The 61,295-nt window shown below is 35.8% G+C and overlaps 2 protein-coding genes across 2 annotated transcripts in view; one reads left to right on the forward strand and one right to left on the reverse strand.

Annotated features, from left to right (window-relative positions):
- The window catches only part of LOC113069630 (E3 ubiquitin-protein ligase NEURL1-like), a 50,032-nt gene extending 40,390 nt beyond the window's left edge, over positions 1-9,642 (reverse strand). Inside the window, exon 1 of the mRNA XM_026242823.1 lies at positions 9,338-9,642. Coding sequence (XP_026098608.1) covers positions 9,338-9,419 — 82 coding nt within the window. The 5' untranslated portion in view covers positions 9,420-9,642. The remainder of the gene's footprint in view (positions 1-9,337) is intronic.
- Positions 9,643-12,389: 2,747 nt separating this feature from the next.
- On the forward strand, positions 12,390-59,582 carry LOC113109067 (cilia- and flagella-associated protein 58-like). Its single transcript, XM_026272605.1, has 15 exons — positions 12,390-12,527; positions 13,715-13,975; positions 14,156-14,304; positions 14,421-14,577; positions 15,232-15,426; positions 15,749-15,886; positions 17,609-17,768; positions 21,635-21,717; positions 22,815-23,006; positions 27,501-27,662; positions 29,645-29,791; positions 45,799-45,939; positions 47,972-48,195; positions 59,255-59,366; positions 59,457-59,582. The coding sequence occupies exons 1-15, from the start codon at positions 12,522-12,524 to the stop codon at positions 59,580-59,582; spliced, it is 2,253 nt and encodes a 750-aa protein (XP_026128390.1). The 5' UTR covers positions 12,390-12,521.
- The last annotated feature ends 1,713 nt before the right edge of the window (positions 59,583-61,295 follow it).

Below are 61,295 nucleotides of genomic sequence, written 5' to 3' on the forward strand. Positions count from 1 at the left end.
AAACATATAAATATTTGGTTATATAGAAGAGAACTCAATCATTTAGATGGCATTGGGTCTGACTGTGGACACAGTGTAATATATCGCACCGAAACTGTGATTTATCGTGTCGTTAGTTTCAACGAACAGTGTTTGTTGTGCGGCCTTTTTTCAACATTATTTGTGTAAATGTGCATGAAAAGAAACAGTTCCAAATCTGACATAGTGATTTTCTTTGCAGGAAAGTCAGTGTGCTCTAAGAGTAAAAAAGTTTCTGCATCTGGTTGTTGGTTGGTTTGGACTCCACCTGTGACGTGGAGGGGGAAACCCCAACAGGGAGTCTCAGCAGGGGGCCGAACGCCTGACTGATCATGCATGGCTGATAAAGCTCTGAAATGCATTAAAACATGGACAAATCCCCCAACTAAACTTACAGAGAATCCCTTTCAACTCTAAAGAGAAACTTGGCAAGAACCCCTCAATAATAAGCAAGCTCCAAGTCTGGCATTACTTAACTATGAAAATACACATCCAGTGCGATTTAAAGGTATAGTTCATCCAAAAAATGAAAATTCAGCCATCATTTACTCACTTTCATGCCGTTCCACAACATTTTCCCAATAAATTATGATTGTTTGTTATTTCTGAATGTTCTCTGAATGTTCAAAATGTCCATGTTTTTCATGGTTGTGCGAAGGATAAGGGAACATTCAGTTTTATCATTTTCTTAACACAATTGGAATGTTTTTTTTATGTTCTCTGAACATTCTGAAACAAGTGGTAACATTAAAAAAGGTCTAACTAAAATGTTTTCAGGAACAAAGCTTTCCATGAACAATGTATACATTTAGATAATATTTTTTAACTATCCTTTTGAGAATGTTATTAAAGACCAGACAACTGAATGAACATTATATTAAGGCTTGAGGAAGAATGTTTATTCATAAATTATAGATAACCTTGCCAGAACATTCAGACAAAGTTAGCGTCCACACCAATGCATGATAGAGTTGTGTTTATTATAAATGCGCCACAGTTCTGTCATCTGCCACTTTAAATGCCAGAGCTCTTTAAAGTTCCGAATGGCTATCTTAGGCTTTTTTTTTTCATCATTTATCAGCTGGAGAAATATTCTGCAAGTTATTCCAATGATATTATTCATCTTTGGGTTTAGCTGTGGTGTGGACTCATACTGTATACTTATCTTTATAGTTCTCGTGCTTGATGCAAAGATCTCTTTATTGTAAAAGAATAGAGATAGGCTGATTTCTGTAAATGCTGTGCAATGTGCTAGCAAGACTAGTGACATTTGTTAAAAGAGAAAAACTCATACTCAAACTACATTTTTCGATAAATCTTCCTTTGCTTATGATAAATGAGTCAATTGTGTTGTGTTGACATACAGAGCGCTTCTTTACGAGCAGACAAAGCTACTTTTTGGCTCCTGAAAGAGTTTGTTTGCCAGGTTCCTCAGTCGAGTCAGTTCCCACCGTTACTCATAACCATGGCTTCACAAAAATAAACTCATGTATCATCGGTCTGGACCCAGGCTCAAAGGAAAGAACAATTAATGTTCTGTCTCTGTATATCTAATTATAGATTTCAAAGCCCAAATTTAGTAAAAGGTCCTGCAAATACTGGACTGGGGACCGGGGAAGATGTTTCACCTTTGGAGCTACCATTTGTTGTTCCAACTGATCTGATATACAGTATATGTGTGTGTGTGTGTGTGTGTGTGTGTGTGTGTGTGTGTGCCATTTTCTTTTTTTAACAACTTAATTAGAAAACTCACCATCTATATTCTCACTAAAATAATTTTGCAGAACAATATTCATTTTAAGTGTTCTTCTTGTGGAAGGGGAACTGGCGCTCCACAAGGGTCAGTATGCAAAATATGAGTCCAATGTATTCTTATTATATAAAGTCAACAGGTTTTTCTAATTGTGTTTCCAGAGGAAAATGACTTGCTACAATTATATCCCAAAACCCACATAAAAAAGCATTACTTTTTGAATCACCTCACCTGTGACTTTTAGGAACACGGTACACATTGATGCTAGATATTTTGTAAAATGAGGACAACAAATGCTCATATTTTTTTTTTTATCTTATTCTAAAATACCCGGAACTGAAACTAAATATTTATCCTTCCCAATAAAGTCATTAGGCTTCATAAATTCAATTTCAGACCGTAAAGACTATTTAGCTTAGTCACTGGGCACAACTTGGTTTAAAACAATATGCACTTTGAAAACTGCTATACAAATAAACTGACCATATTTGACTGTTGGTAAAATAAATACAGGACTATTGTACTGTTTCCAAAAGCAGCAGATGGTAGTTCCGTTTTTTTTTATTTTTTATGGGAACATCAGATATCTTTAACTGACACGGTCACATGACAAGATTATGTTTTTGGAGGGTGTTTTTCTTTTACACAACTAAGATCTGTTTAACTGACAAGCTGATAAAGCCATGATAGCACCACACCCATAATAATCACAAAGTATACTCAAAGAGACACGTCTAACATGTTGTGTGTGTGTGTTTGTGTGTGTGTATGTGTGTGTGTGCGCGCCGCATGTGTGTATATTTATGTTTCAGTTATGTGGTATGCAATGCAGTACTTTTCATCTTAAGACATCACAAAGAATCAATCAATAATCTGTCAAAGAAAAAAATCGCACATATTCACACTTCTATGCACAGATATAAGCTGGACAAATATAGTGCAGTCCTGTGCAGCCACACCTTCTGCTTATAATACACAAATGTAAGGTCTGGTCCACAAACTTGTTTTTTTGGCTGACATATAAAGTGACTAAACACAATTTGTTTTATGTGCAAGCTTATCTGATGATAGATTTTATCACAATATAAGAGGCCAGTGTGGACAAATGAATGAAAACAATTGTACAGTGTTTTTATTGTTACCGGTGTATTTTAAATAATCCAAACAAAGAAATGTTGATGATATAAATACTAGATGAACTGATAATAGATGGAATAAAATAAAAAAAATTACAAGAAAAACTTAAGGTACACCTTTAAGTAAACTTAAAAACAAATGAAAAAAAAAAATAATAAAATAGCAGCTATAACTGAAACGAAATAAGTTTTAGTACTAAAATAAAATAAAACAAACAAACAAACAAAAATTTAAAATCTAAAATAAAAGGTAATTCAAAATATGTATGAATAGTATAATAGTATATAAATAATACTAAATTATGACTATAGTGGTGTGACTTTATAACTGTAAAATGTGTATTGACTTGCATTTAAACAATGCTGTCCATCCAAAATGCTTTTACACTGATTGCAAATTTCCATATGATTTCCACAGAACTTTGCTATGCTGTTGTTTCATGAGTATGGCCTGTACAACACAGGCACCTTGTAAACACAAACATGGACTGTTGGTGTGTCATCTGAGACTCTCATGAAGCACTTCAGGACTAACTGCAGTAATTGTCACAAGACATATGTCCTGACTCACCAGTGCAACTCTGTTTACGTAATATCAGACGAAAAGGCTTAATCAGATGACTGATTCTGTTTGGAGGCTCTTTTTTAACACTTGTTTGTGTCTTTCAGAGTACCACGGTGACCTCAGAGCTTTTATATCACTAGCTATGAGAAACAGAGGTCTATTTGAGGTCTCATTCTGTGAGGTAATGGCAAGAGCATAATTGAATAATTGCATAAAACACCTTTAAGGACAGAAATATACAATAAAACCTTAGTGGGCAACTACTGCACAATGTGTACATAGTGAATATTTAACCTCCACAACAATTTCTGAGACTTGCTTTTATTGATGTGGAATTATCAAGTTTTTTATTTATTTATTTATTTTTATTTTGCACACAATTCTGTATTTTTCAATTCTAATTTTCCACACGTATCTACTTTAAAATTTCAAAAGTTTCTTTGTAACCGTTTGGGAAATTTACTAGACATTTCTGAAAGACAATTATTTTTTGTAGTGTATGTTTAAAATGAATTCACCAACAATTTTAACCAATTTTAATAACTGATGTAATAACATATTTGAGATGTAGTACCTAAACAAACCTCTTTTGGGAGCACTTGAGGGGTGTTGCGAACGCTATGACTTCTTGTATTAAATGCAAAATTATGAGTCTATATTTTTCTTTAGCACATATTTCTCAGTTAGCAGATACCGTAGATTTATTGTAGTCTGTGAATTGTGAAAAAAATTAAGATAAACTGGTTACAATTTACTTAGGATTTTTTACTTCAGCTAAACTGTACCGTTGCCAATAATTACCAAAACTACAAGTGCCATATATCAAATATGAGAAATCACAGTGAGTCAGGGATACATCACAGCATTCGAGTCTCCGTTTCAACACTCGTATGTGGTGTCTACAACATTACAGAATCACTAAAGAAACATTATTTCTGTAATAAGAAGAGGGTCAAGCTGTGATTAGTTGAAATTTCCCTGCTTATAATTTAAGGCAACCTGAATGAGGGCAGGCTGGTGGAGTCAAAGTCAGGTTAGCCATGTGTGTTGCAAGATTTCAACTCATGAACTTAGTGGAAATGTTAAATGTTCCCATCAACGGCCTTGGGCTCCACAATCAGGTCTGCTGATTAATAGTCCTGAGCTGCCAATAGATCTGTGGGCTGTTTTCTTTTGGAAGAAAAACACCTTGGTCTTAGATGATCATTTTTTATTTGAGAATACCTGCTAAGTTATACTGTAACTAAACAACTTGGGCCATATACACAAAGACAGAGCCATTGAACATGCACAAAAAATAGGTTCATCCTTCATTAATGGTGCTTGCTCAGGCATGCATCACAATTAGCATACAGCCAAGGCTGGTGAATTAGGATAGAATAGAACATTAGAAAAGAGTACATATAATGTTCAGAGAACATTCAAAAGGAACACTGACAAATTATAGAATGGAAGGTTCCCTAGAAGAAACAAGAAATGTAATAATAAATAAATAACTAACTACATGTTTCAGCATTCAGAAATAAGATTTTTATTACGTTAGCAAAACATTCTTCATTCAGTGCTATTGCTCATACTTCATGGATTTGAATGACATTTAAATCTACATTTATGAATTAGAGCTCAAATTGTTTGGCTTCTGCAGAGATTATTTATTACTTTAGTCATAAGATTGAGGCTGTGCAAGGCAGATTATGATACAGTTGAAAAAAATAAAAAATAAACAAAATTCCTCAAAAACTCTCCCTAGCAGAGCAGAATCAAGTTTAGTATGGGAATCTTTTTCACTCACATTTTGTTATTTTTCTTTCTTTCTTTCTTTCTTTCTTTCTTTCTTTCTTTCTTTCTTTCTTTCTTTCTTTCTTTCTTTCTTTCTACTTGATTTTTTATAATCCATTAAATGAGAGTCAATCAGGTCCAATGTAGTTTGGAGCCCAACATTTTTCAAAATAATTTATTTTGTGTTCCACAAAAGGAAGAAACTCATGGATGTTTGGAATGATGTGAGTGTGAGAAATGACGACAGAAATATTCCTTTGACATCATCAGTATTAAACCACGCTTTCAGATTTCAGATCAGTTAAATTGCCTTGCACAGGAGTTCATTTCACATATCAGGCAATTCTGCACACCTTTTCAATGCTTAATAAACCTCAAAAAGCCTTTGAGCTATTAACAACTCTCTGTGAGTCTGAACTTTTTAACTTGTCTGAGGCATATCAGGCAGCTGTCAGAAATGAGCCGTGAGCCATTATTTTTCATTCAGTTCACAGCAGATTACTGTTTTCTTTTTTTTTGGTCTCGCCGTGTTAAAAAGTGACTTCAAATGTACTGGAACTAAACTGTTGTTCCTAAAGGAAAACTTCATCTATCTGTGAATATCATTGCAATTTATATATAAAATGTTGGTTTGTGTCTTTATGTGAGTGTGTGTGTCCTCTATTCAAATGTGTGTGGGCTTGTACAGCATGTAAAAAAAAAAAAACACCAATCTGTAACTGTATCTGTATCTCCCTGATGGCCTCCTTCTGCCTTGCAAGCTTTGATTTGAATCATATGATTATGGATGCAACGTGCAACTGAGGGAGTTTTGCCAGCTTGAGTGGAGCAGATACAGAAACCAAGTGAGCAGCAAAATGTATGAAATATATATAAATAAATTATATATATATGTTTTACCCCCACACTTGAAAACTACAGAGCTATGATCATAAAACCAAGCATTTAAATAAAACTTAACCAAGATATATTACTGGAAGATCTAGAGAGATATTTTTTAATTGTAGACAAATTAATTCAACCCATTTCAACTGCATTGTTTTAAGTAATATGAGACCAATTTTTGTTTTTAAGCCAGTTCATTATAATTTAAGCTGACATTATTGTGTAGAGCCAATTTGATTCTAATTATAAATTTAAGGCGGCTGAACTTAAGTTTTTAAGTTGAAGTAGGTGCATCCAGGCAATCAATGAACACAGAGGGCCCTATCTTGCACCCAGCGCAATTGACTTTGTACACCGACGCATGTGTCATTCCTATTTTGCACCGGCGCAAAGCGCGCTTTTCCCTCCACAGAAGCACGTCGCTAAACTAGTGAATGAACTTGCGCTCCCTGGGCGGTTCAGCGCAAAAAAGGAGGCGTGTTCCGGCGCAAACAATCCCTGGTGCTATTTTGCTGTTCCATTAAACAATTGCGCCACTGACCAGAAAAAACCTAGTCTAAAGTCAGTGGCGCGTTGCGCGTTGTTCATTCTGCTATTTTAAGGGCGCATGCTTGACCATAATGTATAGCGTGCACAACGCGCATACACTTTTCTCATGTAATCTACACAGATGCAACAGTTATTTTTGCAAATCATAAATTGTTACACTAAAAAAAATATTAACACGTGAGATGACGGAAATCATTGTGGTGTATTTTGGGTGGGTTTCTCCCATCCCCATACAACACAACTTCTCTGTCCTTCACTGCTCTTACAAGAACATCAGTCTCCTCGGCTGTGAACCGCTCCTGGCGTGCGCCTGGTAAATACGCCATAATAATAGCAATCCATAATGGAACTTGCGCACCTGCTTTTAAAGGGAATGTTGGATGACGCTCTGATTGGTTTATTTCACGTTACGCCCAAACCACACCTATGAATAATGAAGCTACTTCAGACCAACCCATTTTAGATTTGCGCCGGGCGCAAGAGCCATTTATCCCGCCGGGAAAATAGCAACAGCGCCGAGACCCGCCCACAAACTTACTTGCGCTTCGCGCTTTGACACTTGCGTTTCAGATCGTTAAAATAGGGCCCAGAGACATCAACACATCTGCATACACATCACAAAATCACAAATCTTCCCTCGTCCTACAAAGCTCACATTTTCTGGACTGGTTACTGTGCTCCTGTTCTCACTTCCCCTCTCTTCGTAAAAGCCATGAATCATCTCATATCTCACTGTTGTGAGCTTCTGCAGAGATGCTTCATATGCAGACACACATTTACATCAAATTCATATTAAGCGCAACATGTTGCGGTGAGTCATTTGGCCAGAAATAGAGTCTTAATGTTGCTGGTGTCAGTGGGGCTAAACGCTATGGAAATGAAACATTTTATCCAGATCATTTATGGTGAGAAACAAACAGGCTTGAAATGTGTCATCTCTTCTTTAGAGAGAAGGAAATGTGTTCCTGAAGTTAAATTTGACTTCAGTGGAGTGGAAGGAGAAGGATGCGGGGACAGTTCAGTGTCATACCGTACAAAATTAAGGATCGCACATCATCGCAGGTTTCTTTTCAAAGTAACTATAGGGTTCTAATGCATGCATTTCTGATGCAAAACAAAGGGCACGAAGATATCATGGACGTGTATACAAACCTAACCTTCAATCGCCATGGTAACGGTTTACATGCTATCCTCTGTTGTCAAGGAGATCTCGTCTGACAGGATAATGGGTTCCACTGTCCCTTCTGCCTCTTGTTTTAGTTCACCACAAGAGCAGACGCATGCAAACATGCAATCAGGAAATTTGTCAGCAAATGGCCTCACTATTAGCTACTTTATCAGTTTAATAATGTGTGTGTTTCCTGATAAATACCTAAAAAGTGTAGCGTATTCTAGCGTATTCTGTGTGCAAATAACCTCTGAATAAAACAAACAAACATTTTCTTTGGAAAGTAATTAGAAGAGAAAGCCTGGCTATGTGCTCTCTGTTTTCTATCAATTATAAATCATTTGTTTCACCCTGTGATTAGTGTTGCTGGCCCTTCGGTGCCCATGATAAATGCAGTGAAGTGCCTTGTCAAAGCCACACATAATTAAAGCCCCCTTTAGCACATCTTTATTTGAATATAATGGCTTTTTTTGTTAATGAGAAGCGCAATCATATCTCCACTGGAGTAATCTTCATAATCAGACGCTCTGTTATGCATGAATCAGAAGAGCTCTGAAACAGAACAGAATCTCAAAAATTACCTCCATCGCTGCAAACCTCCCACGCAGCAGCACTAGGAGTTGGAGAGGAGTTCAGGCGAGGCTTACATAAAATAATGTTTCTGAAGTATGCTCCGTCAGATAAAGTGAGACCATTAAACTTTTAACCAGGTGAACCGGCCTAGATGAACTTCCAGCATGGACAGCAAAACTGGGTCACCGTAATAGTTTTGACTTTTGAATTGGTCTCAGAATTTATAACTTACGTCACACTGTACAGTGCAACGATCATACACATAGCACAGTGTGTATTTACATCAGTAAATGCTGAGTAATATCAATGAACATGATGTCCTGAGTGTTTAATTGTTTGCAGAGCTGCTCATAATTGTGTATTGTTATTATTATGTAATAATATGTAATAATTAATCACAGTATTGGGTATTTGATGAGTAACATGGTAAACAAAGTAAAGTTTCACTATTTGCTTCCAACGCTTAAGAAGCTGATGAATGTGGCACAAGTGTAATTACCTTTGGCCTGTCAAGTACAAATATTGATCTCCGGTTCAGAGCGTTTAACTTTAGAATAGATAGAAAAAAGAAAATGTCTTCTCTCATAAAAAATCTTCAGCTGATTACTCTGATTTGGAACATGTTATTTTGCCTCAACTAGTAGACCATAAAGATGATAAAGACAGTTAGCCAATACAGCTAACCTGGACCAGCTAAAAACCATATTGCAAAATATAGCTACAAGTTTAAGTTGGAGTAGGGAACGATACATATGCAATATACTACATTTATGCATTCGAAAGACTTTTTTCAGTGATTTTTTTTCTTGCATTCCCGAGGATTAAACCCATGACCTTGGAGTTGCGAGCGCCATGCTCTACTGTTTACAACAGAAAGACTCGAATCAAATAAAATCAAATAAACTACTAACCTTTATGTGAGTTTGGAAGTCTTTGAAATCTGTTCTGCTGTCCCCTGTGCAGTGCTCTGATTCCGGACACACTGTTGCCCATGACTGCTGCTGATGCTGCTGATCTCCAGATGTTGCACGAGCGTCAGGCACTATAACTCACTCTTATCTTGCCTCTCTTGATCTGTTGTTGATATTATGTCCGTGACAAGTCGGGTGTGAACCGGCTACAGATCCACAAGTTTTTCTCTGCTCGATGAACTGTCATTGAAAAACACCAGCTGCCCAAATGCGCCTAAGCTGCAGGTGGGAAGACGCGCGTTTGCGTTTTGGGAAAACGCACAAAAAAAAAAAAAAAAAAAAAGAAGAAAAAGGCACCGAGGGGGGTTTGCAATGAACGAAATCTGAATAAACCGGAAATTTTAAGTAGGTCAGCTCAAAAACGATTTGATTTGCTAAATTTCTTGCCTCGGATATATGTTTTGTTATCCTGCTTTGGTGAGTTTTTGACGCACGCCGTTGTCGGGGGTTTAACGCGCATCTGTCGCGCATGCATCTACTTTAGATTAGATCAAATATACTGGCTCAACCATCAGCATAATGTGTCCTCATAACTATATAGTCCACTCACTTATACAGTTTGGATTCTACGGGATGCTTTCGTTTAGAGAAGCAAACCAATCAAAACTTCTGAATATTTGCGGCAAGATCAGACTTCAACAGCTCAGGTGCCGACTCACGAACTGATGACAATGTCTTATTTTTATCAGCGTCAGTGACTCAATATCACTTCAGGAAAATACGAACATAACAGCCAAAACACGTCTTAAAAGTCACTCTAAGTTACATATTTCAGTGTTGTAATTTTTTAAGCTAGGCATTTGAGTTAAGTCTGTATGGAATATGTCTAAAATTAGAAACAAATGATCAATATTAATGTTATATCGGCTAGTTTAAGTCAAATTTAATTTATTATTTAATTAATTAATTTACTTACATACTTATTTATATAGCCTAGCATCTATTCCAAGCTTTTGTAATGTTTTATTGTAGTCATACACTGTAAAAAAATTCTTGTTGTTTTTACAAAAACTTTTTGGCAGCTGTGGTTGCCAGAATAATTTTGTAAAAATACAGAAAACTGTAAACACATTTACGTCAAAAACTGTTAATTTTACAATATAAAGCTGTAATTTACAAACAAGTAAATGTGAATATAAACCAGTAAATTCAACAACACACAAAATTAAATCTGTTTTGTACCTTGAAAATACTGACAACCACCATAATAATAAAGATGGTACTGTATAAGAGAAAGCCACATGAAGTATCAAAGCTCATCACAAGTAGCTTCACCACAAGCAGAAGTATATATTAACATATAGAAGGTGCACATTTATGGAAACACAAAACACCATCATGGTAACACACGTGATACTTAAATAATGCAAAAAACTTTCATTAAGCAACAGAAGATGTAACATAAAGCTCAAATGTACATAACTGATAACAAGAACTATTTAAAAACATGATTATTTAAACAAAATACTTTCAAACGTGGAGTGTCACGCAGGGAATTCTGGGAATATCAGTTTACAGTTTTAGACTGTAAATTATACATTGATTTGTTCTTTTTTTACTTCTAAAAGCTGTATAATTAACAGAATTTTACTGTAAATTTACATTAAATGCTTTGTTAGATCTTTTACAGTTTTTCCCTGTATATAGTACGGGAACTTACTGTTAACCTATTATCAGTTTTTTTTCCGTAGCGTTTTTACAAAATTTTACAGTTAAAATTACACTTATTTTTTACAGTGTACTAAAAAGCTATTTGAATAAAATTTATATTATGTTTAATTTTCAACTCCACTATTTTAGAAAATGCGAACACATTTAGGCTAGCCACAATCTAAGTGACTCAACAGGTCTTTAGGAACTTCCACACCTCTCATTACGTCATCTGACGTCATTCAGCATGGCTAGGGGCAGTGAAGTGTAATTATGAAATGATTAATAATAACATTGCCATGTTATGTAATCAGTAGGTTGCTTATCTGAGTACATGTGCTGCAGATTTCGGATGACTGGCAGAGAGGATTTGTCCCAATCTGTGCCTGAACACGTGTGTCATACAGAGCGCTTTCGAGGTATAAACAAATGCCAGAAAAGGGTTATAAAGTTTCTACTCTCAGTTTTGTTTGGGGGGAAATTATAAATGAATACAGTTAGGCAGTGTTTTATTATATATATATTTTATACTATTTTGCTATACTGTATACCAGCTTAAAGTGATAATAGCATGGATTGAAAAAAAATAAAAAATAAATATATATATATATATATATATATATATATATATATATATATATATATATATATATATATATATATATATATATATATATATATTTATTTATTTTTTATTTTTTTTCAATCCATGCTATTATCACTTTAAGCTGGTATACAATCCATGCTATTATCACTTTAAGCTGGTATACAGTATAGCAAAATAGTTACAACATGTTCTTACCAGCACCATGCATAGGCCCTACCATATTCAATAATAAATAAAAAAAATAAAAAAAATCCATAAATTAAGGAGGTGATTTCTACTCTGTTAGATGTTGAAGTTTAATGATCCACTATTATGATGTCAGATAAATTAAAACATTTCCAGAATGACAGAATGTTCTTTTGCAATTATGAATGCCAATTTAATGACAAATGAACATTTTTAAAAGGCAGTGGGTCATAATATTATATATACTATACATATGTTTAGATGATTTTGTTGATGCTGAAAGTTGCTAAATATTTTTCACAGTTCTTTATTACAAGTTGCACTGTGTAAAGCTGCCACCTAGTGTAAAGAACAACACACAAACAAGCAGGGAGCATGAATATATATATATATATATAACCTGTGATGAACCTTACATTATGTACTCATTGTTCTTAATGTCAGGTGTCTTCTCTCTGTATGATATTCTCTCCACAGTATTTGGGAGCGCTGTGTTCCGTTACAATCAATACCAAAGTGCTCAGCTGGTAGCAGTTGCCAGGCAACGAGGACGCGTATCCCTGGTGACGAAAAACAGTGTCGTTGAAGCAAAACAGGGATATTATTATGTGTGTTACAGTTCATTAAATACAAAACAACAACATTTTGCTGAGTTTTAGAGAGGACCGACAAACGACCACAATGGAGGTAACTTATGTTCATCTGCAACTTTTGCCGAACTGTGGGGAGACATAGTACTAGATCTTAGAAAAAGACAGCTAAAATGTAGCGTTTGAGATGCTAATATGTAAATTAAGTTAGCATCTCAATCACTATATTTTTGCCGTGATCCTAGTGATATATGTTAAATATTTATTGCATTAAACTGAAGAATTTCAGTGTTTTGAGTTGTTACAGTAGAGTGGAAAGCCACGCTTTTAAAGTTCTACTATCCATGCTAGATGAAAATAGCTAAAATATACAATTAAATTATTATATTTTATAGGCTATACAATAAAATGCACATAAAAATACAAAAACCTTTACTGGGTCAGTTTTATGGACACTATTCTTATGAGCCTTTCCCATTTTGATTGATTTTTTAAAGTACGTTTTTGTACTACTGTCAACATTGTTGTGAACATTAACAACTTGGTTTATGCCAGAGTCCTTTTAAGAGTATTCTATAGTCTTTGTTTATGCTTTGTGAAAACATATAAAGTGGTACACATGTTTGTAATGCCATTTAAAACAACACAATGGAAATTTTCCAGAAAGTGTCCCACTTGAACTGCATTCATTATTTGCTGTACCCTTTTAATAACACAAGCATACAATCATTTATTTATTTATTTTACAGCAGAAATTGCAAATTGAAAACTAATTATAAGACTTAGTCAGTTCCAGGAAACAGTTCTTCTGCTTCGACAATTATGTCTTTTTCTGCCAAAAAATAAATAAAAGTAAAAAAAAAAATAACCTCAGGCCTTTTCACCCCAAAAATCTTTGGTGAATGTTTAATTGCTAAGAGATTTGAAGTAATGATTTGAAAGAATGATTGGCCACAATCAATTAAATGAATATTTAGATGGATTAGGCAAAGCATCAGTCTATAATTCCTTTCATTTTTTTTTCTGTGTTGGTTTCTCCATGAAGCCTGTGAGCTCTCCAACAGCTGTATTAAAACCAGCACCTGCTGCTGCCTCTTTGTTCTTTGTGTTTGATCATGTATTTCAGTATGTCATCAGCAGTGCTACTGCAGACTTGCAAACTGTTACAAATCTGCCAGACTCTCTTCAACTCTTTCAGACTCTCTTCAACATGCACACTTTCAGCATAGTTCCGAAGTTATCAGACAACATCTTCTAATATCTTTTACATGTTCTGATTTTCAGACTGAGGACAGCGCATTTGAAACCATGGAAAAGGACATAGAGGAGGTTTTAAACGAGTTATCAGGAGACGACAAATTAGAGAAGTTTCATGTGGAATATGAGAAGATCGCCAAAGCCCTGCGCAAGTCCCACGAGAATGAAAAGAGACTGATGTCCAAATGCAGGGAGCTGAACGCAGAGATAATGTCCAACACCGTCAAAGTGTCCACAGCCATGAAACTAGCGGATGAAGATCAAGCCACAATCACCTCCCTTAAAATGGTAGATTAGCCTGAAATGACCGCACTCTAAAATGGACATTGTGCTCATTTGTGTCTTCAAAAATAAACACGATGACCTCTGCATGATGTCCTCTTATATGCTAGAACATTAGACCTAATTTAGAGCTGTTTCCACATCGTTTGCCTTAGCAAATTATCTGTTTATTTTACTGTCGCTTAGGAAATTGACAAGGCCTGGAAAATGGTTGAAGCGTCACATGCAAAGGAGTTGCAGGCAAAAGAAACGATCCAGAAACTAAAGGAGGATATAACCAGTCTCAATAAGCTTATTGAAAAAGGAGCTGGAGTCTCGGAGGGCCAAGAATACAGGTGAATGATATACAACATTATGTTTTGATTGCACTGGCCTTCAGAGGATCTTTTTAAGGTGTTCTGGTGGGTATGGGGAACAAAGCTTGTTAATCAACCTCTTTGAATGTGTCTAGCATGGGCGATCTGTTGAAGATCAAAGAGGACCTTACCAAGCAGAGAGACAATCTGCTGTCAGAGGTGGTGACTCTGCGGGAGAACCTCACTAAAGCCACTGATGCTCAGCAGGAGATAGAGGCTGAGAAGAACAAAGCCATGGACACAATTGCTCAGGTATTACATAAAAAACATTGTGTATGACACCACTGGGTCTTGTGATAACTTTATGCGAGGGTGCAGTGTACATATAACATGCAAGAACATTAAATCAAAAATATAATTGTCTCATTTTATCACTGGAATCAATATCAGCTGGGTTTTTTTTTTTACTCCAGTTTTCCCGATTTTAAGACTATGGAAACGTTTTAGTATAAATTAAATCATTTTTGCCTCAAATGTCCATCTGTGTCAGCAAATCAATATTTGAAATATGGTGTGTGGTGATTGTTACTCTTCAAACGTCTAAGAATAACTAGCAGTTTCTATCTTGGATCTTCATATGCTGTGAGAAATGGAACATAAATCCTGTGAATGTGGCACTTAAACTTGTACATTTGGACAGACTTGATTCCCCATCACCTCCCTGGCAAAATAAATCTTCAATTGTTTACTGTGTATAAAAAAATCAATAAGTGGTCTGACAAACCACTTTAAACTCTGAATGTATTCCATTTAAAAATTATTTTAATTCTGATTCTTATGATGTCTGAACAGTATGTCACACAGACAGACAAACATAGATAAATTTATATATAGATAGATAAATAGTGCCCTTTGAAGGCATTTGCAATTTATGCCATTTGGAACAAAACTGTCTCTCTGTCACAGCTCCAGCAGGACATCCAGGTGCGTCAGAATGAGATTCACCGGGAAACCAGGAGGAAAGAGAAGTTGGAAAAGGAAGTGAAGCAGCTTCAAACTGACCTGGAGTCCAAACATTCAGAGATTAAATCTCTGACTCAGCATAGCCAGCGCTTGCAAGATGATCAGCAGAAACTGGAACAACAGCTCCAGGAACACAAAGTACGAAACTCTGGTCTAGGGTCAGTGGGAGAGGGAGTGACATAAAGTCACTCTTACTTCATTTTAACTGCCAAAATCGTTGAAGAAAACTTTATTAAACAATAACTAGGACATGTAAACGTTACAAAAGTTGTATGTTTCTACATTTTTCAACTTTATGAACAGCATTTCCATTTGAGAATCTATCTAGAGGAACAGTTTGTGAGATTTAGCTAATATCTGAAGACATTTTTCTACTATTTTATCACACAGCATATAGGTTGGGAACAAACGTATACATGCATGCAGAACTTGCGAAAGTAATTTGTGTTCTTTCTGACAGCTTATAAATGAGAAAACCAGCAAAGAAATGGAACAACTCCAACATCGCAACTCTAAACTCCAGCAGGATAATGAACAAAATGGCATTAGCCTAGAGCAGTTCTCCCAACAGAACCAACAGCGAGCTTTGGACCTGAAGGTACACACACACACACACACACACACACACACACACACACAATCTTTAATTAGTTAACTAAATGAGGACAACCTATGGACTAATTATTAAGCACTATAAACCAACCTCTATAAACATTTTTTTTTTTTAAATAAGAAAAAAATATATATTTAATTTATTCAGTTGTTCGTTTTTCAAATGAAGATGCCTCAAAATGAGATTTCGCCATTTGAGATTTTCATTACAGCGTTATTTAGAATTTATTCATCTAGTTTTTCTAGTGGCGATCACTGATTGGTTCCAAATAATGTTGGTCATTTTTAATTTTAATTACATATACTTGTGTATATGTTTTGCATTTTACATTTGAGGCCAGGATTTCCTCAAAAGGAGGTTTGAACTAATTGAACTAAAGTCTGGGGACAATTTTGTCCTTACAGTATGCTTACAGAACTTCACCTCATTACTAGAGAGCAATACAGAATGATGCATACAGTGCTTGGCAGACATTTCTAGGCATCAAACTGTAGGTGCACATACTCAAATCTACAGATTTATGGAGCTGCCCTCTTAACATTGGACAAACATTTCTCACTCTTATATAATTAGAGCTCTAGAGGATGAAGGTTTCCATCCCTCTTCCTCTCCTGTCAGACTAGTGATGGATCTTTTCTGCTCGAAACTTCCGTCAGGCTCCCAACTGAGTCACAGTGGGGGTTAAAACAGCAAATGTTACATTAAATGAAATGCCCTGTATTCTCTTTGTTCTGCATTGTATTGTAGTGGCTCGAGTCTGGTGGGAGATCAGTGGGATGAATGCACCTCTCTGCAGGATAAGCTTAAGCTGTATTGTTAGGCAAAGTCAACCTGCACATCACTAGATTCCCATTTCTCATTTACTTGGTAGTGTTGGCACTCCCAGCTCTCCCTCTGAGTCAGTGTGAATGAGTAATGAGCGCAAACCTCATGTTGGCCACAAGGGGGCACAGTTTCAGCATCCTAGATCCCTCTTGCTTATTATACATGTACATGTGTTCAGCTTATTCTCCAGCAGTTATCTTCTTGTGTATCTATATGCATTTATATTAGTCAATAAGTCAGTTATTCAATTCACAGTGCTGATATAAACACATATTCCAAACAATATGCACTCCAAGCCCACAGAAGCATAAGTGTTTAAATGGCATGCAAAAATTATACAGTACATTTAATTTACTCTACCGTTCAAAGATGGAGGTCAGTATTTATTTATTTTTTTTTCAAACATGGTTTTGTTATATTAATAAAAAGTGCCAGTAAATAGTTTTACATTGATGTTTCTATTCAGATAATTGCTGTTCTTCTGAACTTCAGGTTCCACAAAAATATGGGGACTGTGTTCAACATTGATAAAAAATAGAAAATGTTTCCCAAGCACAAAATTAGCATATTATAATTATTTTTGAATGCGCCACTAATGGCAGCTGAACAATTACAGGAATAAATTACAGTTAACATATAATAAAAATAGAAAAAGTTATTTTAACAATGACTGTTTTTACTTATGCTTGGTGAGCATAAGAAGTCTATTCTTTCAAAAACATTAAAACATTTTACCAACCCCGAACTTTTGAACGAGAGTGTATATATTTGATTTTTTTTTTCTTTTCTGCATAAGCCTGGTTGTTTTTAACGAGTGCTGAATAGTTTGGGCTTCACATGTACACACACAGACAGTAATGGCGTGTGTCCTGTGTGCTTCAGATGAAAGAAGAGGAAGTAGCCCAGCTGAAACAGGAGATTGCTAAACTTACCAAAATGAGAGAGGGGGTGCAGCGGAGACTCAGACAGGTGGAGGAGCAGAAAGTGGAGGTGGACAACCAGAGAGAAACACTCAAGAATCAAATCACTGGACTGGAGAGAGGCAAGAAAACACACACTTCCCCACAGTTGAACTCTACAGCATAAAAGTGTTATTTAAATATGTATGAATATGAAATGCCACTGTAGTAAAATGAATTTCTACATTCATATAATTACACATTCAATCAAATCCTTTGCAATTCCACTGCTCTATTCAGATCTGTACTAGTACCACTGTACTAGTACTGTACTGTCCAGCCTAGATTATTTCAGGAAAATGCAGCTTTACCATCAAAGGAATAAACTGTTTTAAACTGTATTAGTATTTCACAATATTTATCGTTTACTGCTTGTTTGATCAAATAAATGCAGCCTTGGTGAGCATGAGATTTCTTTCAAAAACATAAAAAATCTTAATTATTCCAAACTTTATTCAACTGTTTGACTGAGACAGATTAATACTGCACATGTAGAACACAATTTTCGATTTCTGAATTACTGGTATTTTTGTGCAGCAGTGACTGTTGTGACAGCTTGCACAAAGAGAGTACCGTATTTTTCGGACTATAAGTCGCACCTGAGTATAAGTCGCATCAGTCCAAAAATACGTCATGATGAGGAAAAAAACATCTATAAGTCACACTGGACTATAAGTCGCATTCATTTAGAACCAAGAACCAACAGAAAACATTACTGTCTACAGCCACGAGAGGGCGCTCTATGCTTTCTTTGGTAGACTACAGGAGAACTGAGCAGCATCTCTGGCAGCATAGAGCGCCCTCTGGCGGCTGTAGACGGTAATGTTTTCTCTTGGTTCATTTCTCTCGGTTCATGTCAAATTAATTTTGATAAATAAGTCGCACCTGACTATAAGTCGCAGGACCAGCCAAACTATGAAAAAAAGTGCGACTTATAGTCCGGAAAATACGGTATGCAAAAATGGACAATTTGAAACTAAATTATGATGTTTTCAGGGAAAGAAACCTTGACTAAAAATTTAAAGAGGACTTGAGTTAAGACTTCTGTTTTCCACATCTGTTCAAAAGCCCTCATCTTCCTTTCTTTGTTCTCTTTCTTTTTTTTTTTTTTAAACTGAGGTAATAAGTTTTGAAGGAAGACAGAGCTGAGAGTAATTAGAATCAAACAATGAATACATCTAATTGATTTTTTTTCTTTACCCTGCTCTCCACATCTCTGGTTTTAATTTCCACTGGTAAATACTATCCTGTTCACCTTCTGTTCTTTCCCGCTGGTCTGAAAATCTAGAGGGCAGGTTTTTGGTTAGATAACTGTTGTTTACCAGGCGCAAGCTTCTTATTATTTAAAGTAGTAGTATTTAAAGTACTACATCAAAGCTGTTAAAGGGCAAATTATTATTATTATATTTTTAAATATGTAACTATCAGATGGTGTGTGTTTATATATATATATATATATATATATATATATATATATATATATATATATATATATATATATTAATAAGAGCTGTATTTACCTGCACATAAAACAATAACAAATTCAATTAGTGTGACAACTTTAATTTGGACAAATATTAATACAATTTGAAAATTAATTTTTATAAAACTTTCCTCAATATGAATCATGTAGAACAATCGGATTCATTAAAAAGAATCATACTTCTGGCACTAAATGATTATAGACAATAGTAAAGTATGTTTGATTATTGTAATAACTTTCTGTTTCAGAGAAATTTAGACATTTCAGATTTTATGGAAAGGCTTGTATGGTATTGCAAGCTTCATAAAAATTGGGAGAAGTTGACAGTTTTAAAATTGTTTATTTTTGCAAATGCTATGATACTCAGGCTAGTAATTAACTCTCATTCTAATTATGAAAATAGTCACAGGTATTTAATGACAGAAGTGTTGGTAATGAAATGAAATTTAATGTATTAATAATTTATTCTACTTTAAATGCATTTAGTTATGTAATATTATTATTTAAGTCATTCCATAGCATGTTGTGTAATTTTATATATGAATTTATTTTAATTTAATTTATTTTATATTATATATTATTACATATGGCCCATGCAAAATACGGTAATATTAATTTACATTTTTAATCAATTTAAATCTTTGACTTATGGACATTGTTGTTACTTTTATACGGTAGATAACTGGCCATGTGAAAAAAATGTCCAGTGTAAAATCTAGGCTGTGAAGCGAAACGGGTTGAAAACCACCATGTGCTTTTATGTTTCAAATATATTCAGTGTAAAGGTTTCGTCTTGTGGTACAGTAGTTTATGTATTAATATCTGTGATGCACACCTGCAGTGAATGACATATGATCTGAGTCTGTTCTTGAACAGATTGGTCTCTGGTCTTCCATCACTTACTTTTCCCACTTCTACACCAGTGCTCACCCAGTCTTTCGTCTTCCAACCTCTGTGACCTCTCGCCGACACCAGCATCCATTACCCTGATGAGACCCATGATCTGTCCATCCCAGCTGAGCATGTGAAGATAGATTTCTCAGGAGAGGTAGTGGATCCTAATGGCTTCAGCTGTGTCTGGAAGCAGTGTGCTAGATAGTGTAATGGTAAAGATCTGGTCTGCTAACTAGAATGCTGCATGTTGATCCATCAGCGTTGTGTCATTAAATATAGTACTTAGGTTGCTCCGGTGAGACCGTCCCTGTAAAGTTAGTCACTTTGAATCAAAGCATGTTCTAAATGACGAGGTCTGTGGAGTGCTGGTGCTTAACCTTAGTCTTATCTTGACACTATACAAGCTGCATTGCTCAGGGAAACCCTAAGGCCAATGTAGCTGGACACTTCCATCAGTCTCATCAATTATTGACTATCTGACCTGTAATCCAGAGAGCTTTGTCTGAGCAGGTTGTTAGTAGAATTGCTGAGCAAAAGACGGACTTCTGCGCTTCTTTGATGTGAGTGTGAACTTTCAAGTAATATTTTAAAATGGCTGTTTCAGAATGTTCTGTTGCTAGAAACTGTTTCCTGCTCTGTGTTTTGGAATCTATATAGTAGTTCTACAGCTGGCTTTGATTCAAGACTTTCAAGATCTTATACTAGACTTTAAGTGATGTCTCAACACTGTACTAAAAGATGATAAAACTATTACATGGTTAAATTTTTTTTTATTTGCATTAAGCATGTTTCTCTCTGCTGTCCTGTGATCCAATTAGAACACAATGAAATATATCTAACGTTTCGTATTTCTTGTGTATGGAAAATGTATGCACTTACTTTGCACTTAATTTATCGCAGTCTCCTTGATGCCATCTGTGCGGTTTGAGAAATAATCAGACTCGTCATCAAGCCAGTATTTTATAAAGAAATCCTCATATTAGTGAAAGTCTCCTGGCTCTGATTGGACGGTTCGAATGGAAGGTGTTTGACGGCTGATGGATGGAGCCAGAACCCTGTTGTCATTTTAATCGGGGTTTCCACAGTGATGGATGTTGTCATCTTAATCAGAGTTGGCTGGGTGATTGATGAGATGGGCTGTGACAGTGGGGTCGGTGAGCTGGCCGTCCAAGGAGAAGAGGTGGCAGGGTCATCGGAGGACAGAACATGGAATGGCCATTTCACATGAGAGCGCAGCCCCGCAACGTCCACTCATGCATGCCTGCTCACTGAGAGCCAAGACACGTCACCATTCCTTTCCCCTTTTTCACTCCTTCCCATTCTTTCCTTCAGTCTTTCCATGTCCCGGTTCTCTTTTCTACCTCCTTATGTCTGCAGCCATATAATGGGCTTTTTGAATTGTGTAATTATTTTACATTGGTCCTTGACAGAATGTGGAAAGTGCTTCTGAAAACAACCCTATTAGCACAAAGCCTTTCAAAAAGAAAAGTAACAATTAGCGCCGTGTCCTGCTGGCTTTGAAAAAATAATGAAGTATAATAATAAAGTGCTTTATTTCTCTGTTTTTCTTAGAAATGGAGATAGCAAAAAAGCAGATGGATACGGACAAGAAGGCTATAGATGAACTGATGCGGGAGAGGGACATCCTGAATAAGGTGTGCGGATACGTTTCTAATTTACTACTAATGTTTTTCTAAAAAAAGTCTTGAAAACAACCTCAGACAAAATGTACAAAATCGAACGAAACGTTACAAAATGTAATGAAACCACCCCAAAGAAATACATTTGGAAGGAATAAAATAAAGGGACAAAACCATGTCCTTCTAGGGCTGTCAGTTGATTATATATTTGTTAGCTTATTAATATAACTGTATTTATTTAGATTATCATTTGTGTTTAATAAATTAAGTATTAAATAAATATTAAAATAAATCACCCTCATAAAAAACGGTTTAAAATAGATTTATTTATCTAGTTTATGTAATTAATTAAATAAAATATTATTATTTGTATATAAAGCCCCTAAAACATTTATTTATTTAAATGATATATCAAATAATCAATCAAATGAACCACACACACAAGAAGCCATTAAAACCTTTATTTACTTAGATTATTGTTTCAGTAATTAAATAATATCTCAGATAATTAATCAAATTAATCACACATATTAAAAAGCCCCTAAAATGACTGTTTGTTTAAGATTATTTGATTAATTAAATAGTTTATCATATAATTAATCAAATGCATCATACACCAAAAAAAACCTACAACGTTGTTTTAGCTCTTTTAGTTTGATCTCCTGGTACTAAACGTTGAGTCTTTATTATATTTTATCCTAAAGGCTAATTTTCTGCAGCGGTTCTGGTTTTTCAGAGTTCTCATAGCTTCCCCACGCTGTTATGATGCACAGATGGATTTCAGAAAACAAGAGAAGGTGCACGATGTTTCTGCTGACATGCTGAATATTGCATTGCTATTGTGCATATGAAAAAAACATTATATTCATATTTAATCCAGAGGAGACACTCTGTCTCACAAACACACACACTGTAGCGTACAAACATGACTTTTGATATCATCTTGCCTTGGAGAGTCATTCCTTTGATCTACTGAACATCAAGACCTCACAGAATTAAACCATCCTATTCTCAAACTTGTTTTTTTTTTTTGGTCTATTTTCTTGCTAAGTATATTTACAAATTGATCTTTAGTGTAACCTCTTGTGTCTGTGTGCACGTTTTTGTTCCAGAATATGATCAAGGCGGCCAATGAAACGGACAAACAGCAGACTATTGTTAAGCTACACGAACAGTCAAAGAAGAGTCTGGAACAGGAGATTTTAAACTACAGGGACGAAGCCCAGAAACAGAGGAAGATCATCTACCAGCTGGAGAAAGAGAGGGATCGCTACATAAACGATGCCAGTGAGCTCACCAAGAAGGTACAGCAGACACACACACACACACACACACACACACAAACACTGCTCAGTGAGTGATCGAGAATGTCACCTTGAAGTTAATTTTGTTCATTTTTTAACCACATTTTGAATTTTTATGTTATCATAATGGTTTCTGTATTTTTCTTTTTATCGAAACAGAATGTAATAATTTAAAATGAGACAAATCAACTAAATAACTTTAAAAGAGGATAGAAAGTGAAATTGAGGACACAGGAAAGACCTACAAAATGACTATTAATTTAAAGATAATTACAAATAATTACAAAGAAGCAGCAAGAAACAAAATGAATGAAACATGGCATTTTAAAGTATAATGATTCTATCTATCTATCTATCTATCTATCTATCTATCTATCTATCTATCTATCTATCTATCTATCTATCTATCTATCTATCTATCTATCTATCTATCTATCTATCTATCTATCTATCTATCTATCTATCTATCATCAGGACATTGACTGTAAGACAGCGCCCCTTGTGGTAGTACTGGGAATGCAACACTTGATTGAGATGTGTATTGAATTTGAACCCATTTCAAAACGTCACAAATTCAATCTAGCTTGTGTTGCTTGATGTATTTACAATCGTACTAGCATAAAGTATGTTTTAGGCCTAAGAGAGAAAAATATTCCAAATCTCCTCACATTTCTTTCTCTTGTTATGTTTTACTTTCTAAGAGTTGTTGAAAGCTGAGAGTCTCTTGGTTTTTGTCTTGTAATCCCTGAAGGCATTTCTTCACTCTGTAGTACTTCATGCTTGTGTGAGTTACTGATGACTTTATAATACTGTTGCTATCACAACAGTATGTTTGTGTGTGTGCCACTCTATACACACTTCAATGCAGTAACTGTTTGGCACTTATGGGCAGACTTGCTTATGTATAATGGGCAACTATCAAGTTAAATCAAGCGTGCTGTGAACAACATAATTAGAGAACAGTCTGACTAAGTCTGATGCTCATCTTGTTGTAATTACATGATGGTATTTCAACTTTATATCAATAATCTAGATTTCTTAAAGGGCCAGTCAAGCTAAAATTTTAATTATTTTATAATTTACTGAACTCTGTCATTGTATTGAAAAAAAGGCAGCATGCCTATTCTACCTTAACTTTTGTTTTCCACTGATGAAATGTCATATGGGTGAGTAATGACAGGATTATTATTTTAGGGTGAACTATTCCTGTAAATGAATTATCTCACCATGATTTTTTATATGAAAGGATATTCCAGGCTATTTTCAATAGGAATTGCAAATTGTATTTTCGATTGTGTTTTCTATGTGGAAGCATAAATTGTGACATATTCCAAACACAATCGCGAATGCACAGTGACTGCCAAATTTCAAATGGAAAAGCAAAGTTAATTTGCAACTATATTTCCCATGTTTTACGAGTCATGAGCCTGTCATATTTAAAAAGCAAAATTGGTTTTTCACATCTCTCTGTCACACATGTAGCCTACCAAAACTCAGATGGAATCGCAATTCCTTTAGCATTAGAATTTCCGATGCCTTACACAGAAACCTGTCAACCAGTGTCGGGGGCGGGGCTATACTATGGGGTGTTTGTATTGGGAAATGACATCACTCACAGATTATTGTGCCAAATGCTTTTAACAGTGGAGGTAATTGGTAAAGGCACCACTAAAGACAGCTGGTAATCCGCTAGATGTGTGTGAATGAACTGATCATACAACACAGGTCTCATTATATTCTGGCAGCTTACATAATTAGTAATTCCGTAATTTTTACCCCATATTAAGTGACTATCCTCTGCAATCGGCAGGAGCCACAATGGACAAGATTTGCAGTTGTGTTTAGATTATGTTACAGTTTATGCATCCACATATGGAAAATGCAATTGAAAATAAAAATTTTAATTCCTTTTGAAAATAGCTCGGAATATCCTTCCATACTTTTATAAGAGATCTTGTAACATGAGAAAATTACAGTTCGGTTAACGTGTCACCTGCTGTTCTCAATTAACATGTCATTCATTCATTTAATTTAATTAATGTATTTTTGGAAATAAACATAAACAAAGTATTTTTAAGATGACTGATTGGCCAGATAGAGACAATTAGTAAGCCATTTAATTTTCTTTCTTTCTTTCTTTCTTTCTTTCTTTCTTTCTTTCTTTCTTTCTTTCTTTCTTTCTTTCTTTCTTTCTTTCTTTCTTTCTTTCTTTCTTTCTTTCTTTGTTGTTATTGTTGTTTTCAGGTTTATATTCAGCTCCAGGCACATCCTCTAACTCTCTTTCTGTCTCAGACAGATAGGACTAGACATAATATATTCCACATAATAGTCTTCCTATTTCTGTGTAAGCTAGCTGCATCATCCTTTGAAGATCTATACTGTAAAATATTGCCAGTTTCATGCAGTAAAATAATCAAAACTCTTGTCTGTTTACATGTTCCAGACTTATCTATATATCTGTCTGTCTGTCCGTCCATCCATAGTCCACAGTAAAACAGACATGCTGTTTCTAACTAGAGATTCATCCATTACTCTCGTCTCACACACACAAACACTTCAGTTTTCAGCTCCATGGCGGTTGTGCTGCAGAAGGGGTTTATTTTGGAACAGCTATCACAGTTTCCTAGGAACCAGAGGCTATTTGAGACACAACATTGCTTTCATTTATTCAGCATTGCTAACATTTGCTTTCTTTCAGAGGGTTTTATTTGAAAAGTTAATAATCTAATTCCAGGTAAATAATGCGCAGCCGCAAGCATTAGCAAGGCCTCGTGTTGAAAAAGCTCTTAGCTAATGGTTTTGAGATTTCCTCTTGAAAGATCTGACTCCACACTGTAGCTTGCTAGTACTATGCAGAGAATAAACATTCTTCTGATTTAAAATAAGAAACATACTTCAAAAGAGTAGGTTTATAATGCCTGAAGAAAGCTATTCGTTAGCATCCCATTCAGCTGGTATGCCATCTTTCTTCTCAGTTCTTGGCCCAGAAGATTTTGAGTCAATCCATGAAAACAGAGTGATATTAAACATAAACATTTGCAGCATTACCTCTTTACCCCTTCATGCAGTGTTATTTAGAAAACCGTTGTTAACTGGATTTGCAGATTTTATTTTAAACACAAATCTGTAGATCTTTAGTCTGTAATTTTGTATAAGGGCAGCACATATCTCCCCCAGACTGTCTCATTACATTCAACCAATGTTCCACAATCATTAATGGCATGTTATTTATTGAAAACCATTAGGGCGATCGTCCTTTACTCCTGAATCATAAGACAGTTCAAATTTCTTAGCATTTTATTGATGAACCTTTAAATAATAAGAGCATGCATGTTCTCGTTAATATCTGTACATGAGAAAGATCATTTGAAAACGTTATGTGAGCAGTCAATGTAAAAGCTATGTGATGAAGCAAGGCCTATGTGCAAATAGAATCTGGATATATAATCTGAAATTTTTTTTTCTATAAAAAAATGTTTTTTCGTGTACTAGTAGATATAGACATGTAATGTAATTTTTTTTCTTTTTTAACATCTTCTAGGGTGGATTGTTTTGACATCTGACATGAATGATGATGGTGCTCCACATAATCACCCAGCGGACAGAACCAATGTGTTGTCCTACAGAATGACATTTAAGGGGATAAAACAGTATGACTTTTGCTAGGTTTAGATCAGTGAATTTAGCTAGATTTATAGAGGAGATGATGGAGAAACTATACTGTGTTCACAAGTTTTGATTTATAAGGCCCTGCAGCTGACTATGAATTGTGAGTTGTTGAATTTACGGGAAGTGACTGGCATTATGTTCTCATGCATTGGTTGATTATATACACCCTATTTTCAGAAGGGCTGAGAATTTACAACCAGTGGGTTGATCTGACACATGCACCTTTCTTTATCTCTGCAGACACAATGTGTTTGGCTTACATGTCTGAAAGCTTTTGTCAAAAACATGAGCTATTTAACCCTAGCACATGTGAGTTTGAATGGGATGGCCTTGGACACATTCTGCTATCAATTTAATGCAAAAATCCCTTGCATTTTGCTAAGGACTGAATACTATTTCTACCAAACCCCACTGAAACTATATTTGTTCTTTGTTAAATGCACAAGGGGAAAGGTTAACATGGATTGGCAACTATTCAGACTGCAGTGAAATTCAATAAAGGCAAGCTGTTTGATTCTCTAAACTTCTCCTGATGTGAATGTATCTGAGTTAAAGAAAGCAAATCAAAACAAGACATATGGGGAAAAAGGTAAAGGCAGTTCAAGTTTGTATTTGCACCAATGGAAGGTTGCATAAACTCTCGATGAATATAACATAAACACCATTCCAAAATGTTGGCAGAAAGGCTATATGAAACAGCAGGGAACAATATGATGTTGCCTCACATTTTACCCTGTTTTGATCAAAATCTATGGGAGGTTTCAAACAGAGCTATAGACTAGTTGTGTTTTTCCTGATCTAATCCCGCTGTCTCTGTCTTCTCAGGTTCTTGAGAATATTGAAGACATTAAACTGAAGGAGATGCAGATATTTGAGTATAAGAAGAGAATCGCAGAAGCTGAAACGAAACTGAAGCAGCAACAGAACCTCTACGAGGATGTCAGGACAGAGAGGAACCTCTTCAGCAAGAACCTGATTGAGGCCAAGGTAAGTGTATATGTGTGTTTATAGAACTTCATCTTACAGATCTGCTCCCCATGAGCATGAGAGCAGAAGTAGAGGCTAGTAGATCCATGGGATGACGTCTTTGGGAAATACGGCCCACGGTAGCTTGCGTAAATTGGCATTAATCTTTGTCCAGGAATTCTCCCCATATGTACGAAGTTGGAAATAGTAGGTAGCCTCCCTTCTGAGCAGACTTAGGCCTGAAACTACAAAAGTACATGAATGCAGGTGCTTCTAGCTAGGCAAACTCATTTTCACGCATCGATGCATTGCAAAATGTGTCTGAAGGCAGTTCAAAAAGCAACACAGGTTATATTCTCAGCATTGCCGTGAGGAGCTCAATGGAAAATTACTCAATAGTGTGAACTATCATTTTCTATAGTCACTTTTCAGGTCCGCTATACTGTCATGGTTTGAATGCCACTGTTCAGATCTACTGTTACAAGGAAAATTTTGCCAAAATTATGTTATTGTTCACCCCGTGTCTTTCCAGTATGTTTCTGGCTTAATTAATCCATGCACTGATACACGTGAAATCAAAATTTGTGTGGATTTTAGTCAATGTATATTAGCTTTGAAGCTATCTGTATGCTACTGTTCTCATAAAAACCTAACATTTAGCATATACATTACTGTTTGGGGTTGTTTTCAAAAGAAATCTTGTGTTCACCAAGGCTGCATTTATTTGATCAAAAATATAGTAAAAGTTTAATAGTAAAAATATTATTATTATTAAAAATTATATTTTCGTTTTTCACGTAAATGTAATTAATTCCTGTCCTGTATTTTTAAAGATTCTTTGATGAATAGAAAGCTCATTTATTAAAAAACATTTTTTTTTGTAAAATGATATATGTCTTTACTGTTACTGTTCAATCAATTAAAGCTGCAGTAGGTAACTTTTGTAAATATATATTTTTTACATATTTGTTAAACCTGTCATTATGTCCTGACAGTAGAATATGAGACAGATAATCTGTGAAAAAATCAAGCTCCTCTGGCTCCTCCCAGTGGTCCTATTGCCATTTGCAGTTACGGACTGCTCCCGGTAAGAAACAACCAATCAGAGCGGCGGTCCGTAACTTTGTTTGTGTTCAAAATGTAGAAAAAGGTATATAATAAGCGAGTACACCATGAATCCATTTTCCAAACCGTGTTTTTGGCTTGTCCTGAATCACTAGGGTGCACCTATAATAAGTGTTTATATTCGGACTATTTTAGATTGCTTCGGGGAAACCTGCGGCGGAGTAACCCAGTACCTTTGTGATTCTTCATAGACATAAACAGAGAGAAGTAGTTCCTCCGCTACGATGTTCTTCTGCAAGACGCAAGCAGTTCTGTTTATTAACCGCTAGAGCGTCAAAGGTTCCCTACCGCAGCTTTAATACTACTGTACTATAAATTTAATGCATCCTTGGTGAATACTACTACTACTAATACTAATACTCTCAATGATCCCAAACTCTTTAACAGTAGTGTGTATGCATACATTTCCAAGATTTTTCGTCCAGGAAAATGGACCAATACTCATCCTGCACCACACACATTTTTGTCCAATCAAATTCTCTTCAGAATGAGAATGTTTTGCATCCAAATGCCACTTTGCAGTCTGCTAGCAAATCATTGTTCATGGCTGTGATGTGACCAAAGTCTCATGGCTGTTTTTTTGGCCAAAATTTTATGTATCAACAGAAAAATATGTCAGCACAGGAAAGGAAACTGCACTTGGGGTCTTTAAGAAACAAATGAGAGAAGCCATTAAAACTGCAGTATGAAACTCAAGTATAAGACTGATTTTCAGATCCATAAATGAATGGCTTTTGTTGTAAGCTTTCAATGATGACCCAATCATGTTGTGTCTCTTTCTCACTGCACTAAAGAATAAGTGTGTGTTTTGAGTGTGAAAGTTCTAGGGTGCTTGTCTATTGGCGATGTTTCACAAACCTCCCTGTGTTCACTTCTAGGATCAGAATGCTGAGATGAAACGCAAGGTTAAAATCGTGAACCACATGTTCGAACAGCTAAAAGATGAAATCACCACAAAAGAGGTGGCTATAGACAAGGAGCGCCAGGAGTTCCAACGCGTCGAGAGAGAAAGGGAAAATCTCAAGGTAACCCATTTCATCCTTTACTGCCACGTCTTTACTCGCCCTCTTAGTTCTGTAAACTTTCAGATCTGACATTACTATGCCTGCCGAGTATCCTTACTAGGCATGATGGGACTCGTTTCCAGTTAAGAGATTTGTCTGTACACACTAAATGTGAAACTAATGCACAACTTTGGCTACTCAGTGCAATTGGCAGAAATAGAAACCATGCAAAATCGTTTAATGGCATTATATTAAAATACAATAAAATAAAATATAATTTAATTATTTATAATTAAACAAATAATTCTATATAATTGCATAAGATACTTAAGAATTATTTATAATAAAATATAATAATTATTTATAATAAAGTATATTAATTATTTAATAATTTTTTTTCTTCTCTAAACGCAGTGATAGACTGGTCACCGTCTTTATAGGTGCTCGTTTGTGGTGCTTGATGTGACCAGACAGCATTAGAAAAGGAGGAGATAGTTTTCATAATCCTTTCATTATTACTTTCCAGATTTTTGTGCTTATCAAATACAATGGCACGTCCCTGCTTTTCTCCATCATGCGCTTTCAATATCACCCTCACTGAGGATAATATTGGAAAATATAATATGATGGCACAAAAAAAAGGAACGAAATAAAAGAAAACACAAAAGATCAGAGGGCTTTGACTTTATGCACTTTCAAATTCAACATGTGACATGAAAGACTTAATGAATATGTAATGTTTTTTGGTGGTTATTGGAGTTGCCAATTATACATGACATTGTTCTGAGGTATAGACTGATGGATGTGGCCTGAGTGAGAGAGAGAGAGAGAGAGAAACAGCTTGACTGTTTGATTGCCCAGCAGTTCTATATGGCCGACTGATTCCACAGATCTAAAATATCCACTAAACCTGGCAATGTTATTCACATACAGTATTTGTCATAGGTTCAGGAAAAACATTCTCATATCATCAATATCCCAACTTTTAGTAAAGAGGATTCAGAATGTGCAGTTGGGGGTTACATAGCGCCCCTAAACATTTCCTAGCGATGCTCATGTTTTGGTGATTTTGGGTTAATTCTTCCATTTTTAAAGGGCCAATCTACTTTCTACAAGATTTTATTGTTATTTATTTATTTATTTATATTGATGTTGGCCCCTGTTTTGTTGTTGCAGAGATTATATTGAAATTATATCCTCAAATTAAAATGACTTACATTTAAGAGGCATGTAAATGTTTGTGTATAATCAAATCGCTAAATGTCCCTAAAATAACAAAAAGTATGACTGTTAAGTGTAGATCATTGAATTATAGTCACTTTCTGTGTTCATGTTGGTTTTTAAAGGCTTTTAGAATTTAAAAAAAAATGTTTTGAAAAAAAGAAACCAACATAAAACCTCATATTTTCGGACCCTACTTTATGTTAATATCTGGAGCATGGTGAAATCGCTCCGTCAGCCTGAACAGATTGTTTCAGAGGAGTGTGGTCCAGTGGTCCGAACAGATGGTTTCAGATGGGAAGGTTCCTCTTTGCATGGGCTTGTGGCGTTTTGGACAACAACGGGTGGAAAATTTCGTCTTGCACAGAACACAGATTATGAGCTGTCTCAGAACTAAACAGATCCATGGATAACTGACAGTCTGTTTTGATTAATCCAAATGCTGGCTTAGGAAGCGTATAGTTAAATGGTTTTAAACATTCTCTCCTGGTATCTGACTGCGTTAAGCTCTGATGAAGATCCTTAAAAGATCATTCTGGGTGAAATATGGCATGTGTGCATTAGTAAGGAACTAGACAGAAAGATTCATTAATAAAAGAAAATGGGTCTCGAGGGCTGGTGGGCAGCTACCCAGCTTGAGCAGCTTACCCAGCATGCCACAGGAGGTGCTGTCTGGCTCCCTGACTGGTTCTCAGGAAGCATGATGGCTGTGATGTTCACCTCTCCTTTGAACCATGAAGTGAAAAGGCATGACACCCAATGGAAGAGAAAGGGAAATAGAAAACCAAAAGATGCACTAAAGACTGAAACGTTGAGAAACTTTACAAAGCAAACTAAAGTCTGTGAACTCAACGGATGCTGACATTCTCATATCAACATAATCTTTGGAGTAGATATTTCACCCTTGCTAATCAAAGTAAGAGGCATGTTTGAGCCAAGCTCAGCACTCTGTGTTTAAATAACAGTATTAATGAAGGAAAGCCACAGAGAACAGTAGAGAAAGACCAGTCATCATCAACAACAGAAGAGCACTCAAGTTAAGTATAGAATTTTATTTTTTTTGGAACAATGTCTTTACAAAGTCTTAACTTTGCAACAATTTAATCTTGCCTTTCTTAAAAAGTATTTTTTTTGGGGGGGGGGGGGGGGGATGGTGTATGTTATGCCACATTTTTAACTGTAGTGCATATGTAGTGCATGTAGTGTATATTTATACTGTATGTATATTTAAATATACACACATACATATATATATATATATATATATATATATATATATATATATATATATATATATATATATATATATATTTGCACTACAGTGTGTGTATATATATATATATATATATATATATATATATATATATATGTATATGTATGTGTCTATTTAAATATACATACAGTATAAATATACACAGAACACACAAATATTATGTGAACTAACTTATTGTGGATGTAATTAATTGTGATTAACAATTTCACATCTCTAGTCTGTATAGATAGTTATTTTTTTTATTCTTTTTATATGTTAAATTTAGTTTTTTTCCAATTAAATTTTTACTCCTGCAAAGTTATGTAGTGCCAAGATAAACAAGTTATTATAAAAGTTATTATAAAGTTATTATAAAAAAATTGCAATTAAGTAGCTCACACACACACAAAAAAGTGAAGGTAGTTTCAAAAGATTGATTAGGAATTACAAACAAAAGAATATATTTTAAATAATATACCCAGAGAAATTGTTTACAGGTTGGTCAGAATTCTTATGGTTTATCAAATTTTAGATTGAAATACATAAATAAATTCTCTTTTACAAGTGCGAATGTGGAAATTCTGTATTTTCTGAGTTTTACTTAATGTGGCGATAAGACAACAGGTGTAATGAAGTCTGCCATAGAAGTATTTCTTATTATAGCTATTTTGCTTCTAGATTTAGCAACAGTAGGGTCTACTAAAGAAAAGAAAAAATGTAAGTAAATGCATAATTAACAAACTTCTTATTTCTGTAACTGTTTAATCACTGTGTAAAATTGTGTCATGTGATTAGTGTTCATTGGAAACTTGACAAACACATTTATCCTGTAATCTGAGTATAATTTTTGTAGGCATCACTTTACAAACAAAAAAACGTAAGGAACTTAAATAGACAGATGAGATAGAAAATCGGAACAAAGAATATCGACAAACAACTAGAGTGAAAGAACGAGAGAGAGAAATGACGAACCAAGGCTATTTTTCATGTTTTGAGGTGCTGCGGGGACATGATGCAGACAACTTTAAATTGATAGGGAGTTCTCTGCAGGATTACGTAACCCTCTCTGGCATTTCCTTTCTTTCACCTTCATTCATTTGTATTCTTGGTTTTTTCGTGAGCCTGTGTCTGACCCTTTGCCTTTTATACTCTAAAGCATACAGGTGCCCCAGAGCTGCAATTTACCTCTGCTTACGTCTCTGGTTCCTCAGCCTTCTTCTCCTGTTTCCCACCACTTCTCAAGTCAAAACCATCATCCGTTTCCAGAAGATCCAGAACATGTGAATGAAGCTTTGCATTCACAAACTGTGTGAAGCATTTTTGGAGTTATACCATGTGCCAAAACTAACCACTAATAGTGACACTACTGCCTATATATGTACGTATATATTAGGGCCGGGACTTTAACGCGTTAATTGAGATTAATTAATTACCCAAAAAATAACGCGTTAACTAAGATTAATTAATTACAGAAAAAAAATTCCCGCATTTTTAATAACGTATTTTTGCACCGCGGAACGTTTCTCACTGGATGCGTTTCGACGGACCGATTATACTGAAGCACCAACTAGCGTTCGCATATCACTGCAGCACATCGACAAGCCTCAAGTATCATCTCAACGCAAAACATATAGCAGCTAGCGTGGACGTGAACTATGTATTATTTTGTTGGTGCAACTGGCAGTTTATGTTGAACTGGCAGTCTTTATTGTTTTGGCCAAGGTTATTGAGAGTTGGACTTAGTATGTTATGGCCTCTGAAGCAACAGAGAGATGTTTTCTAATAGTCAGTGTTTCCAATGTTCTGAATGTAATTGACTGTCTTGTGTTTTACTTAAAAAACAGTTTACAGAAGGTTCCAGCACCTATAAGCTTCCTGAATTTCTGAAATGTACTATTTCTAAATTGTTTCTAAATATGCTATTGCTACACTTAATGGCAAAAATTGCACTGGTCTGCTAGACTTGGTTGAACAAAAATAAACAATATTTTGTTGCTTAAGCTTATGTATTCAGTCATTATTCAATGGTATACTATAAATCCATGTGAAAAAAATTACTTCTCACTGTTCTCAGGTCAAATATTTATATGCGATTAAAATGCGATTAATTTTGATTAATTAATTACAAAGCCTCTAATTAATTAGATTAATTTTTTTAATCGAGTCCCGGCCCTAATATGTATATATATATATATATTTTTTTTTTTGAAAAGGGGTGTAATGGTCTAATGCTACATTTGGGAACTGGGAGATCTGATTCATTTTAGATTGATTCTGTTCATTCAAGTGACTTGTGGTTCACATGTACCATCCGAACATCCGAACCATCAGTTTGTTTGAATACACCTGTTAAGGGGTGGGATATATTTTGTAGCAAGTGAACAGCCAGTTTGGGAATTTCATGTTTTGGAAGCAGTAAAAAGAACTGACTTTGATAAGGGGCCAAATGGTGATGGCTGGACGACTGGAGCCACTTCAAAATGGCAAGTCTTCTTGGAGTTCCTGATATGCGGTGGTTTGTAGCTACCAGCACCAGGGTCATGGGCACACTGATGTACTTGGAGAGTGAATGCTAGCCATCTGGTCTGATGACCCAGAGCTACTGTAGATCAAATTGCTGAAAAACTTAATCCTGGACATGATAGCAATGTGTCAGAACACACAGTGCATCATAGCTTGCTGCATGTGGAGCTGCGTAGTTGCCGACCTGTCAGAGTGCCCATGATGACCCCTGTCTGCCGCCAAAAGCACCTACAATGGGCTCATAAGCATCAGAAATAGACCATGGAGGATGGGTGGCTGGGTGTGTGTTGTTTAACTGGTGAAGAGATGGCAGCAGATGCATTATGGGAAGAAGGCAGGCCGATGGAGGCAATGTTATGCTGTGGCCAGTGTCTTGCTAGAAAACCTTTGCTCCTGGCAATCATGTGGATATTACTTTGACATGTACGACCTACATAAATAGTATTGCAGATCATGACCCTGTGGTGTTCCCTGATGGCAGTGGGCTCTTTCAGCAGGTTAATGCACCGTGCCCCCCTACAGATATTGTTCAGGAATGGTTTGAAGGAACATGACGAAGAGTTCAAGGTGTTGCCTTGGTCTACAAATTCCCCAGATCTCAATCCGACTGAGCATCAATGAGATGTGCTGAACCAACAAATCTGACCCATGTTTAGGTCCCACCTCGCAACTTGCAGGATTTACTGTGTATATATAAAACAGATTGTAGACGGCAACTTTTCTTTAGCTGAGACAGTATTTTAACAAGTTTGTGGATAGCTTGTAGTTTGGAATGCTTCAGTTTCAAAGCAGCTTTCCAAACACTTCTAACACTGCTAACGTTTCATTTTTCAGAATGTCCCCATGTCTGTTTCGCCCTCTGTGCTTTGTGGAATATGTAATTACGTAAAGTGGTTGGAAGCCTTTCATCATGCCGTTAAAAGTCATTTCTGTTTTTAGTCTTTACTTTATTTTTTGATTTGTCATTTGACTCTTGCTTCAGATGGAAGGCCATAGAATGCGAGAGATTCATTATTCAATAAAATTCCCGGGCACACGCAGATGGAAGGAGGCAGGAGAACATGCCATTTGGCCATTTCCTCATAAAACCTTAATTCATCTCATTTATTATTCCTACAAGATTTATCTTGGTTAGTCTTGGGTTTGTGCCCATAATAAACTGTGAAACAAGACATGGGAAGCAAGAAAATGTTCTGTTTGACAAGCTTGGGGCAGATTTTGTGATTGACTGATTGAACATCTCATGACTGGAGTATATACATATTTGTAGTGGAGTTCAAAATTCTTAGAAAACATTGAGAATCTAGAAATGAACAATGTCTATGGAATTAGAATAAAAGGGAAACATATAACTAAATACTAAAGAAAAACCTTGCTCCACTAAGCAGATTTGTGATATGATCATTTGAACTCATTTGGACAAAACGTCAGATTTTCTTGCTTCCACTAAAGCACAAGATGCTCTTTGGAACATTCTCAAATCATGCTGGAGAACATGGATCATCTCCCAAATGAGTCTATTCCAGTATAATCATAGAGAGACATTTTTGCTGGCGATTTCAGACATTTTATCTCTATACTGTGTGTCATTAAAAATGGAAAACCATGACATCAAGGACCTCATGGTGGGAAAATATGGAAGACACGCTTATAAGACCGCTCTTTGCTTAAAAGGTCACGCTTCATTCACTTCTTGAGGCTGACTGAAAAAAAGAGGGGATTTGCTCCTCCTCCGTCATTGTCACCTCTGGTATTAATTTGTCAGATACGCTTTGTCACATGTTTGACAGTTGTCAGCAATATTACACCTAAGATAGAAAGACAGTATCACTCTAGTAAATGGTGACAAACTTGGGTTCATTACATTTCCATGTAGCAGCTGTCATAGCAACTCATTCTCAGCTTCACGTTTTACGTCTAATCCTGTCAGGGTGCGTCTATGTTAAGAGATAACCCATGCAGGCGACGGGTGTCATTATCATGTACGCAGTATCAGTGTAAAGTTTGCTAAAGTGTTAAAGTTACCCACACAACAAAATGCCCTTGGAGAGCCAGGTGTATTCGTTTACAGATGAAGTTCATCTTTGTTTTTATTTGAGAACACAGCATTTAGAAGATGGCAGGTTGATAGTAGTTGATGGTGGTTCTGTCAAAACCTCATTATGTCAGCAGAGGGCACTCTCAGTGGAATTTGAAATCACATCTACATCGTTTGATCTGTCTTTGATCTCTTAATGCACTCACTGAATATGCATCCTAATCCTGAACTTCTGTCTCTCTAATGAAATGTTTGTTTTACCCAGAATGTGAATCTGTGCATAAAATTATAAATACATGGGTTTACCATTGCTTCATCCACTTGTTTCCCGTTTCCCTTTCCCCACCCTGAAGTTGATTCTGTGTCTTTGAAATGTATATTATAGCGGTAAATTGAGAGAAAGAGAAGAGTTGTGTTCTAAAGTATCTGCTTTGAAATCATTCTGAAATCAGAGAAATATGGGTGCTTATTTTACTCCAAATGATTGCAACATCAAATGACTGTGACCGAAGTAGTTCCCAACCATGTTCCTGGAGCTCGCCAATACTGTACATTTTGCATGTCTCCTTAATCAAAATCACCTGATTCATCTCATTAGTAGAGGATCCAGTGTGAAATGGTTGTGTCAGACAAAGGAGAGATGCAAATTATGCAGGATCCAGGACCGTGCCCACACTGATTTAATCAACAAAATTAGACCAAAATATGCATCGTGAAAATCATGACATGATTGTTGATCAAATATATATTTACAGAAGCACGATCTCTCCGCTTGAGCTGCAAGAACTGAACACAGGCCATGAATGTGCAGGCAATGAAGTCAATGAACATGTTAATTCTTGATGCATAATTATGTTTACACTATGTAAAATGAACTGAAATGAATATGATATAGACAAAATATGACAAAATATTGACTACACACACTGTAAAGATAAAAAAAAAGTTTTTTTTTACACACACAAAAATACTGCAATGCCACTTCATTGTAATTATTTTTACATTTACTAGCAATTCTTAAGGTAAAATTGTTAAGACATTAAGATTCAAAATTCAAGATTCAAGTTTGTATTTGTCACACACACAGTTATTTACAGACTTGCAGTGAAATGTAAACCTGGTCAGCTACTAAATATTTAAATAGATAAAATATACATTATTAAGCGAAATGTGCAAGAACAGGAAGTTCACATATGTAAGTAAAATATAAAATAGTAATAGTAATAGATGAATGTTTAAAAACTGGATGTACAAGTACAAGTAAATCCTACCCCATGTTGTTTTCAGTGTAAATTTAACATGGTAGTTCATCACAAAAATATGCCACATTCACAGCAGCAGAATACGGTTGGCATTTCTGTATTTGAACCAGTAATACAGTTGCATTCACACATATCTCAGATATTTACTGAAGTGACAACTGCATTCTGTGATCGAACTCACACCCATACATTTCAGGACTCGCAACTGCTGCTGTGTGATCGGAACTGTCATGGTATATTATCTGCACACATGTGTCTAGGTTCTTGCTGGCTTTCATTGTGTGGTTTCAGTAACTGACGTTTTTGAAGTTTTGAGTTCAGTCACAGTCCTCCGCCGAAGTCCTCCTCATTTTTTGGTCTGTGCACGACTCATGCTCCACTCTTTACTGAGGTGTAAAAGCTGTTGCTGGTTATTTAACTGCATTGTTTTGGGGGTGAACTATCCTTTTAAAGGGCATTTGCAAGCATTTATAAGATGTGTTCTCTTACAGACAGGTTCATAGGAAGCAATGGCCTTTTGTCCTGCTGGTCTCTTGCCTTTACACACAAAGACTATTGTGCCAGGACTTTGACCTTTCAGCTCTTGTTGTTTTTGTTTATTACCTCAAGCCTTCACGAACATACCAAGAAAGAAGCTCTTGTGTTCTTTGAAGCCAGCCAACACTGAGTCTGTCTACTGTCTAACAACTAGGTCACTTCATAAGAATTGATAAGTGTGTTAATGAATGGGCTACACTTTCTCATCACGAGAGGCTGTGGCGGGGGTTAATGAGGGGAGAGGCTGCTTTCAGCCCCAGCTCTGTCCAGCTGGATGTTCTGCATGCCGAGAGGTGACATCGATCTCAGAGAAATCTTATTACATGCTCCAGACACTGTCTGCAAATGTTTTAGCACTGAACCGAGGGAGGAGGCGAGAAAGTTTCAGAATTTGATGTTGTTGAAATGGAAGTGATGATGTGTCTAAAGAATGCATCCGAGTTCTAAACAATGTTCGAATCTACTTTTTCTTTTAATTTCATCAGCTTTTCACTGTAAATGGAAGCTGCGGCGAATGACCTTTAAATGACCTTGTGCAGTTGATCCCGGTTCAGTGTTAACAAGCCAGATTTTAGACAGAGTCATATGTTTTGTCATCTTATATGCACACTGCTGTTCATTTATTATACTGTCAGAGCCCCTTCATCAAGGCTCCCGAAGAAGAAAATGCCTTCTGAAGTATCTGAAAACACATTTATTTCAATTGTCTGCAAACAGAGTTCAAATTGACATTTTCCGATTATATATTTTAATATATTATTATGTTTTTTTTTTAGTATAATGGCAATTTAATAATTAAATTTAATATTTCAAGATAGAATGTCTATTTTACTAATGGTGTAGGATTACTATAAAACAATTGTCCCTCAGAAATTGATTGGAAATTATTAAATAAAATGTGACATATTGACGTAGAAAGACTAAATTAGTATTTTCATTAATGTTTTATTTTAAATACATATTTATGTATTTTACAACTTTTTATTTTATTAAAAGCAGCAAACAGAAATCAGAAAGGCATGGAAACTGATCCAAGACAAAAAGAAAAAGAAAAAAAGTTTAATAAAATAAAATAAAATAAATCAACCCCTAGACATAAAAGTGCCTAAAGTTGAATAAAAATGCTTAGATGTAAAGTTTTCCCAACAGTTGCCAGTGTTGATTAGACTGTAAATTATTGACCAGTTAGTCTACAGCCATGATTAATGCTATAACTTAAGAAAAATAAATAAGACAAATGCCTGTCCATCTATAAAATGATAAAATTGCATGTAATTTAACAATGTGCTGTGGTCGACATGTTAATTTACTTAAAAATTAAAAATAATAAATAAAGAATAATAATAATAATAATTAATGTGTGTAGATAGCACTCACAGTACACTCTTGGTTCCGCTGATTTCTCCAGCAGTCGTATTTACATTGTTTAGTATGGTAAAGGCAATCTCACAAGAGACAGATGTACAGTCATTTAATTCTAAAAACAACTTTCTGCATGTGACACGTACCAGCATGGGCCTAGTGTTTGGGACATACACCAGAGCTGGGTGCTGAAAACAGGATCTTGGGTCTGTAAGACAACCCTCCTGCAGCTGACTCTGACTTTCTCTCTCTCTCAGGGGATAAAGGTTTAGACTGGTATCAAATGATGTGTAAAGCACTCACACCCGTCTTCCCTCCGTCTTTTTGTCCTTCCCATCCACTTTTTTGTCTGTTTTCTAGCAGACATATATGTTTACCCCACTGCCTCTGCCGCAGGCGACCAAATAAGTGTCAAAGACAGAGATGGATTTTGAAGTCAAATGTCTAGATGAAGTACTACTGTCTCCCACCAAGGGGAAATTACTGCAGCGTTTCGACCTCTTGCACAACTTCTGACAGACTTACATCATGACTTTTTGTCAAAATGTCTGTCGTGGCATGCTGTATGGAAGTAAAATAATGACAAATGTCTTTGAAACAAAAAAGCATGCTGAATAGCACTAACTGAAAAGAATATGCATTGCATTAACAGTACTTGCATTTTAATGCCTTGTATTTCCAAGGATTCCATTTTTAGGTCCTGAAATTTAACATAGTTGTTCGTTTCAGCTGTGAATATTTCAATTAAAAATATTTCACACACCTTTTCATAATTAAAAAAACAATAATTCATATTCACGTTCCAGAATTCACCTCCAAAATATTCAATCGGTTTAAAAATACGATGTATAATATTCGACAGGCAAATTTCGGTCCATTTTATTTCACTTTCCAAATTCGCTTCCACAAATTCAGTGGTTAAAATTCGGCAGATAATTCGCCCTTTCACATCCGGGAGCTGCAGGAATAGCAGTAGAGCACAGAGGCATGATCTCCATCTCCTGTCAGTCGCTCACCAGCAGGTGGTGCAAGCGGCTGCTGTTTAAGACCAAAGCAACAGGTGGATTAAGTAATACAGTTACAAAAACTGATCTGCATAAATGGAGCAAGGCTAAGCTGAAGTTTTGATTATCGGGGCATGTGGAAAAGCTGATTGTGTGAATGTTAATGTTTATTTCAACATCTTTGCCTTTACCATAGACTGTATAAAGGCTGTTACCTGTAGCCTAAGCAGCATTCTCTACCATAAAGGAGATTATAATGGGATTTTACCCAACGCTGAAGTACAGAAAATACTGGGGATCCACTCACGTCACACTGCAGAGTAACGCTTCTCAATCAATTAATACTATGATATAAGACCTCAGATCTCAAATTACACTTTATTGATGATTATGCAAACTATATAGACAGTTAAGCAGATATAAAATATGAACGAACGCTCAAGGTTTCACGCGGTTTCCCTCAGAAATCTGTTAAAGAAAATAAAACTGGCTCAGCGCACTAACAGCGATTACATTTACATTATTCACTTAGCAGACGCTTTTATCCAAGTCACTTAATAAGAAAAACTCTGTGTTAAACTTTAACGTAAAAAAAATAACGTCTTTTATTGCCTCAAGATATTAAATCGGCATCTGATTAATACAATATATTACTGTATATTATGTACATTTCAGCAGATGAGCACAGAAATGAGCCCCACAAAAAAAAAGTTTCACCAAATAATTTTTTTTTTCGTAAAAAGAAAACCAAGCGCAGTAGTTTTATGTTTGATATTTGCTGTCTATTCGCCTAAGCTGCTTTAGGGACCATCCGCAAATTTACCTCAAAATGAAACGTAGTACAATATTAAATTCAAATTAATCAGTTTACACTAAATTAATTATTAACTCAAACTGACTAAATATATATGGCCAATAACTTATTTCTCTTTGTATGGACACTACACAAATATTGTTTAAGAAAAAAATAGTAAGTCAGTCTTGTATCTAGCAATGTACAACAACTGGAAAACCTTTTCCAGGGATCTTTAATATGTAAATAATTGTATACTGTAAATATATGAAGGGAGGTACAGGCAAAATCTCACCTGTAGATAATCACTATGAGAAACACAAGATTTAGAATTTGACAGTACGTTATTTAAATTTTTTTATTAAAACACATTGGACCTTTTAACCCAGTCAGTGGAATTGTCAGATGGTCCCTTAGGTCCCTGCTCTCTCCATGAAGACGCCTAGTTTTTTTTTTCCACGCGTTTTTAAGCGCGATATGTGAAAAGCCCCTTACACGTCATTGGGGAATCCTGGAGTGTGACGTGAGGGGATGTAATGTTAGTTCTGTACTTCAGCGTTGGGTAAAATCCCATTATAATCTCCTTTATGGTAGAGAATGTTGCTTAGGCTACAGGTAACAGCCTTTATACAGTCTATGGTAAAGGCAAAGATGTTGAAATAAACATTCACATTCACACAATCAGCTTTTCCACATGCCCCGATAATCAAAACTTCAGCTTAGCGCTTGCTCCATTTATGCAGATCAGTTTTTGTAACTGTATTACTTAATCCACCTGTTGCTTTGGTCTTAAACAGCAGCCGCTTGCACCACCTGCTGGTGAGCGACTGACAGGAGATGGAGATCATGCCTCTGTGCTCTACTGCTATTCCTGCAGCTCCCGGATGTGAAAGGGCGAATTATCTGCCGAATTTTAACCACTGAATTTGTGGAAGCGAATTTGGAAAGTGAAATAAAATGGACCGAAATTTGCCTGTCGAATATTATACATCGTATTTTTAAACCGATTGAATATTTTGGAGGTGAATTCTGGAACGTTAATATGAATTATTGATTTTTTAATTATGAAAAGGTGTGTGAAATATTTTTAATTGAAATATTCACAGCTGAAACGAACAACTATGTTAAATTTCAGGACCTAAAAATGGAATCCTTGGAAATACAAGGCATTAAAATGCAAGTACTGTTAATGCAATGCATATTCTTTTCAGTTAGTGCTATTCAGCATGCTTTTTTGTTTCAAAGACATTTGTCATTATTTTACTTCCATAATGCTGTTAGGTTAAACAAGTTATGTCTCTATAAATAGGTAAGACTAAAAAAATGGATGGATTACTTTAGTCATTTTAATAAACCCTTTAAAGCCAAACACAAACACATAGTTAAGTCTAAATTAAATAACTGTAAAGCTATATTAAATGACAAGCCTCCTGCTTCTCAAAGTCAGACGGTATTCAATCTATATTAATGTATTAAGCTATGATTCATGCAGTGGAAATAATATGACTACTTATTTATTAATTTTATTACTGGCTCTATTGAGTCCTCTTGAATAATTACTTTATTAGAGATACTTTGTCTTGTCTTGTCTGCAAAAGTGAGATGAGGAAACCATGGATCATATATATAATGTATACAAATTACTAAAACATACTAATATATAATATATAGTACAGAAGAAAAACTGGCCATCATACACCAAACGACTGAGGATCACAGACTACCAGACTTTACAGTTGTTCTGATCACAACAAACTCGGGTAAAAATGTGCGCCTTGTTGTTAGGAGATGCATGACAAATGAAAACAGTAACTGTGGCCATTTCTCAATCCCAGTTTGAGTACGCAAAGTTCGGACTTGAGTCCTTGGTGATTCAGACTTTGCAAGTTAGACTCTGATAGAAGTCGGTGATGTAAATTTTCAAATAGGCGATATCGTTATTAATAAAACGCAGATATGAGATTTAAACAACCACATTCTCTCCTGAAATATTCTTAGAACTGCATTTCATGACACAATAACAGTAATATTTTGAAAATTATGCGGGTTATGGTGTGAAATGCATTCTGAGATACCTGGCTGCCTCAAATTCGCACAAGTCACCTCTGGAATGCGACCTATGAATGCAACCTTTTTCACAGGAATTCGGAGGATGCATGAGGTGTATACTTCGCTGCTACAGATAACCTTTGTGTCATTGTAACCACCCTGTTTAATTTTTTCAAAAAAATGCCAGCGCCGACAGATTGAAGCACAGATTTGGTGTTTACAATTTACCTTAAAGGCCGTTCACACCAAGCACGATAACTATAAAGATAACGATAAAGATATAGTTCTAAAAATCGTTCTCAATATTAAAGAATAGCAGAGTGCACACTACAACTATAACGATAAAGGCATAGAGAAACGGTATCGTTGGAATCATTTTCAGAACGTTTTTTTTTTTCCAGGTGATGAACGATATAAAAATTGACATCCAATCAGAATCCATCCTGCTGTAACGAGCTCGAGGATTTAAAGCGGCAGACGCACGTGTGCTCATAATAAACAGACGATATCGTTTGCTGGTGTGGATGCTAATATCGTTATCTTTATAGTTATCTTTATAGTTATCGTTCTTGGTGTGAACGGGGCTTAAATCAACTTACCTTACAGTTTAAAAACAGATACCCGATGCTTCCTGTTTCCTTTACATCCCGTCCTATGAATACCGTCTCATTTAATTCTAGGTTGAGGACACTTCGTGTAAGCATTCTTCAGAGGATGTGACCTCCGGAGGGCTCAGCCTTCTAAATGAGACACAGCTAATGTGTCCTAAAATCCACTCAAAATACCAAACATGTTAGACATCCTCCGCCTGAAGCTAAAAAATCTGTGTCCATGAGCATCATACACTATGCAATTTTCTATGAAATCTGTCAAGTCAAATCTGCAGACTGCTCTGACATTCAGCAACTAGCGTCAACTTCTCCAGTCTATAAACTGGCAGAAAATCAGGGCAAATGTCATGTAGTGTATTCTAGCCTTGAATGAGACAAAAACCCAATAGATTTTGCAGGCAGAATTCTGCAAAAATACAGCAGAAAACAAACACCAGATAATATCTGCAGAAAGTTTTGGCTGCGACCTCTTAAGGGCAAACAAACATTGTTTTCTTTTAGAATAAGACGAATTGCACATAATAAAATCAGGGACATTTATTAGGAGAGTAATTAGAGTCCATTTTTATATCTGGTTTTCTTTTGTACTCCTGGCGGAAATGACAACAAAAGGAGGGAAATTGAAATAAAACACTCCATAACCAAATACCTGACTACCATGGCCAACCCTGAACTTAAACTCCGGACTGTTTACAGACTCAGCAAACATAGACACAAAGAAAGCCAGACACAGACAGTCCTCGCTGTTGAAGGAGAACATGCTGTGCTCCTGCTGCACACAAAATGAGATGGAAACACAACTGCACTTTTGAACCTCACGCACTACACATAAATCAGCAACATATTCAATCCTCCCTTATGCAAACCACTATAAAGAGCATTTATTGTGCACGTATATATAATGTTTACTAAGGCTTTGTCAGCGTGACCCAGTTTATCATGTCAGTAAAGCACATTTTAATCTTGAATCTTGAGAGAGAGGAGACAATATATACATTAACATAAATCAGATATATCTAATTTACAATAAAATGTAGATCATTTAATACATGTAATCACAGTGCTGGGTATTAAGTGATTACATGTAATCTGGATAACATAATCAGATAAAAAAAATAAGTAATTAGATTATAATACATTTTAAAATGCTCATATTCAGATTACTTTGTATATAGAAAATGTGATTACATAATATTCACACAATGGCAGGTTTATCATAATTTGAATCAGCATAATTCCTTTTTTTTAAATTGTATCACTTTTATACATTTGGAAAGTCTTCCAGCTTTTTGCGAACTCACATAGCATATAAAGAGTTTTTCAGTTCTGTTTAAATTTTTCTGTTCTCTTTTGCATTGATTGTCCTGTTCCTACAGGCTGAGTTACAGAAGATGAAGCAACAGGCTCAGGAGACGAAGCAGCTCATTGAGAAACAGGAGGCAGAGGAACGCGAGCTGCTGAAGATCATAGCAGAGGCTGATGCTGAGAGGATCCGGCAGAAAAAAGAGCTTGATCAGGTACAGACAGGTGGAAGGTGTCTGCATGTCCTTGTGTTCCTTCTTCAATAGGCTGCTTTCGCTAGCTGTGAAAAAGACAGTTCACTCAAAAGTCATTAGATCTGGAATCTCACTTCTGAGGAAGTCCAGCGGGAACAGGGTCAACCTCTCTTTAAAATAGCAAAAGGAAATTGAGTCAGTGGGGAGGCCTAAATTGGTCTTGGCATTTTGAAACATTTAGAGCTTCTGATCTCAGTTGAGTCAGAAGTCTAAGATGATTAACTAGCCGACCAGAAAAATCATTCAATAGTAGGCACTGATGTGACATTTGTCTGACTCTGAATCTATTACATTTATAAAGACAGCAACCTGAATATGCATCATATGATGAACATATTTTCAATTACTGATTAAAGGGGGAGGTCTAAAATGTCTAAGTGATGTCTGGAGAATGCTTTTAAGTTAAAAAAAAAACTCTTTAAAAGCATTTCCTTTAAAATATATTAATCATTTTGCCATAATGTTTTATTATTATGTCTCTTTAAAAGTAGTGATGTTGTTTGAAAGTATTAATAACAAAAATATATGAAACCAATATGAGTACAAAGATGTCTTTTCTCCGATATCCCTGTTTGTCTCTTAGCTGAATTAAATTTACATGTGTATATAGCTTTAAATATAGGCTTGAATATTAGCTTTATTAACTGCATACATTTTTTTTTTTACACATTAAGTAAAAGTAAGGCAATTGGGTCACTATTAGAGATCATAAAGTGAATCTAATGTTAATATCTTGCTGCTGTACATTGCTGACATTGGTTCTTTGGTAAAGGTTAACCCATTCAAAAAGGCATTTTGTCCAAATTGCCTTTGCTGACACCAGCTTCCACACTCCTCTGGCTATCCACGCACATTAATAAAGCTTCATCGTCTGTACATCCCTGAACTCTCCAAACTCCATATTGTATACTGTCTGTCATGCAACAACTACCATGCACATACCATACAATACACATATAGCTGTACATTTCTGCGATGGAAAATTTTGTGCATACAGTGTAGTTTAGTGAAAGTTCAGAAAGAATGTCAATTTAGCATTTTACATAACATCCTTTTAGTATATATGGTGTGTACAGTAACACACACACACACAAAAATATATATATATTGTGCAGCCTTCCAGACTTTTTCCCCCTGACATTTTATTGAAATCCATTGAACTAACACCTCTAACTAAAAGACCCTAAAACCTCTTTATAATACATTTTCCCAAACCTTCACAACATTTGTCAAGTTGCCTGAAGTTTTTGGTTATTATCCTGAAAAGACCAGCATTGCTGAGTCATCAAATCTTTGCAGAAAACACTGGCCTGTATGAGTGGCCGTACAAGCCATAATTCATTCTGGCACTCTCATACACTTACTTTCTCCTTTCGCATACATATATTTCTCCTCTCACACACATACATTCTCCTTTCACATTCACATGTTTCTGCTTACATATATATATATATATACACACTCTTAAATTTTCAAAGTTTGTGTCTAAATTGCCTTCCGTTTCCACTATACTCTCTCACACGTACATTCTTCTCTTACATACACATATTTTCTTTAAACATGCATGCATTTTCTTCTTACATAAATGGATTATTCATGATATTAAATGTATACTTGCAAAATTTATAAATGTGTTTGTAAATACCTATGAATATAAGAGGAAAATGTATGAATGTGTGCACTAAAATATGTGACTCTAAGAGCAAAAATGTATGTATGTATATATGTGAAAGGAGAATATGAGTGTGTGAGAGCACCAGATTGAATTACAGTATGGCTTGTATAGCCCTTCATAGACCTGCTTTTTATAATTATAATATATAAGTGAAAGTACTTCTGATGATTTTCTCACAGATGCTTGAAGAGGTGTTAAAAGTTCCAGAAATCCAGTACCAAGCTGGTATAAAATAAAAGGAATGTATTAATTAGCTAACATGCCTTTTATCTACATTTGTGCATTGATTGCGCATGTGTTTATGTGTTTATTTACAAGGTGAGAAATGAGCGTGACCTCCTGGGGATGCAGCTGATGAAGAGAAACGAAGCACTGGCATTACTGTACGAAAAGATCAAAATCCAGCAGTCCATCATGAACAAGGGGGATATTCAGTACAATGAAAGACTGGAGGATATCAGACTCCTGAAGCTAGAGATCAAGAAGCAAAGACGAGAAAAGAACATCCTCAACAAGACCGTCTCTAATGCGGAGGACCTCAGGTAACACACAGGGCTCTAGTTTGTTGCATTATCTAATTTCTTTGCAAAGAATATGTCTGCGTATGGAAGTGTTTCAGTTTACTTTGCACACTAAGAGTAGGCTTGGTTCAGTTTCACACTAAAGCGTGTTTGACGTCAGAGGTCGATTCGCTTGGTTGGTGTGAAAGCTGTTTACGGTTTCATGTGGACTGTAATATGCTGGTGTTATGAAAGCAATCTGGCTTAATGGTGTGTAAGTTAATCACTTGTGTTGCACTTTTGAACCACTTTACAATTCATTGTCATACTTATATACACCTATTAGTTTCTTTTTTTACATCTATTGCTCAAAAACATAATGGGAGCAGGTGTTTGATCACTTTTCTGCAACACTCATGTACTCTTTAGAGGTATAATGATATAATGATTGTGCCTCAATCACAGGTACATACAGCACAAAGAGACGGAGCTAATTGAGTGCTTGTCAGATAATGCTCGTCAGTATTGACCCCCGCTAGATGTTTATTGATGTTTTTAAAAGCTGTAATTCACCACTCTCAATAACACTTTTTTCGCCCACAAAAGATGTGTGATACAAATATTTTTTAATGGAGTGCTTCGCTAAGTAAGAGTGCTGTGGAAAATGAGGGAACGCTCGAAAACACTGGCAGGTCTCGCAACTAAAGTCAAACCAGATCTAGAAGGGTTTTACTAACCCTCTGTTGGTTATTTTAGTAACACGAGGGGTGGTGGTGACCTTACATTCTCTTCCATCTCTCAAGCAAATGCAAAATCACTAAATATTCAGCGAGCCTGAATTATGTAGTGAAATTTTCATCGGCCCAAAATTTATTTAATCAAAGGTTTCTCCAGAGAACCAGCCACAGAAAGAATTTTTCTCCTCCTTCTTCTTCTTCTTCTTCTTCTTTTTTTTTCTTACATTTTAGAGATCTTTCTCAGACACTTAAATGAGCAAAAATCTCTATATACATTCAAAAATTTTAAAATAAGTGAAAACAAGTGGATGATTTATTCAAAAACACTTGATTCAGAAACAAAAAAAAAAAACTGTTTAGGAGCAAATTGAATTGTTGAATTGTTTATTCAATGACAAAAACAAGCACATTTTTACACAGCTCTGATTGATTCATGAATGAAATACGTGATTACAGCTGAATTCACAATTACATAAAACTTTTACTGTTTCTGCCATATAAATAGTTGGTAGAAATTAGTATGCAGTTCTAAATTGAACCTGTCCTTATGAGGTAGTCATTGAATAATTCACTTGAACGATTCAATTACAAAGCTAAATAATTCCAGAAGAAGACAAGCGACTGGCTTTATGGGTGAGTCTGTGAATCATTCACTCAAATGGTTCGTTGACAGCTCTAATTCATTTGTGAATAAAACAAGTGACTTGCTGAATCCCAAACCATGTTCTATCTACTACTCCAGTCAAAAGTAAATTCAAAAAGCTGAATAAATTAGTTTTCCATTGACGTACTGTTTGTTAGGATAGGACAGTATTTGGCAGAGATACAACTATTTGAAAATCTGGAATCTGAAGGTGCTTAAAAAAGTTTAAATATGGTGAAAATCGCATTTAAAGTTGAAGTTCTTAGCAATTCATATTACTGATCAAAACTTTGAACAGAAAACAGAAAATTTACAAAATTTTTTCATGGAACATGATCTTTACTTAATATCGTAATGATTTTAGGCATACAATAAAAATCAATAATATTGACCCATACAATGTATTTTTGGCTATTACTACAAATATATCTGTGCGACTTAAGACTTTGTGATCCAGGGTCACAAACAGTAAGACTAGCAAACTAGAATGTGGTTCTGAATGCAGCAATTGTCTCAATGAGTGAGTCATTGAATCATTCACTCAAATCATTTGTTCACAACTCTGATTTACTGAAGAACAATGAGTGACTTTTTGATTTATTCAAATGATTCTTTGAAAGCTTTGATTCATTTAAGAACAAAACAAGCAGCTGTCTTTACGAGTGAGTTGTTGGTCCATTCACTCAAATGATTAGTTCCAATGGCTGATCCATTCAAGAATGTAACTAACCTTGCTCTGTGAAAACTAATGAGCTTGTTCCCCTTTTTTTTTTTTTACCCCATAGTCACTTCCGTGAACTATAATTTACTACTCGCTAGTTGGCTGCAGTTGGATTGGCATTCTCAATTTAGAGACAACATTTTTGTTTCAAAAAGCATTTATCTACTAAAATGTGAGCATCACATCTTTCTTTAAATCAGTCATGTCCCTTTAGCACCCTTAACCCTAAATGGAAAATATACACGTACACGTTATTTTCCTTCCTATGCTCTGAAACATATGTGAGAATCATTGAGCTAGCAGTGAGGTTTCAGAGAGACTAGTCAGCAGCCGCTGTGCCAGATGGGTTGACTTGATGCCGAGCTTGGATGCCAAGATCTCTGCTGATGTACAAGCCTCTATGGTAAACAGGTGGCACATTTTAGTCATTATTGCTGTCATCAGTGCAGTGTAGTTCCCTCAAAGACGCTGAGTGTAGCATATCAGTGCCTGGGTGTGAAGAAATATTTCCTTTGGGCTTAAGGGTTTTTGGGAGAAGTCCATGAAAGAAAAGTCTCACAAGCAACTGACATCATTCAGTGTTTACATTTATACATTCATCCAAAGTGACTTACAAATAAGGAATGCAACAGAAATACAAAAAAACCCTGCTTACGTAGGATATGTTCTTGCATTGGAGCAGTTAGATTGAGCACAACGGAACTGAACAGAAGGTGTGCTTATTTATTCTTACTTATTTACTTAAAAAAAACTATTTCAAAAACAGGGTTTGTGGCACAAGATGCAACATAAATGACACAAATGGGATGCGTTTGCACATTTTGTGTGATTGGCTCCTATGAAATGCTTTCAGTATGTTTTTTTTTAGTACACCTGATGAGGCAGGACCAACTTTGCTCAATATTTCTAGTCAATATGAGAATCTTATATCATGCATGTTACTAGCATATTGGCTAATGTTTATTAGTAATTCTAAAGCAAATATCAGTGCTTTATTCTGCATGACCTCAAATGAATCTCAAAGGTATGGATCCCATTTCATAGAAGGATATTCAGGAATCTCAATGGAATAGATTCTTGAAACATTTCAGAATAGTCTGTATCAGTGATGCTCCAAAAAGATCCTAACAAATCCAAATGGGAGTTCATCTATTTCTGTAGAGTGACCTAAGGAGAGTTGCTGCACTGCTTTTGTCACCTACTGAAGCAGAAGGGGCTACGGTCATAACTTTGACTTGACGTCGCTGTGTCAGTTTGTCAACTCATGGGCCCCTGAACTCTTGTCAACAAGCTTGTGTCTCAGTCACAAATAATTATCTACCTCTGTGCAACTTGGCAATTAAATTGGGCTATATACAACCAAAAGTAAAGCTGTGTAAAGATGGTCAAAAACTCCTCCGGTCCATAAGAACTGCATTCAGATGCACTCAGGAAGCTGACTCCTCCCCACTTCCACTCAACAGAGACAGAGAATGATTATAATGTAAATGCAACCATTTTCTTAATAATGACAGTCAAATGAACTCTACTTCTCAAAAGAGATTGCAATCAAGGCTCATGGGGATAATGATAATGCATGCCATTTTAAATCATACATAGATACATGCTCAGACTTTTCACACAAGGTCATCCTGTATCATCACAAGGCACTTAAATCGGCTATAAGAGAAATAAATTACAAATGAGTGATTACACATGCATTCTTCTCATAAGGGTTGTGACCTTCCGATGAAGATTAAAAACGGTAGAACTATAGGGCTGTGCAATTGCCAGAATAATTAATAGAGATTGTGGCTACTTTGATTAACAAAAAGTGAAAAATGATGACTGCATTCAGAGCTTTACATTGTGTTTGTTTCAATGCCCACTGTGTTCATAAATGCAGTGTTGATTGGAAGCATGTTTATTAGCCACAGATTTATAAATGACTGGATTAGTCATCAGGTGGTGAAGTAACCAGAAGTGTTTGAACAGCCATATTGCCATTCCCTACTCACAGAAAGCATCATTGCCAGACAGCCAAAACCATATTATTAGCTTATCAGTTGCACAGGTTTAGTTTTTAGTATGTATGTATTTAAATTAATTGTTACTTACAGATGGTATCTATAATGTTTCTGGTCTTTTTGGGCATGATAAGCGGCATTCAAATCGTTAAGATGGTGTTTGTCTGCTGCGTACTGGATGACACAGGTAATTGACAACACAAATAAATGTACATAATAATGCAGGAAAACCATGAACATCTGGTATTAGTGGCAGAATCTGATTTGAATAAACAATAAATACAAGCCTCTTTGATACTATATTACACTATTGTATTGAAATTAGATGTCTACCATGCGTCATCTTGGATATAAGCTTCATGTTTGTAAGTCCATATGCAGTAAGTGTTATTTCTCTGAGTAAGTTATGATGCATGTAGTTTATTTCCAGATTGAGCGACATCTAAAGTACTTCATATACCCCAAGCTCAAATTCTATGGCCTGAGAATTATAATTTCCATAAGAATAAAGTGTTATCTATGCTGTTGGATGTATTTGAATTTAACAAACATTTAAATCATAAACTGCTTCAACATGCATGCTATTAAAGAAAGCATTGTTGAAGCATTCGCAGGTAGCCCAGTGTATGAATACAAAACAATATTACAACACAACTGTAGATGCATATATTAGAAAGTATCTTAATTTTGATGTGAAAATTAGCACTTTGAGTGGTGCGGTAGCTAGTGATATTAGCCTTTCAGTCTTAAGATTCATTTTAATGAATAGGTTCATTCAGATGGCTCATGTACATAAAGTAGTTTGAAAAACGATTCATTTCATTTGAACCATGTGTGGCATTTTACATCTTAGTTTTAAAGTAGCACACCAGATGTGCTCTTATTGTTGCATGTACAGTATGGTGCTGTTTTTTACTTATCTGTTTTTCAGTAAATGAGACCATGATCATTTATGCCATAATGAACTAAATTCTGTTGCATTTTTCTGAAATATTCATTAGAAGATTAAAACCACAGAGTGAAATGAACAATACAGAGCATGGACCAATGATGTGAAAGTGTGTGTTTGTGTGTATGATTTGTTCTTTGATCCAGCTTTGAACCAAATTGTTGTGCTGTGTGTTTGTCTGCTGTAATGAAGAGGTCTTTCCATTTCAAATGATTTCAAAGAGCCTATACTCCAAATAAATTATGTTTGCCTAACTCGGCCTGAAATCACGGGGTTACCCTTAGGTGCACTTCATGTCAATTAAAACATGAGCTTACATGAGCATTAGTACATTCTCTACAGCTCTCAAACTTTTTTCCTCTCCATTCCCCGTTTTTATTGCATTAGAGGAACATTATATAATTGGTTTTCTGAAATAAGGTCAGAAATAGAAAGAATGAGAGAGAGAGAGAGAGAGAGAGAGAGACTAGGACGGATGGACCTTACCTTTGACATATTAGCTCACTGCTGCACATTTTCCGGACAGAGGCCTTGGACTTTATCAGCTCTTGTTTTATATGTGTACTGCCGTAGGCACCTTTCTGTAACTGCTTTCTTTTTTTCTCTCTTACTCCATCTTTGTCTCCCTTTGGTGCCCACTAGCGCTTGTCCTCCATCCTTTCTACTTTTATTACTCTATTTCCTCTCTTAAGCGTGAACATTTGTGGTTTAGCGGTCAGTATATCATTGAACTATGTAATTTTCTACAAATTAAAAATGGAGAAAAAATGTTTTTGTGTGTGTGTGTGTGTGTGTGTGTCGATCATAGCAAATGTGAACTGTGATCAAAAATGGAACATCATACTCTGTCATACTACTCGAAAGTACATTTAGTCTAGATTGCACACTAGGGTGGCACGGTGCTAAAAAGTACCACAGTTCCCATAAATTAATTGAATATTAATATTAATAATAATGTAAGTTATAACAATTGTTTGTTCAATTCCCTGCTTCAGGGAAAATGTGCTTCTGCTGTGATTAGTATGAAAAATGACAAACGTTACAACAATTTGTCAACATTTAATGAGATCCATGTCTGGTAATTCAACTCCATGTTTTATTAACCTCTGGTTGGACTAGGTGAAGCATACGGAGCAGAACCACATGTTCCTCCCCTCCTCTTGCTCATTAGGAAGCTGGAAACTTAAAAGCAGTTGACTGGCAACATGAATTCCCAGCAGATCAGCATGAATATTTCATAAGAATTAAATAAACGTTCCTAAAGCATTGTCTAACTGCTAGCTGCGTTACCTTAAGCTTTATTTGTAACATGCTATAATAGTCATAATACTGTAGTACTTTCCTCAATCAAACTTGAAAATACAGTCCCTCAGATTAATAGAGGTTTTATGTCATACAGTCTTTACACATGTTTCTGGTAACACTTTAGAATAGGGAACACATTTTCACTATTAACTAAGAGTTTCCCTGAAATAAACTCTTGTAAATGCTGATTATTAATAGTTAGTAGGGTAAGTTGTTAAGTTTAGGTATTGAGGTGGATTAATGGATCTAAAATGCAGTCTTGCAGAATAAGGCATTAATATGTGCTTTATAAGTACTAATAAACAGCCAGTATGCTAGTAACATGCAAGCTAAATAAGCAACTAATAATAGCCAAAATTTGGACAATAGAGAGATTGGAAAAATGTTGCCCTGTCTGATGAGGTAGTTTTTTCTGCAGCAGCATTCAGATGGTAGGGGCAGAATTTGGCTTAAGAACGTGAAACATTCTTAGAAGAAATTCCTTCTTAACTGACGTTTTTTCTTATTTTTTAACTAAGAAAAATTTCTAAAAAGGGTTTCCCAAACATTCCCACCATCTTCTAGCATCTTATTCAAACAGGCAATCCAGGCCCAGGATTTGCCTCCACATTTTCAGGTTCTTACACATGCATGTTGGGTTCCTATTCTTTTTTTTGGCTGCTTACAGAGCCTGGGACTGTCTGTCACAGAGACAGGTGGGGATATCTCAAGACACCTATTTCAGTGATATCTATCAGTGATAGAGAAAGTTTATGTGTGGTGCTTAAAAGAATCACTTGCTGCAGCCTTAGGGTGGTATATGTGGAAGCACTACTGCCTATATAGGCGGCTGTTAATGTTTCTTATTGGGAAGATGCTGATGTTAATGCTGCTGAATGATACTTGGGCCTGTACACGGCCAGTTCTTGACACCATTGCCTTTTGTTTTACCATTTCTCTGCTATTGCCTGAAAATATGTGTAGTTCCAACACGAGAAAATGTTTTGCAACACAGGAAAACGTGTGTGTGGGCGGGAGTCCTGAACTCTATAAGCATGCTGATTAAAGTTTAAGTTCCTGATATCAACCCTGCCTTCCTGAATAAATCAATCTATATACCTCAACCCACTCTTTCTCCCGCCTTCCATATCTCCATGCAGATCTCAGTCGAAACAACAGCAAAAGTAAGGAATACAAACTAAAACAATGACTAAGAGAAAACGTGGATAAAATGCATCCTTTCTAAATCAGATATTTATTTGTCATAGTGGAATTAATTTGTTGATGGCGAAAGATTGAGGATTGCTTTCTTTTATGGGACAGTGATGTATTTATGCAAAACACAATTGAGAAGAGAGAATAGTGAGAGCAGAAAACAAAAAGCTTTGCCAAAAACACAATTAAAATGCATAATTACAGCCATTAGCCAGCAAGGCAAGCAAATGGAAAAGGCTGCTTTTATTTCCCCCAGTCTGGACAGGACAATCCTTTTAAGACTCTTATTGGTCTGGTGTAAGGTGTAGTAAAATGACCAATGATTAAGATTAATATGGTCTCCCTGGAGCACTGATGTCAGTAATTACCATATGCTCTTGTGTCACATTTAATGTTATTCTCTTGTGGTATATCCTTTTTAAAGTGCAGAGATGTCATGTATTTGTATGCACACAATGCTAAGAAGCTTTTGTTAAGAAGAAGATCAAACTGAGTGCCACTAAAAGTATTTTATTAAAGCTCCCAGGAAAAAGTGCCGGCTAGATTTCCCAGATACAAACTTGGAGTAAACAAAAATTGCGATGCGAAGGAAAGTTCTAGGGTGTCAGAGTCAGATTAAACATGTTTTGAGCAAAGTGATCAAAGAATACTTTCTCTCACCTATTAAAAGTTTGGAAAATAAAAATGGATGTGGCACTGGGAATTGTGGCTTTCCAATAGATTTTTGGTTTTAATGATAGTGCTATAATAGTAGATTGACTTTATGTATGATAACAATATGTTGAAATTTTTTCTGCGTATGCACGTTCCAGTCCATACTGAAAAAGATGTGTGAAACGTATGCAGCCGACAAATGCAACCTACATAGGGTGCAGCCTTAAAAAATGATGTTGTAATTAATATATGTAATATTTGTTTTGTTTGTGTATGTTGTTGCCTCTTGTACAAGAAGATTATTCTTCACATCAGACCGCCTGAATGTCTTGTTTGTTTGCCTTGCCATCGATTTTAATGAAGGAAGACACTTAATAAAGACTCAGTTTAGGACTGAACACTTGATTTGTAAAAGAACTTAGAGCTTACAAACTTCAATGGATCAAAATGGAAAGAACAGAGTTTGATATTAGCATGTTGTTTAAGCAGAAGCACGTGTACAGTCTAAAAATGCTTTTGTGTCAGGAGCTTGGCTATGGCACCTTAATATACTCTGTAGTTATAGCTCAGTAGGTTTTGGAACAGAGCCCATTGGTGAAAGCAACCCAAAACAAGAGCTAATGGCCAATTATTCTCCCTCGAAAATAGCAAACAACGTTGATTTTGTCTGAATCGTTAATGACGGAAAAAAGACCTTGCAGGACTTGAGAAATCAATCCATGCCATTTAGAAGCAATTCCGTCTTTTAGCACAACACATTTGCAACCTCTAAAGGTTTACTTTCATTGCTAGACAAATGATGGTACACTAACCGATTTTGGTAATTTTCCCCCAAAGGAATTTACTTTTTGATCAATTTAGCACGCTAACGCTAACGATCCTCATAAACTCACCCTGCATTGAACTCAGGTAAATGAGCTGTAAGATTGTCATTATCTATCTCTCTCATTGCTTCAGAGAAAAAGTTTTAGGACATTCTGTTTAAAGGCTGCATCATTTCGACTGAGTTTTACAGTATGGCTCTTTGTCATTTCTAGGTTAGAAGGGCTAAAAGACCCTCTTAAAGAAGGAATAGTTGTGGCCCTACTTTTTTATTTGGGGGTTGGATGTGGTTAACAAGTATGGCAATGATTGTGTGTAGTATGAATGAAACTCGGATGTACTCTATCCGTGCTTACATCTATTCCTCTATTCCATCTACATCTACATAAATGTTCTTAGATGTCATTAGAGATGGTTTTTCCATTTATTATTTTCAATGTATTTCAAGAGGCTTTCTTATTGTGGCTGAAATGGTGTAATTTGCTTTTCCATACTCTGGCAAGCCACCTGTGCTAATAGGTTGGTTGATGGAGCTTCAAGTTGTTTATTTGTGGAGTTGAATCACTGTAGCAGGTCAAAGGAAGACACTGGCTGTAGCTAGACTTGCCATAAGTGGCTCCGGTTGTAGGGGGTCATGTATACGCTGTTGTGCAAAATTACAGGTGGTGTGCAATTCTAACAAAACACAACAGAGCACAGGTCGTCTTTTTTCCCCCAGTTGTCCATTATTATGACAACACATCAACATTGTAACGGGCAATGTTACAACTACAGCAGGACTTGAAACGCCGGTCCTGCCCCCCATGACAGGCAAAACATTGATAAAACATCACAATAATCCACACTCCAATCTATCAATTCATGTCTTGTCTTTAAGAAACAAATTGAAGCATTTTCACTTGAAACATCGCTTCTGGCAAAAATAGTCCATTATCCATAATAAAACTTCCTCCAGTAAAAAACTCCATCCTCTATTTCTCACATCAAAACCCAAAGACATATTTGTTTAGAATGGCTTTGAACTGTTTTTGCTTATAAAGGGTGCAACATCTTTGCATATTTCTCTCCTGATTCAGAAAAGACAACTTCTGCTTCACTTGAGAAAGCAATATTATAATATCCATAGGACTCTAAAACATCTTAATGATGAATGTGTTTAATACAAACATGCAGTTTTTCACTTCAAAATGAACATTAATTGATGGACTGAATCATGCGGATTTTTATGCAATTGTTTCTATCAGTTTTATCTGTGTGCATAAATTCGTCATTCTGACGGCATCCATTCAAAGCAAAGGAAGTGATGTCATATTTCAATGAAGAAATAAACTCAACTATGTTGAGCGTGAGTAAATATTTAGCAAATGTTTTTTTTTTTAATGAACTATTCCTTTAAAGTAATGCTAGGAAAGCAGACATTTATTACTTTTCTAAGCACTCAGGTATACAATTACCTTGGATGATTAAAAAAAAAAATCCATGTACAGTACATGGAGAGAGTGACTCAATCTTGAAAAAAAATATCATAAGCAACCACTTGAAACACTCTAACTACATAGCAATTTTGAATTTTCATGAGAAATAGCACTAAATTATTCTTCAAAACATGTTTAAAACAATCTAGCTTGAAACCAAATTTGTGCATAACTAATTTAATAAATGATGAGAATATTCAGTGAATATGTGCATAGACTAATAGCTATGATCGCTAGAATCTATGTGCACAAATCTACAGAAAAGCATATATGTCTACAAGTGTCAGCTAGGATTGTGTTGTGAGCCATAACCTGTCGGTATGAGATCCGAGAGATTTGTTTCTCCCTCTCGCTTCCATTCACCCTCTTGTTTGCGTATCCCTGTTTGTGCCTGTTGTAGTGCATAAGTGAATAAGTGAAGTGCAGGCATTTTGAACCTCTCATGCAAGCTCATTTTCAAAGTGCTGTTGCATCCTGCCAGAATGCAGGGACTTTAAATGACTGACTATAAATTAGTAGATTATTTTAGCTTTTATTGCGGCCTGAAAACCAGAGTCGGAGTCACTCTACCTGTGTTTCTTTGTTCTGATGGCAGACAGGAAGTGTTTCATATGCAGAGGGAGCTGCTGAAAGAGAGGACAAGGTGTCGAGCTCTAGAGGATGAGCTTGGCAATCCTTTGAATGTCCACCGCTGGAGAAAACTAGAGGTATGAACTTACAATAACTTGTTACTGAACCAGTTATAGAAATAATACACTCTTCCAAAACAGTTTGATTTCGCTTCTTTTTCTTCGTAGGCGAGTGATCCAAGCAGTTTTGAACTGATTCAGAAGATTCATTCTCTTCAGCGGAGACTGATAGCTAAGACTCAGGAGGTTGTGGAGAAGGAGCTTCAGCTACAGGTAAGAAGATGCTCTCATTGATGCTAATCACGGAATAGAAAATAGAGAAATAAAAATCATGTACACTACTGTTCAAACATTTGTGGTCAAGAGGTATGTATTTATTTATTTATCAAAAGTGACAGTAAACACATTTATAATATATATGGCTGGAAATAAATACTGTTATTTTATTAATAAAATAATAATAAAAAAACATAGTTTCCACAATAAAACTATAAATAAATAAATAAATGTTTCTTCAGCACCAAATTTGCATATTAAATGAAGACTGTGAAGACCGAAATAACGGGTGCTGTAAATTCAGCTTTGTCATCGTCACAGGTGTAAATTAATTAGAAAACTGTTTAAATGTATTATTATTATTGAAGTTTACTTAATATATGATTTTTTTTCACTAACTCTATGTGAGAGTCATTATCTCCCTGCCATTCAATTCATTATTACACAACAAGCCGAGTCTGTTATTTATACATTTAGCCATACATTACTTGCGTTGTTGTCTAGAACTACCATGAACCACAGTCATTTTCCTCTCTTCGTCCTTGTGTATGGGCTAGTATTCTAAGGGCCCTCCATAAACTGTAATGAAGTGGTCCATGCTGTTCATTGCTCAGACTAGAAACAAATTTGATTTCACAGATGTAGCAGGTGCTCAAGTAGAGCTTCTGAGGGAGCAACATTTGTTTACATCAGAGCACTTGGAATCTCTGATTAGGTTATGAACGGAGAAAGGTGCTGCTGGTTCTGCCTTCTTGCTTCTATATTTGAGATTTTTAACTGGGTTTGTTTAAATACTATAATGGTGGCACCAAAGCAACTAACCAAAAACCTTATAGAACTGAGAGGGAGAAAAAAAAGAGACAGACAAAAATGATTTATCTGCTTATTGTCTGCTTTACTTTCACCATTATGAGATGGGTAGACATGGACTGTGATATTCAGTTTGATGGTGTTAAGAGTTTTTTTTTCTCACTTCGGATCTTGAGCTGAAATGATAAAATTGGCTTTCAAAATGCCATTAACATCAGTGACAAAGTATTGTTTCCAGTCTCTTCGGAAAGGCAAGTTCTGGTTTTCATGCAACTGGGTCCTCTAGGTTTTGTGGGCTTTTTGCAGTGTGATCCAACTTGATCAGCTCTGCATGGTTGAAACTCACTGAATTGCACTGTTTGTGGATCAAGAAAATAATAGATCTGTTTGGTTCATTTGGGTTGGAAGATTTGATTGTCTTCATGGAGCTCATTAGAGAGGATATTTTCATAAATCTAGAGAACTTTAACCAGCATGCTGAAAGAAGATATTCTGCCAGCAGTCCTAAACTGACACTGGTCTTCATTTGCCACAGATTATGAAATTAAGATGATTAGTTAATTGGTCGCTGCCCTTGATTTGCTGTAAACACTGGCTGAATTATGTCTAGATCAGTAACCATATTGATCAGTTATGTCTAGATCATGAATAGTATTGATCAAGGCCTCTTGCCATGACAGCTTGTACTTCAGACAGGATTTGATTCTCTTGTAAATCACATGGAGTCATTATGAGTCTCTTGCTGTGGGAGCAAGAGATTTGTTGAGAGTCATCGGTGAGGCTGGGGAGTCTTGTAGGGGTAGGGATGAGAGTGTTTTGTTTTGGTCTTTCCCTCAGGTCACCCTGGCTGTGTGTTTAAGGTGGCCTTAGTGAAGCTGTCTGCTCAGGTAAGGCTGGGGACATCTGGCTCAGGAAGCCATG

This window comes from Carassius auratus, chromosome 1 (assembly GCF_003368295.1).
Source record: "Carassius auratus strain Wakin chromosome 1, ASM336829v1, whole genome shotgun sequence".
Lineage (NCBI taxonomy): Eukaryota > Metazoa > Chordata > Actinopteri > Cypriniformes > Cyprinidae > Carassius > Carassius auratus.

Bases quoted from the DNA above. Each gene is read 5' to 3' on its own strand.
- LOC113109067 (XM_026272605.1), top strand. The intron at 17,769-21,634 runs GCAAGAAAACAC...TGTTTTTCTTAG, and splicing joins AATCACTGGACTGGAGAGAG to AAATGGAGATAGCAAAAAAG. The intron at 27,663-29,644 runs GTAAGTGTATAT...GTTCACTTCTAG, and splicing joins AGAACCTGATTGAGGCCAAG to GATCAGAATGCTGAGATGAA.